A 72,089-nucleotide genomic window follows, 5' to 3' on the forward strand; every position below is an offset into this window, starting at 1 on the left:
AAAAGAAGGCCTGAATCTGTGTTTTCCTATAATTAGCATTTATTATCAGGCTTTAATCCCTGCCCCCACTTTTTATGTAACACCAGGCTTGTGTTCTTAATTTCAACTGAAAACTATTCTGTAGACCTGGGTAAAACTCATGAGAAGAAGAAAAGCAGTTTAAAGAAATGGAGTGTGAATACACAGTTGGAAGACTGGGTTTGTTGTCATCCTCTTTCAACCCATCCCCTCACTCCAGCTCAATACAGAGAAATACAATTTGGGTAAACAAATAGTACTCTTCAGGCAGACTTATTTATGAAGTGACTTGCCTTTTCTCCTTGTTAACATGCTCTTAAATTCGTATTGGAAAAAAAAATGTTGTATTAGTTGCATGTGTTCATGCAATATTCTTAGCACTTTGAAGAAAATATTTGCCACTAACTTACAATTACAAAACTGTGTTCTAACTGGGTGGAAATTAATACTTAGTTTTAATTTTTTAATGCATGTTTGTATCCACAAGAAAGATCTTGTAAACTGCAGTGATATATTTCCAAAGGATTGGGGGAGGTGGATATGAAAAGCTGGGTGTGGTGTGGGGTGATGAAAATCTAGTATGCATGTTATGTAGTTAATTAAATTGCATGGAAAGTAGTAAACTTGCCCATTCAAATGCACAAAACAAAATGCATAAAAACAAAAGTTTTTAAATGCGAAATGCCAAATTCTGTGGCTTGGTTGTCTACGCTTTTATCACTTTGGGCAGAAGAGCAAATATTTCTCAAAATATTGTCATTTTCAGTGTGTTATTTTTTTTTCTCTGTAGAAAAAAAATAGTTAATTATTTAAGACACTGAAAATATCTTAAAATACTAGTTTACATCCTCAAAAAAACCAAAATTTTTTAAGTTTAGAAACTTTTAAATGGATAGATATACCATAAGTAACATGTGGGGTGTTTTGTTTTTTTCAATTTTTAACAATAAAAACTGAGCATAGCCACTTTAATACAAATGCCATCTGGGTGTAGATTTCCCTTTGAATTCATGTTGTCATAGCCTGAAATATTAACATTCTATTTTGCAATTAATAAAAACAATGTGTACACATCACACCCCCTATTAAACCACTGTAATCAAACCCTCTTAGTTCATACTTTGCATTAGAAAAGCACTTAAAAGACATTTCAGTTTTGATTGTCATCTTAGCTCTGATATCTTTTCAAAGTCCTTGGGATAATTTTAAACTGTAGCAGAGAAGGCAGGAACTAGAGAGCCACTGAGAGCCTGGAGAAAAAGTTTGCTGTGGAGAAAGTTGCCAAAAGAATGGTTCTCAAAGCTGAAAATGTATAAATTCGGTTATTTTACAAAGTTTCTTTATAAAGAAGAAGTCAATTACAGATATACTCATAAAGTATTGTGGGTAATGTCTTTTAAGATAAATTACCTCCTTATATTAGTGTGTGTGGGGGGGGGGCAGTGATTAGCATTTTATGATAAAGGGCACTGTAAACCACTATTGTAACTTTTTAAAATAAAGTAAAACAGAGAAGCTATTTATATGAGTTTACAATGTTTGGCGTAGGGCAGTAATTCCAAGCAGTATGCCCTCTCAGCTTAATAAAAATACTGAGTGTTACTCTGTTGGGCTGTTTGTTGGGGTCTGTGGCTCATGATGTGGGACATGTGGCAGTTTTATGCCTGTGTGAGAAATATAGCTGTTATATAGCTTGATGATTACGCTTTTATTTATTATTCTTAAAGAAGTATGCCAAGTTTCCTTCCACAGTTTAAATAACAGGAAAAAAAAAAGTTATGGAGAAAATTGACAGCAATGTGAGTTTAAATAGAACGTGGCAGCCGGGCCAGAGAATGAAGCAGGGAGTAGCACCATGGACAGAGACTAGCAGATCCTGGACAGAGGATGGCAAAGTCTGATAGTGTTTTCGGCCCCTCCCTGGAGACGCGGAAACTGGAATTCTTGGGAAGGATTCATTCCACAGACTTTAAGGACAAAGCTGTCCTACTCAGCGGACCCACGTTTGTTTTGAATTGGGCTGGCTTTTGCTAGGGACCCGGCCATCGTGACAAACAGCCAGGAGGGTGAGAGCCGGAAACTCGCTGCACACCCTCCACGGTCCCCTGGCCATACACCCCCTTGCCCCGCTGAGCCTGCCGGTCATCACAGTGGTCAGGTAAAATAAACGCAAATCCAGGTAGTCATCCAAAAGTCTGCTGAAGTCCTCGAGATTCCCAGCGAGCATCGCAACAAAAAAAGCCTCCTCTCCCACCCTTGCTCCCCTCCCCCCACTCTTCTTCTCCAGGCTCCCGCCGCCTCCTGGCCGAGGGGCCAAGCCTTTTATCCGAAGGTGAGTGACCTCCCAGACTATTTTGTGAAAGACCCTTTCTATTGCAAACACTCTCCATTAGGGACAGTGCCAGGGGCGGCAGGGAGCAGGATCACACACAGACTTTACTTTCTCTTTACATTTTCTCTTTAAACTCCTGTTGGAGAGAAAAGACTCCCAAGAAATTCCCCCTACATCCTGAGGTTACTGCTTACACGTAAAGACACGTGAATTGTTTATTGAAATGTTTTTAAAAATGCAAACTAGTGACGCGGTAAATCTTTGCCAACAGAGTATCTTGTCCCCCCAACCCTCACCCCACACACCTTTTTTTCGGGGCAACATGTGTCTGAGGTTCATTCTCCTGCAGGTGATTGGCCTGCAGAGACTCAGACTAAGATCTGTTGCACGTGCCCCAGGGTGTCTCAGAAAATACATTCTCAGCTTCGGATCGACGATCATTTATGTGCAAAAGTTCCTAAAAAAAAAAAAAGTCCTCATATTTCTCTTCCTCCCCTGTTTTACTCCGCAGTAACTTTTAGCCGGATAAACTCGCGTCTTCCCAGAGCTTCAAAGGGCGGTGCTGGCGACCAGGTGAGGCAAGAAAAGCTGGAGGTGAGAAAGGACAGATCAGGGCTTTGTGTCCGTTCCTTTCAGGGATGCTCACAGCCTTCCCCGAGCTTCCTCCTGGAGCCCATACCTCTCATGTAAAATTAATATACGTAATTAAAAAGAGCCGTTTCCAAAGTTAAAGGAAACCATCTGTCTCCGCTGGTGGCAGTCATTTCGCTGCCCCTTTCCCCGGACCTGGGAAGGAACGGTTTTCCTGCTTCCGATGCTCCGAGGCTCTGACTTATATTGAAGATTTATGTTTCCACTTGTGTGCGATGCACGTCTAATTTGAAATAATAAAGCCGGGCTGAGCAACCAGTCAATCAGAGCTATCAACGGCGCTCGCCAGGCAGCCGTGCCCCCACCCGCCTCCGCTCTCTAACCTTTCCCTCCTCCCCGTCTTCTCTCCTCCCTCCTCGGCTCTCACACACTCACACTTACCCCCTCCCCCCACGTGTGTTTAGATCAAACCCTTGCCCCGCAGAGCAAGTGTCCGCACGGGGGCACGGGGACAAAGGCGGGGTCTGGATCAGGAGAAGACTGAGGCCCGGGGAGACACCGCGGCGAGAGAAACAGCTGTCTTATCAGCCCGCTGCAGAGATGGAGATGGCTGGAGAGGTCCTCAACAGATAATCACTTGAATAGGTTTGCAATGCGCCAAACTTCACGCTTGATAAGGCCAACCCAATGTAGAGGGCAGCCCGGATCCTGCCCCATTCTGTTTTATCTGGGCTGTAAATTAAGAAATTGAAATTCAGGTGGCAGAGGCAGCAGTCTGCTCACAGGCCGCTAAAGTAAACTGTCATTAAAATGCTTTTGGCAGGCAGAGAGGGGGCACCTGGAATGGGATACTTTTTTTTTTTTTTAAATGGGGGCGTGGAGCAGTGAGAGAAAAAGCCCACCGGTTTTAAAAATTACTTGGGGAGGGGAAGCTGTAAGGAGGAGGAGCAAAGGGACATATCATTTTGGTCATGATTCCAAGTCATAGCTGTGATGCATAAAAAAAAAAAAAATTGAAAAGGATAAAGTTGTGTGAAGTTTGGGGTAATAGAGATTAAGGAACAGTTTGAACCAATTTGCTAGAAAACAGAATCCTGTCCTTTTCAGAGCATGGGCCCAGGAAGCTCTCTACTACAGCATGAGAAACAGATTCCGAATGGACTCTCACGTTTTCCTTTTGTTGTAGGAAAGCCAGACCAACCAGATACAGAGGAGTTACCAGCAACTAGAGGTTAACTTGACCTTGTTTGTTGAAGTGATAGAGCCACCCCAGAGACTTCAGGGTGATTTTAGAATAACCTGAGAAGTTGTTAACCACAGAAAAGGACCTGCTTAGCTACTTAGGGGACTTAGTCCTATATCACCCCTCCCCCTTTACCCAGGTGATTACTATGGGCTAAGTCAGGAAACAACAAATTCCAGGTGTGTATTTTGACACCACCTGCTTGTTGCAGCACACTTTTTATTACACTCTGGTCTGCTGTTATGAACATGAGGCATGAAATTCTATGCATTATTTGAATAAATGTTTCATAAAAAGTTTTAAACGCACAATGATCAGAACAGAGCCAGTGACCTTGATTCACTAAGGACTTGGTACTGTACCTTGTTCTTTTGGTAGCTGAGCAGATTGTAAATTCACTGGTGTACGTTTATGAGAGTGCATAAGCATGAGAGGATGCATCCCATTTTTCCACAACAGCATTTATATTTTAAGTTTCAGCAGCATTTCTAAAAAGGTACCTTCGGATGATAACACATAGTTAATGCAGCTTTAGAAAATCAATCAGTTTTTACTTTGTTTAACCCCAAAACTTTGATCGATGTCAGAGTGCACTTAATTGACAATATAAAGGCTGCTCAAATCACAGTGGGATGAGGAAGAATTAGAAATGAGTTTGCCAGGAAATGTGATGAGGAAAAATTTAAGATGCTAGTCTACGTTTCAGTAGTTATTAAACTATAGAGATCTATTAAAAAACAATTCCTTTACAATTTGAAGTTGTCATCTGATTATTCATAGGGAGGTAAACAAATATAAGTCATGACATCTCAAACACACTTATGTTGAATACTTTATACAAAAGTATTTATCCTTAATATCTTGTAATACAGAACTGTTGTGTTTTGTTTTTTTTAATTCAAGTGTATGGATGAAGGAATGCTATATGTATTCCTTAACAAGAGAAACTTATTTTTATGTAAGTTAACTTTTCCCTTTCATACCACCATTTTCCATAATTTTTTTCATATTGGTTAAAATCATGGCTACTATACAAGCATTGAAGAAGTATTACTTTTGTGAATTGTAGCCTTTTAGGCTTTATTATACCATTATCTTCAGATACTCAGATATTTTTCTACTTGTTCCAAATATTCAAACAATTTTGAATTGCCAGTTTAACGAGTCTCTCAAGCTATGATTTTTATTTTTGTTTTCCTTAATTAAATTGGAAAATCTGCATTCAATGGACAGTTTAAGTTATTCTTTATCAAAATAGGTAGGACTTTTGTAAAATAAGAATTTGCATAAGGGTTAAAAGATGCACTCTTACTAGGTTTGAAATCTGAGAAGAATTCTATAAATTGAAATGATAATATTTCAAAACTAAAAGATAATTTTAAAAATTTCATTATTGAACAGGAAAAAATTTTACCATGAATTTATTCTAAAAATCACTCCTAATTTTATCACAAATGATATATTTGATTTCTCAAGGCATAGCAATCCATAATGAGTGATGAAGAATAAAAAATCCAAAAATGCAAATTTTATTTTTAAAACAATTTCCCATCACTTATGCTTTAGAAATGAGCTAATAGATCTCTAAGGCAAACAGTCTCTCTATAATGTATAAAGGCAAAAATACTGGAAGCCTTGGAAATATCTAAAAGTTATAATAGTTTTGTTTAAAACTGATTATAATTCTGTTACCAAAAGAAAAATCAGGCTACTCATTATGTCTTTTCAGGTGTAACACTTATCTTCAGGTGAGGGTCAAGTGAAGGATACATAATCGGCTCCTATTTCTAAATGCTTATTTCTGATCTTTGACAGAAGATCCATTTCAGTTTGATTCAAGCTTCTTCTGAGTGCCTATCATGTGCCAGAATAATACAATTAGATTAGAGACTAAATGCCTAAAGGAAATCAGATTACTTTCTTAGGAAACCCTACTAAAAGGAAAATGTAGGCAGTTCAACTCAAATTAACGTGTTGTCTAAAACATCTTCACAATGTGTCTGGATTTTGTTATTTATCTTTCTAAAGTTTTGTACAATATCTCTTTATACGTTTTTTAACAGTTTCGCTTGTCAAAAATTGGTCCTTTAAATAGAAACTATAGAACAGTGGTTCTCAACCTTCTGGCCCTTTAAATACAGCTCCTCATGTTGTAACCCCAACCATAAAATTATTTTCGTTGCTACTTCATAACTGTAATGTTGCTACTGTTATGAATCGTAATGTAAATATCTGATATGCAGGATGGTCTTAGGCGACCCCTGTGAAAGGGTCGTTCGACTGCCAAAGGGGTCGCGACCCACAGGTTGAGAACCGCTGCTATAGAGTAACTAGGAGCTACAGTTTTGCAGATTGTTAGGAGCTTAGGTCTTTACTTCAGATACATCCAGATTTGAACCTGACTCCATCACTGTGGGGCCTAAGACAAATTATCTTTTATAAGTCTTGATTTCCTGATCTATAAAATGAATGGTGATAATGATTCATTTAAAATCACTATGAGGTTAAATGTAATGTGAGTATAAAATAATCAAACTTCCTGGGATAGAGGACGCAGTCGATACACGGTAACTATGATTATGAGGACAAAAATGATGACTTAGCACATTTACTTGATGAAGCCAAAATTTCTGATTTCATATGTTGTCTCTTAAATGTTGTCATTTGCCCTTGTTAACATCCTACCTGATAAATATCTTCTCACATTTCTAATTGTATCCAAGCTTAAAAGGCCCCAAATAGCATAAAATGTTCTGTCTCCCCTGTTATGTGGCTTCAATATATTTCCCAATACAATTTCATGATTCACCCATAAAAAGTTGTGGGTCTTCAAAAAGCAACTTAGACTAAGATCCCATTTGATTGATATAATAATAAAAACACTTTGGATTTTATAGTGCCTCTTATCAGAAAAAGCTCAATGCACTGTTACATATTTATCATTGAAACCCAGGAGATAAGGAAGGACATAAATGATTTCTCATTTTCAGGAGCATAACAGTGGCATTAGGAATTAAGGTAACATTTGTAAGATTAATAGGATTAGAGAACATGTTTCCTGAATATCAGTCTTCCTGCAATGTGTTACTCTCTTTGGCATTAATTATAGCCATTGTGACTTTAGTCAGTCTCAAAATTTTAGTGTTTGGCATTAAGTATAGGTTATAATTCAGTTAATTACTTGCTGAAATCAAGCTGAGTCAAACATATACCATCAGGGTCTAATCAAATTAAAACATCTTGACTTTATGCCAAAAGACACTTTTGTTATTCAATTTTATATATCTATGCATTCTTATTTACAACTGTGTGTTAACTCTAAGGCAAGATATTTTAAGTTACTCTTTCTTTACGGTTTTAAAAGAAATCCATTTCAATCTCCTTATCACTCACCTCTCCCCAGGCTCATTCCCTAACTCCACCTATATTGTTATAGGCTATTACATTTACTCCATTTACATAGGCTAGCAGTGCTTTCTGCTCCAGTTTCCTATTTCTGTGGTGGTCTGTGCCTGAAAAATCTATCAAAGTAAATATCCAGAGGAATATAGAAGTAGACTGTATAAAAGGACACAGGAGAATACACTTTTTATGATAGTTTTTTGTTTGTTTTGAAACAAAATGGAGACATAATGTCCACTTGACTTTGTCAAACACACACTATCAAAAGAATACTAATGGATTAACAGAGCTGCAGCTACAGATGCGGACTGGAAAAAAAGAAAACTGATAAAAGAGTGAGGCTTGACTTTTGGATGTCTAAATTCATAGGTTACAATGGAAAAACAGGCTTCATGTTTTTATTTTAAAATTCAGTAGGCATCTCTCTGCATCCTAAATGTACCTTGTAATTGACAAGCTTGACCTACCCAAAGTCAAGCCCAGTCATGTGACTGCCAGACTTGTATGGGGAAGTGTAAGTAGCACCAAGAAGAAACACACATACCTCACCCAGAAGAGCCAGAGCTGTTCTTGATTGCCATTTCACGCAAGCCCTTTAACCCTTTATGTCGATGTGACTAAACAGAAAATCTCCTTTTTCTGAATGAGTATATTTATGTGCATTGTAAGGCTGAGAATAACGTCTAATAGAAATAATGTTCTGTTCCTTTGGCCACTGTTATTCTGGTATGAAATATTAGAGGATATGGTAGTTTGAAATGTCAGTTTTTGTAAACATGGGTTGGAAGATGTAATATAAATGAATGGTGTTACAGACTGTTTAAGCTGTTTGAGTAACAAATAGACATTTCCTTGAATTATTTTGACACAATTTACTGAGTAGTTCCTTTTTTCCCTCTTGCTGATATTTCTAGATTCTTTGTGCAGACAATAAAAAGAAAAGCCTTTCTTTTCTGTCAGTGCTCATTATTTAACTCATGGAGCACTGATGTTTTCTAGAATACTAATATTTCCTAGATGTAAAATGAATACTAAAAGGGAGGTGGGTCTCCATCTTAGTCATATCAAAAGGATACATGAAAATTTGAGCCTCTTTACAAGGTTTTTATAAAAGAAAAAAATATTAATATATATTATGATGGTTTAGTTCCTAGCTTTAAAAGACATTTATATAAGTATTTTATGTGTGTGTGTGTGTGTGTGTGTGTGTGTGTGTGTGTGTGCGCGCGCGCAGAGCAAATGAAATGAGGTTCAGGGGTGAAAACTGCAAAACTTTGGGGAGACCAGGCCCACTGTAGTGGAGGAAAGTCCTGGAAAGCCATAGGCTGTCAGGTTGGGTAGGTATAGTAGAGTCTCATCACAGAGGGCCTTGAAAGCCAGCCGAGAAATGTGCTGGCATAAAATACTGCATGAGGAGATATCTATTGACAAGTGTAAATTTGGGATATGCCCAGCAGGGAAAGACTCGGAGATAGGAATCAGAATCAAGACAGAAGGAGGGCTAAGGAGCTTTCTGTCTGAAGCACTGAGACTCCTTGGAATGAGGTGGCAAGGTCAAGGGATAAACAGAGATGGGGACAGACTGACAGGTATAGAAGAGGGGCTCACACTGACACCAATGAAAGCACTTTATGGCCAAAAAGTATTAGGGTTCTGAATAAATAACACTCTCGAGCCAAAAAGCCCCCTAAGCTCCAAGAAAGTGAAACCAGGAACCAGAGCCCATGAGGCTGCATTTAGCTCAGCTGTGGATGGCTCTGAAACCCCTTTGTGCCTGAGGTGGTAGGTAGGAGGGCGGTAGAACACTGCTAGGAAAGGGCACATTGTGGCACTGAGCTAAGGTTCCTAGGCCTGGAGAAAGGAGACGTGAGTCCTGCAGAAATAAGCAGTCTTATTTCTCCCACAAATCAGCTGATTCTCTTCAGCAAGTCACTGTGACTCAACCTCGGGATTCCCCAGGAGAAGCCTGGATGAGTAATAATATTGATAATGGGTAACAAGTATTGAATATACACTAGGTACTCGGCAGCATTCTAGTGCTTTGCATGCATTAAATCATTGAACCTTCACAACAATGCTATCGTTTTAAAGATGAGGAAACAGAGGAAGTTAAATAATTTACCCAAGGTCATACAACTAGAAATGGACAGAGCGGGAGCTTGACCTCAAGTAGTCCATTTCTAGGGCCCAAATCCTTAACCGCTATTTATTAGACGACCTCTAAGGTACTTTCCAGATGTAAAATTCTAAAGAAACTCAAGATGACCTAAGACTTTTGCAAGAGAAAGAAAGCACAAGCAAAATAGATATTATAATTAACAAGCTTTTTTAATCCTCACCAGAAGATATCTTTTCCATTGCTTTTTTTAGAGATAGTGAAACGAAGGGAGGAAGGGAGGGAGAAATACTGATGTGAGAGGGAGACATGGATTGGTTGCCTCCAGAGCCGGGGATTGAACCAGCAACCACGGTATGTGCCCTTGACAGGGAATCAACCCTGAGATCCTGCAGTCTACGGGCCGACGCTCTAACCACTGAGAAACTGGCCAGAGTTACACACTATATTGTTTTATAATGCAAGTAATCATACTCGTGTCTTGCCATGCTCTTTCTTGTTGACAAATGGAAGAGAGAGAAAAATGATTGTTAAGTGATTTGCTTCTTTAAAATGATTAGTTCAAATATAGTAAGATTTTGAGAAATATCATATAAGATGTCCTAGGAGATCCTAGCCTCCACATAATATTATTTGGGGTTTGAGGAAATTTAATTATTTAGCTTTTGTAAATTTTAATTTTCAGACGTCTTCTCCCTAACCCTATAGCGAAGTGTTGAAACAGGTAGCATATATTTACATTTTAATGGCATAAAGATTTTCATGAAATGTTGTCAGTATTAAACATCCTGCAATGGATCTTAACTAGAACATTATGCGGCAGCTATTAAAGGGTAATGACAGTTGGACTTATGGTTACTTTTTTATTTATGCTTTCTGCATTATTCAGTGTGTAAAAATTCTGAACACGCATTCTGTTTTATAAATCAGAAAATCAGGCAGTTTTGTGTATGGGGTGGGGGGACCTTTATAGCTCATGAGCTCAAGCTGCAGCCCTGTAGCCACCAGGTGGGTGAGGACCAGTGACCTCTTAAAAGACAACTTAGACTTAGAGAGAGGACAGATTAGTAGCCCTGGAGCTTTATAGATTATAAAGAAAACAGTATTCACTTACGAAAACAAATCTTGAGATTGAATACATAGGAAAAATAAATGTAATAGAGCAAAATGAGAAAAATGTCAGAAATTGCTTTACCAGTTTCTTAGAATTAAGTAACCTATGTAACTCTCCTATGCAATTAGAATTTCCTAATGTTACTTATATATAAGAGCATCAACAATGTCCTTTACTGACTGCCTGTCTATATTATAGCCAAGGGACGTTCTTTATTGCATTTAGTTAATCATTCCCCCCGCCCCTTTTATACTCTTTCCCACAGTTTTTGGAGAATCTCACAAAATGAACCTTTAATCCCAACTAGCAAAGTTCTTTTAAGTGATCTGCTTATATCTCGATGTCATATAAATTAATGAAAACCATAATACAGTAAATAATTATAAACAAGATTAAACAAAACCTGGCTTCCTGACAGGTACCATTTAGTGGATTGCTATTTCAGTGCCCTAAACAGTCACCTGAGTTAATCAATTTTCATTTTGTTTAATTTTTGTCTTTAAAATCACTCTTCAGAGAATGAGAAACTGGCTCACTGTTTCAACTTCATAGGATCATACAGTCTGAACAGCCTCACTTATTTAATTTTGCCATTTAAAAAATATTCTAATATTATGGCCAAGAATCTAACTAGAGCTACGTGCAGATATTACGTTTATATTATTGCAAAATAATTTCATATTCTCAAATGAAGTTATTGTAAAATAAATATATAAATTAATAATATATTAATATAGCAAACTTGCATTATAATATAGGAATATTATGATGAAATATGTAGTACTGGTAGAACTGGGAAAGAAGGTACTAAGAGTACCAAAATAAAAGAAATTTATTTTTAAACATGTGTTTTAATCTGTTACTACCTTTCAAATTTTATAAATTGTGAACATACGTTAACTTTTAGATAGGAGTTACGATCATTTTGCAAAGTTATTTGTCATAAACAGAGGACATAAAGTGCCGCTGCCCTCGCATATGCACTCATTTGACTCATGGCGCAGTCTTCAATAATTTTAAACCAAACATGACTGAAGCAATCAATTTTCGTCCAATTTATTGGGCATGAGTTAAAGCCAATTAAAAAACCATTTTTGGTGCAATTCAAGGGGAAAGATGTATAAACCCATGAAAAACAGATTTCAGGCCTAGACATGAGTCATCACTATTCTAAATAATGGTGTCAGCCTTAAATCAGAAAGAACAAATCCTAAAATTGCACATTCCACATTGGAAACTGCATTTATCAGCAATGATTTTGTACAATAATAAATACTTCTTAATAAGAAATCGCCCTGGAATGAAAAGCATGATCTTCTAACATTGTCTCATTTCTGAATATTTTTTAGCCATGAAATTAAAAGGTAGTTTATGGCAGCTCCTGAGTTTCTGAATTAAGAACTAAGTTAGAAAATCATCTGTGACCTTTATACAAAGAAAGCAAAACATTTTACCTATAATTTTAAAGTATCTTTTACTATTAGACCGTGTCTCCTTTCACATGAGTATAGTGGCTTTCTTTTAAGGCCATAAAATGAAACAATCCTTGATATGCCAGCTAATCCTAGGCTAATCAAAGCAGCAAAATGGTAGCTTCTTGGTTGGAAATTACAGCTATAAAATACAGGCATACATTTTCATTCTGTATTTTAAAAAGCCCTTTTTAACTTCAGGGTTATAGCAGTTCAATGTATTTGTCGGAGGGTGCTTGGCACAGAGTGAATTTCCGTGAATGCCAGAACTAGTGATATGAAAGCTCAGTGGTTTTCATGCATACCTGTGCTTCAATGCCAAAACCTACCTATGGAGGTTTTTCCCTTCAAAGTACGAAGGCCTGGGTTCTACCCCTGGAGATCACCTAGTAATTCTGATGTGAGATCTAAGCATATCCTATATAATAAAATCCTAATATGCAAATCAACCGAACGGTGGAATGATGGGTCGCTATGATGCGCACTGACCACCAGGGGGCAGATGCTCAATGCAGGAGCTGCCCCCTGGTGGTCAGTGTGCTCCCATAGGGGGAGTGCCACTCATCCAGAAGCCAGGCTCACGGCTGGCGAGCACAGTGGCGGTGGCAGGAGCGTCTAAGGCGGCAGTTGGACATCCTCCAAGGGGTCCTGGACTGCGAGAGCATGCAGGCTGGACTGAGGGATCCCCCTCCCCCCTAGTGCACAAATGTTGTGCACTGGCCTCTAGTGTGTTTATAAAAACCTGCATGGATGATTCTGATGAACCACTGATTTAAAGCAAAAAACAGTACAGATTTTTACCGTTGCTCAGTTAACCAAGGAGTTAAAGTAAACTGGCTTGAATTATCTTGGTTTGGCTCTCTGTTGAGCAGATTAATTGGAATAATTGTTAAATTTGTACTTTGTGTTATGCTGAAAGAGATTTAACTAGGAGACTTTTAAAAGCTTTTATTTATATTCCTCTACCTATGAGGTCACAGAGTGAGTGTGCTTTCCCACAATTTCCTGTTATTACAATAAAAGAAGAGGCATGTGCGATAAGCCTGGGAAATTACAGAGTCACCCAGTGGCATGGATATATTTTAGTGTTTACTATATCTTGTAGCTTTTACTTCTCTTTAATAAACATAGGCTGATAAGCCAATACTACCAAATCAATTTTTTAAAATTATATTTTCCTGTTGAGTTGGCTCATTTCTAACTGTCCTATTTGAAGATAAGTAAGCAGTCTCTTCCATGATAGTGATCAAGGAGTGCCACACAGTTTAATAATAAGAAAAAAAAAAGCCCTAACCAGTTTGGCTCAGTGGATAGAGCGTCAGCCTGCAGACTGAAGGGTCCCAGGTTCAATTCTGGTCAAGGGCATGTACCTTGGTTGTGGGCACATCCCCAGTAGGGGGTGTGCAGGAGGCAGCTGATCTATGTTTCTCCCTCATTGATGTTTCTAACTCTCTATCCCTCTCCCTTCCTCTCTGTAAAAAATCAATAAAATATATTTTTTTTAAAAAGCAACTATCAGAAAATGACATACTTTGGCCTGATGTGACCACCTACAAGTCACTCACCATGATTGTTTAACAAAAATGACAGCATTTTCTCTGGGAGCAACTTTTAAATATTAAATGAAACCACTATACTCCTTAATATCTTCCCCTGTCATAGAAGTCTGGCAGTCATATGACCGGGCTTGACTTTGAGTGGGTCAGTCTTATAAAATTATAAGAAACATTTAGGATACTCCATACCACCACAGTTTTTCATGTAGAGTTTTGGAGAACAGGCCATTGATAGATAATACGTTTTCCCTTGGTCTAAGAATGCAAATAAGAACCCACTGAAAAAATACTTTCTGGGAACATTCTACCCTTTGGGGTTTAGAAATGACTCTGTAGTCTAGATATAGTTCAATGTCATGTATGGCAAGCTATTCCTAGATCAAGATGTTGATCAAGGAGTTGGTAGTCCCAGATTTTAGTTTCCGAGCCTTTCTGTTAAAATATATATGAAATAAAATGGTAGTGTCTATTTTTCTTACTTCAAGGGGCCAAAATAAAATTACATACAGTATATGCAACTGGGAAAAATCATTGTGGCATAGGAATTGAGAGGAAAGTAATTATTTTTTAATGTACACAACTTTCTAGTAAATTGCCCAAAAGCGTGGCAGGAACCTATTTCCTTTTCTTATTAACTTTTTTTTCCTTTTCCAATATGATTCCCCAAAAGTTTCAACTTTTGGGGAAGTTAGGTTGTAAGAGAACAACTCTATGCTAAAACTTCAAAAAAAAAAATGAAGTTGCCTGACATTTGCTGAACTGTCATAGAACATGAAAATCTGTAGAAAAAGTGAAACCTTTCATTTTATTTGTTTATAAATGTAATGTTTTATGTAGGACTGGGGATTGCGCCCACAACCTGGACCGGAATGTGTCCTTGACTGGAATCGAACGCAGGACCCTTCAGTCCGCAGGCCCATGGTCTGTCCACTGAGCCAAACTGGCTAGGGCTAAGTCTAGTCTTAGCCCATTGGTTTCTAAGACGTGGCTCTTTGAAATTTTAGAAGAGAGAGCCCTTTCAGAATGTTCAATTTAAACAGAGGATTGTTTTCTCACAGCTGGAAGTTGATCAGCTGTTGACTGCACTTTTCTAACCCCTTGGGGGAGAGTTCAAGGACCCTCATTGTGCCATCAGGAGGACAGCCAGCAATGTAGGTGCTCAGAAACAAGTTCCAGTGCCACCCAATTCCAAGGCCACCCCTCCACCTCACTGTAGGACTAGGGAACAGATAACAGAGCTCCTGTGTCACCTGATTGAGGGAGGGATTCTCTCAGTTGAAGAAAACCAACCTTCATAAGAACGTGCTTCCTACGCATGGTCAGACTACAATGCTCACATGGTCATCAGGATTCCTTAAAGGACTTCTGATGTCAGTCTCAGGATTTGTTATCTTTTTAGAATTTATTAATATCCCCCCATTGTTTTCCTCTCTCCCGCTTTTTTACATTATATAGGAAATTTCCCTTTCATTTAGGGAGCATTTCTGAGTCTCTTAGTGAATACTAAGTAGCTAATTCCTTTTTGAATTTACAGGAAGAAGAACAAGCAAAAAGAATATTTCAGAATAGCTGCCATTGCAGTACTATTTATTGTATCCACTAGAGGACTCCGCTGTGAATGGCTCAAAATATCTCTCCTCCATTCCCTGTGGCCTCTGGCATTTGAAGCTCAACTAACTCTCTGAGTTGGGCCACTGGCTACATATCAGTGTTAGAATGAAAACATTCCCTCTACTTTAACACCTCCTGCTAGTTCAATAAAGCGATGTTTAAATAACTGAACTGGCTTCAGTGATCTGTACTTGCCATTCTTCCCTGCTTCTTAGCTAGATAAAATGGAGATAATTATGAAGTGGATGAGCAGGTTTAATGAAAGCCAGTTTCTTTTGGTATACTCCTGAAGCAGCAATCATCATCTGTTTGGCTTTTGAAGAGCAACAATTATAATCACTTAAACCCCCAAGGGGAACAAAAATAGAATTTACATTAGCATATAAAATATACAGCTGGATTGGGCAAGCCTATAAAATTCTGGGAGAATCATTCTAATCTGAATGCTATTCAAACTCCCAAGTAAAATGAGTTCAAGGGTATTTTACATGCTTCCTTCCGATAAAATAATACATATAACAATGTTGAGAGGATTTTCCTAAAAATGAACACACGGAAAGAAAAAACTGTTGCCAGGAGAGAATCCCAGCGGGAATGGGCTAAACTGTATTGTCAAGATATCAGAGAGCAAAATGCATAATGCTATTCACATGAAGTATTAATCACTCTGCAGTGAAGGTTTTTCATGCATTTGGGAGTTTAATAAAGAAAATAGGATGGTTTCAGTCTGATCAATGATGAAACTTAATCATAACTAAGTCAAATTTCAGATTAATAGCACTTTCCTCCTCCATTGTAAATGTGAAAGCAATACAAAGGAAAGTGAAATCATTTAAGTGGATGCCCTCTTGTTATGAAACAGAACTCTTCTTCCTATTTTAAAACATGTTCATATCATTTCCTCTCAAGTAAACTCTTACACCTCCCATTCGAATTCAAGCCCAGAGCACAGGCAATCTCCCTTACCACTTATGTTACTTAATTAGTTTTGCTTTTGTGTGTCTTTCCCGGTTTACAAGGTGCTTTTTATTTTTTTATTTTTTTTGGTAGAGCATAGAATAAAAATGGAGCCTTTGCTTTATCCATTATGCTACTAGCAACAAAACACTAGCATAATCGATACTATTAAAGGCTTTCCCGGCTGTGCACATTTGTCAAAGACAGTGTATCTGAGAAATTACACTAATGAATCTTAAAAAAATGCAGCACCCTACATAGAAAGCTTGGTCTTCCTCATCCTAAGTACATGTCAATATGTAAAAAAGCAGGAAAGATATATACTTCATCTTTCTGTATCGTATTTGAAGGCCCACTATTACATTTTTTAATGGGGAAAAAAAAGTCAGTATGCAAAACTTCACTTCCACTGAGAAGCGCTTTCTGCATACCCACCCCAAAGCCCACCGCAGGCACATGGGTGACAGCGTCCGCTGTGTAGAAGCACTCTGTATGGACATGCCTCTGATAGCAGTGATCTCACTGCTTTAGAACCAGTTGCTGAGATGTCTGTCTCTTACAGCCTGTGCATAGCTTGACAGCAAAGCCAACTTTCCAAAGGGGTATTTCCAGGCTCTTAGTACTGTGCCTAGAGTCTACTGAGCATGCAGTTTGTTGTGTGACATATATCATGAATTTGTATTCCAAAGCACACCAAAATGTTATGTCTATGATAAGAATCAAAATATACTCAATACCAACTCCGCCATGATATCAAATTCCATGGCGATAAATTAAGCACTGAGAAATCAGAAATTCAAGTCTAGATTTCTATAGAATTCTTTACTTTCGTGATCCTGAACAAAAGGATAGTGGTAATATTTTAGATTTATTAAATATTTATCATGTGTCTCATGGTTATGTTTACTGGAAACACTCAAAAACTGGGTTCTCAGTTCTTGATGGTTATGATCTCAGGTTTCATTAGCCGTATATATATTTTAATTAAAACCATTAACACTGCCTCCTTAGCCTTTGTCAACGTCTGTCAGGTGTGGTTGTATCTAGCTTGTATTATTCTGCCCTTTCTCATAACTCTTCATGCTCTGATGGGCTTTGAAAGCCCAAAACATAGAACTCATATAACTTTACTTTAAACACAAAATATAATGGTTTCATGTTTTAAATAATTTAAAGGGAGATGTATAGCGTGAAGGATTCCAGGACCTATGGAAGAAATATCATAAAGCCCTTTTATTCTTTTCTTAATCAAATGTAGTCTACATTTCCCTCCCAATTTTTTAAGAGAAATTATCCTTTTGTATGAAGTTATGGGAAAACAACAGTAGAGAGGTAGAAGAAAATAGATGCCACAGACCTACCCTAAAATACTCTTAGATTTTTAGTTAATAAGTATAGTTAATATTCTTATCATTAGGTAAAATTCCGTTTTATGGCATTATTTATCCCATAAGTTTAAGATGAAAAAAAACCTGCTGTAATAAATTTTCTTTTTTTGCTTCATACTAATATAACCATAACTTTTTGTATATGTATATTTGCATATATGTATTATTTATATATACAGACATGCACACTTTGATGACTTTGAAGGGAGAGAAAATAGTCTAGATATAGTCCTAGGTTTTTAGTACATAATAATACAATACAAATGCCTAAATCATGGATAAAGTAGAAAATTAAATAAACATTTAATTAACTATGATGAAACTGAGCCTGAGTTTTATTTAAAATGAGGCAAGGAACTAGAATTAGGTTCTAGGGGTTAAAAATCCAGGCGTCTTTCAAGGCATGGCCTCCAAGGTCAACGTGGAGGATGTGACTGACTGCTATACTATTGTGGGGTTGAATTGCTCAAGCCTCACACTTCTTCCCTTTAAAACATGGTTCTCAAAGGCCCACATTATCAGACTTTAAAAAAAGCTGCCGGCACTCTCATAGAGATGGGGTTTAACATGATAGATCTGGATGATTTCACTTTATAAAAACCTGAACCTTACAAAATGGATTAATCAATTTTTTTAAAGTTCTCCACTTGACCAGAGCATTGATTCAATTGTTCTTTTATTGTGTGAGCTCTCTGAATTTTTTTTTTAAGGAACCCAATTAAAAAAAATGTTTACACCAGACAACTCGGAAGGCCGTGTTGCAGGAAGGGCAGATAGCAGACAGAGGTGTCCCGCGTTCCGTTTCTTAGCTGAAAGTGAAAAGTTGAGCAGTTTCCTGTTGAATGGAAATGATGCCTTGAAGCAATGGGTTTTTCATTGATACTTAGGGGGACTTGATGAAATCTTAACGTCTCCACGTTTGCAGATCCAAGTTAATAAACAAACCCAAGCAGATGCAATATCTATGTCCCAACCTCTCAGGTTTAAAGATTTTATACATAAAAAAGAGCAAAATTAGAGCTTTTCTACGGCAAATCATGTTTTCTTTTTCCTTTTTTCCCCAGTATTTGAGAGTCTATCAGCTTTATTATTTGAAAAGGAATCATATGATGGGGCCCCATTTAAAACTTTTTTATTTTCTCTATTACCTTCTATTTTTATGTCTCTTTAGTTCACTAAATGAGGGCAGTTTTAAAAATGGAGGGCCCCAAGTCACTGAATAATTAGGGTGGAAGTTAACTGATTGTAAGTATATCAAGAGAAACCCTAACTTAGAAAATAAATATATGGCCCCCCCAAGATCAAATGATTTGCTATCTATAAAAACACATAACACTTCATTACTTTAGCAAGTGTTATTATAAGTGAATTTTAAAAGTATTTAAAATAAAAATTAAATTCTATTTAAGTTGATAAAATGAAAAAAAACACACACACAAAAACCCAGTGCTTAATTGATTTTTAAATCCCTTTTTAAGGAAAACTGGGTTTCCAGTTAGGTTTTCCTCTTATTAAATAGCACTGTTTGTGCTTATTTGAAAATACTACTGTCATATAATTGACTTAGTCTTCCTCTAGTTTTGTTATTTTGGAGGAGGGCTAGGATGGAGAAGGCCATAAATTCTTCATAACTATTGCTCCTAAAGGGAAACAACCAGCCAAACTTGCCTAAAGTATCTAAACCCAATTCGGGGATATAGTTTAGGAATACTTCTGTAAGATTTTTCTTCAAAAATGTTTTATTGAGGAAAGTGCCTAGATTAAGAGTCATCATTCTTATCTTTAGACTTTGTGGAGATCATGTGGGTTTTATATGGAGGGTCTCCTTAAATTTAGTAAATTATCTCATATATTGGTTGATTCTCATTTTGTTTGAATTTTAGACCCAAGTTTAGAGACAGATTTTGATTCAAATCATCACTGCATGGTTTATTCTCTTTCTAGGTATCGGAAAACCTACCACCTAGGTGTTGTGAATATTAATTAGGGAAATATATGTAAAGCACTTGCATATAGGACTGGGTTCATGGCTGGATCATAGCAGGTAGATAACTCATGTTAACTATTAAAGTTAACTTCTTAGCTGTTTTAGGTTGTATATTTGATATGATACACAGTAAGTTTAATACTAATTAGAAATAACAAATGAAGGTTACTTTCGATTTTTTAAAGTATAGTATCACTTCAACCATTCCTGTTTTACTTCTTTGCTTCAAGCACATTTCCATGCTCTAGACATGGTAGAAGGGGTAAAACCTGCAATGTAGGTGGTAAAAGCTACATTAGGGGATCCTGACTACCACCCACCCCACCCCCTAGAACTCATCCATTTTCCTCCTTTATGTAACTATCCATTCACTTAAAGTGAGTCAGTATTACGGGGAAAAATGACTATTTCTAGAAGAGTATTGCTTAGTTGAAAAGACTTAGAATTTTGTTCATGTAAACATTATAAACTTTCTGTTAGTTGTAAAATTTATCCTAACGGACTGAGGTTTTGGGAAAATAGCAGAACACGACCACTGTATTTCGAATGTGACAACAGCATATAATTAGAACACTGAAGAAAGGAATGGATTATTACATTCTAATATAAAGAAATTTCAGTCTAAGTGCTTTTATAGGAAATGAAATATATGCACTATTATTGTCATTTAGAAGACAACTTTCAATTATCCAACTTATTTTAAATAATTTTTATAAATGTCTTGAACCGAAACAGTATTTTCAATCTGTAGGTCAGCTACAGTAAAGTTGATGGCTTGTCTGAGGTGGTGAGTATGTAAGCTAACTCAAAAGGGTTTTTTTTGTCAATTCAAGTATCAAAGTAATCTAATTTTTATATGTACAGATCATAGATTTAAATTAAACACTTCTGGTAATTGAGTAGTATGACCCAAAATAAATTATATAGTTAAAAACATTGTTAGTTGATTACTCTAATATCAGTAGATAAGAAAAGCAAACTTCCCAATTGAAAAATTCTTACTCCTAAAATATATATAAAGTGTTATATTTTAATCTAAAGATTTCTGAGATTTTTCTTCAAAGTTTCACTGAATTGATTCCTCTTGGACCAAGAGATTAATAGTTTAGTTAGCCATTTTGCTTAAATTCTCAAACTAAAAGCTGTTTTAAGGATGGGAACTGCATACAGCAAGACTAACGGCAATATTAATGACTTGGGAAGCCAACTGCATATGGTGTCATTTTCCTGTGACAGTTGCTGGTAAATTACAGTAACGTCATGTGGAATGGACAACTAATAAGCCATTTGTTCAAGTAAGTTATTAAAGTACATTCCCAATAAAATACTTTAATCTTCTTTTCCTATTAATCAGTTAAAAAGGTTATTTTCTGTGATTCATATGATCAGAGGAAGTTTATAATAGTTCACAAACTCTTTATTTCAGAATAGATTTTGAGGAATGTAAACACATGCAATTATGCAAAAGTTACGAATGGTTTCAACAAAACAGGAAACCGATTCCTCTCAGGGAGGGTCTTTTCTGTTTCCACCCCATCCTGCAAGTGAAAAAGCTTAGATGGCCTTGCCTATCAGAGAATGTGCAGGTCCATTCCCATACAGGGCAGCCCAGTCATCTCCATGGCAACAGCCCTTGACACGTGAAAAGGCAACTAGGTTCACAAACAGAAACAAGAGTAAGACTACCGAGCACTGTTACTTATTTTTTAAGTGCAGAGCTGGCCAAACAGTTTAGAATTGTCCAGAGGAAAGGGTGAGCCCTGTACTAAACTTGGAATTGTTGCTTTACCACAAATATTAAGTTGGACATCTATTCTCAGAAAGTGAATGAGATAAAGGGGCAAAACTCAGAAGTCTCCCATTTAAAACCAAAATAAAGGGGTTAAGACAGGAGGTAGAGGAAGGACCTTTAAATGAATGTGTATACTTTAGTGTAAAAAGCTGGTTTGGAGGAGGCGAGAAGAGAGAAGTGGGAAGGAGGGATGAAAGCAGTGCCTTTCTCCAGCCTCAAACCTTTCAAAAGACCACAACTTTCCAAAGGTGTTAGGTGATCGGCACTTAGCATTTAAAGTTTGTCCGAGAATGAGAATGAGGGCCTCTAATGTTGCTACCTGGGGAAGTGTGAGGAGGAAAGGGTCTGAAAGTGCAGGTGAGGCCACAGAGGTAGTTGGAGTGACTCCGGATGACCCCGTTGTTCCTTTTCTCCTTAAGGATTTTGATCGGGAATGACCCCGCCACTGTGCTGAGTTCAGGAAGCCAGAGCACCCGTCTTTGAAACCACACAATCACCTCGTCCCCTTGCCTCCCCAGTCCTGCACCTCCACCCTGGAGACTGCCAACCCTCCCCGCTTTAACTGCATCAAGCCTGTTACCTTTCCAAGAGTATCAGACGGATAAATACAGACCATGTCTACTGACCACAGTAAAGACAACAACAAAATCAGAACGACCGCGTTCGCGGGTTGGCGTCACCGCCCGCCTCCTCCCAGCCCTTTGTGTGCGATGATCCCCCTTGGAACCACACACCGGTGAGCACACAAGAAGAAATGGTTATTTTTTGGTTTAAAAGTTCACTTACCACGGCAACCTCAGATCGCTTTGTCATGCCTTTTTTGCACTTAATTTTTTCAAAACTGCTTGTGCAGGGCGCAGAACTGGGAAGGCAGGACTAAAGTCTCTCTAGTGATCACAACAGAAAGGAGAGAACAGTCACCCGTCAGAATGACATGGAAAATGCACCAGCCCCCGAGCCAGACGCGAAGGCTGCGAAGGTGTCCGGGAGGGGAGGGGGTGGGGTGGGAAAAGCCAAGCTCACAACACAAAAGGTGAAGGGGAGAGTTGAGTGGTTGGAGGGGAAATTGATCCAAGCCGCCTTTGGACTGGGGACGGGCTTAAAACCACCACCACCACCGCCGTCGTCCACACCCCCGCCCCCAGCGCCCCCGCGGCGCCCCGAGTGCACTTGCCTCCAGCCGGCTCCGCTGCGGGAGAGGAATGCCCCGTCCAAGTTCACCAGCCCCGCCACGGCCGGCCGTGCTCCGCCCGCGGGGTTCCTGCGGGAAAACACTCGCAGAGGCGTCGGTCCCCGGAGGTCCGGGCTCGGCGGCGGCGGCGGCAGGGCTGCGGGGAGCAGCTGCTAAGATCAGATCGTCGCCCTCTCGCTCCGGCCTCCTGCGCGGCGCACAATGGCCCCGGCTGGGTGCACCTCATTAAGCCAGCCCGGGAGCCCCGGAGCCCCGCGCGCAGGGCAGGCCGTGTGACAGCGCTGCCCCTTTGTAATGGCTGTGATGGATGCCGCCGGAGGGTGGGGTCTAGGTGGGTCAGACTGTTAATGACAGTATGTATCATTCTGTCCGTCCTCCGAGGGGGAGAGCCCCCTGCCCTCCCCCTGAGTCCTCTCTCTCTCTCTCTCTCTCTCTCTCTCTCTCTCTCTCTCTCACACACACACACACACACACACACACACACACACACACACACACACACTTTCCTTTCCCTTTCCCCGACTCCCTGTGGCATTTTATGCAGTCAGCCTCCAACAAAAGTATGAAAACCATCAGGACGTTATTTTCTGAGCCGATGATGGATAGCGAATTCATCTACGCACTTAAGGGAAATACCCTGAAATGGAAAATACAGGTGTCAGAGGGAAGGCGGGGCAGGCGGCGGGGGCGCGGGAGCGGGAGCGAGCAGGACGTCCCGCCGCCAAGAGTTCACAACTAAAGTGTCCAGCAGCTCGCGCGGTGGGAGCGGCGCTCCCCGCGCGCCCCGCCCCGCCTTCCTGCGGGAGCCCCGGGCCACGGGGGTGGGGCGGTGGGGGGTGCGGGCAGCAAGGTGATGAGGGGAGAATAAAACCAACCCGGGAAGCCGGGCCCGGGAGGAAAATGCAGGAGGGGCCCCTGCACCCGGACCGAAAGCCCGACCTGAAGGGGAGGGGCTGCCAGGGTGCTGGGGTGAATGCCAGGGTCCGAGCCTGCGGGTCTGGTCGGGGAGGGGTTCTGTCCCCGGCTCCCGTCCCGCGGGGGAGCTCAGGCTGCGCCCTGGCCGCCGCACCGCCCTCCCCGCTGGCCCCCCGCCCCGCCCCGCCCTCTCCCCTCCCGAGGGACTCTCCCGTCCCCCACCTCGCCCCCCACCTCTCCCGGCCCCGGCTGTCGGCGGAAGGCGGACCGCACAGAAAAGCCCTTCTGCTTTCGTCCCCTTGGTGGGAAGTCTTGGATCCTGGCTTCGCTGCCTCCCCACTGCCCCGTTGGAAACATCCGCGAATACTTTTTATTTCCCCTTCAATTGTGTTAATGGTCGGAAGAACGGAGTTCACAGGCACTTGATTTCTCAAGCGTGGGGAAAGCCTTCCAGGATACTTTATTTCCCTACGTGGACAAATAGGCTGTTATTTTACACTCAACTTTCCATTTGCAACTCGCGGTGATGCCGCGCGCTCTTGATGTGGCTGCGAAGCACCTGCTGCAACATCCTGAGCGTTTCTGCAGAGCCGCGTGGGAGAGATTGGTTTGTTTTATGAGAGTTTATGGAGCACACTTCCCCGACACTATGCAATCGACTTCTGTATTCTCGTCCTGGATGCCTTATAGCAGCTAAGAGAAAGCAAGAAGCAGAGCGAAAACCGAGCATTTCTATCTAATGAAGCATCTCTCTCTCCCTTTTATGTCAGCTATTTATTTATAACTTAAAACTGGTGTGTACGTTGTGCGGCCTGGTCTAGGAGGCGAGAGAGCACTAAGAGTTTTGTCCCGCCGCCTCGGAGAGCTTCTGGCCCACAGGGAAGGTGAAGGACCTGGATGCCCTTCCTTGGTTCTCAGAAGGAGCCACTGCTAGCAGGTGGGAAGATCTTGGCAGAAGACTTCCAGGGCAGGGAAAGGGCGTGGTGATGACGTCATGAGCTTCTTTACAAACCATCCAGGGCACAGAAGTCTTCCTCTTTTTTTAACCAATTACTTATCACAACTTTTCACAGCTTATGATTTGAAGGTAGCCCCAGGAAGACCAGTTGGAATTAGTGAGAAATCTGAACTAATTAACTAATTAATTTATTGACTAACAGTAACACCAACTTAATAAAGCGAGCTTAGAAGGAAGCCTTAGAGATATATATACCTTAATGAGTAAGAATAGGAATTTTATATCATTAACAAAATACTTGTTTCTATGTAAATAACTTGTAAAAATATGGAAAACTATTTTTTAAAAAAACATTTTCTCTTACATTGCTTTACTGACAATTTGTATAATGTAAAAGGGTTGTGAGTGGGTACAGAGCCAAATGCTTTTGTAATATGTTGATTTAGGTGTAAGAGTAAACAATAAATGTTTATATTGTTATTAAAGCTCTCCGTTTCTTCAAGACCTAAATAGGTAAGATACTAAATACTTTTCTCTGAACATATTCTCCTGGTTGAAAACCACTAGGACATTTTTTAAAGAATAGCTTGTTACCTGGCTGGATAAGTCACTCCCCACCCCAACCCCATAAACTTTTCAGGAGTTCTGAAGACATTTGGAAGAGATACACTTTGTCAAGTTCACCCTTTATGCTCTTCCAATCTAGGGATACAACTATTAAGAGAGGAAATATGGAAGGAACGGGAATGCTTTGAAGTGTCAAGATAAAGATGAGTGTCAAGATAAAGGTGTTTATCTTGACACTTCAAAAAACAGACCAAAAAATAAACAATAAATTTGGAAATTGGATCTTTTGACAAATGAACATTTTTAGATGTGATAAAAACAGCTCCAGTAAGTGTATGCATTGAATGTATGGACCTTGTGAAACATAAGATTGCACCTGGGAGAAGTTAACACAGTTGGAGATTATTAAGACACATCAACTCACTCAGCATTAATGAGGAGAACTTGAGCCTGGTGTGGAACACAGTTGTACTGAATTAGCAAGAATTATATACCTATGCGTAAACTGAAAATTTTCTAGTAGGGAAGGATACATCAAGCCTGAAGAAAAACTGTGGATATGTTTCTTAAAGATCCATCCTCCTGCAAAAGCATTTATTCTACCAAAATTTCCTAGCCCATTCCACAATAACCTATATGACAGAGTTGGTGCACTTTGAAAAGAGGGGGTTTACTACCTGAAGAAGGTAATATATTCTGCTTTCTATTTTTATTAATATAATGATAGGCCTAATTTATTTCAGGCCCTGCTCTATGTGGCAGGGAAAAATAATCAATAAAAGCAAACCAAGTCTGGAAAATATATAAGGTAGGTATTAAATAAGCCATTTGCCATCTGAAAATCTCCCACCAGTTAGTGACCTCTGAGAATCACACTAAGGCTTCAGTGATTAATGAAACACATGGTTAATCCCAGGTGACCGTGACGCTCTCCTTTTAGGAACAAGTTTTGTTAAAAGTGAGAACAAGCCCTAACCGGTTTGGCTCAATGGATAGAGCGTCAGCCTGTGGACCGAAAGGTCCCAGGTTCGATTTCGGGCAACATCCCCAGTAGGGGGTGTGCAGGGGGCAGCTGATTGATGTTTCTAACTCTCTATCCCTCTCCCTTCTTCTCTGTAAAAAACATCAATAAAATATATTTAAAAAAATAAAAGTGAGAACAAGACCATTGTGTGGGAATCCAGAGGATTCATTTTCGATTGCCTTTTAAGAGAAGCTCCATTCTTGGTCTTTGGGAAAGCATTGTTTTCCTGATGTTATGATTTCTCTGCTCATGTTAGATAGCAGGGTTTCTGGAGTCATCTAGAAATTGATTCCAATACTTACAGTGGGGCCTTGACTTACGAGTGTCCCGACTAACGAGTTTTTCAACATACGAGCCAAGTTTTTGCTTTGAGTTGCGAGCTAAATTCAGGTTATGAGCCAGCTTCAGATACCCCACCACTAGTTGGCGCAGCGAACGTCACAGTGAACGCCACCACATCAGCCCAGCATCACGTGTCTCACTCGTTCACTTTATGATTTGACATATGAGTAATTTGAGTTATGAGCTCTGTCACGGAACGAATTAAACTCGTAAGTCAAGGCCCCACAGTATAAGCTTGATGACTTGTACAATTCTCTTTACCACTCTAGACTACACCCTCTTTCATAACATTGAAAGAACAAGAATCAGCTCTGGCCAGGTGGCTCAGTTGGTTAGACCATCATCCCCAAAAGCGACTAAGTCAAAGACCAATCCCTGAAAGATGGAGGAGAAGATGGACTCCTGATGCCATATTTGAGCTGCTCAATTAGTCCTGGACTACCTACCTTTGGACTTCGTGTTTTATTTGCAAGAACAAAGTCTTTTCTATTGAAGCTATATTAATTAGGCTGAATATTCTGTAACTTGGAGCTTTCCTAACTGACTTGTCTGCTATTGTGTAGTTCTCTGAGTGTAAATAAAATCTTCCTTGATTACCCATATGACCCTGAATGTGAGCCATTTTAAAGAATTCCAGGTAAAAGATTCTGAAACTCCACCCATAGCCAGGTCACTGGTACTAGTATGTGGGGGGCATTATTTGCTCAAATTATTGAACAGGAGTGGGTATGGAAGGACCACTTATTTGAGGAAGTCCCACAACTGACAATTCTTTTAGAGGAATGCCATATTTGTTTTCTAATAGTTTTCCCATAATTGTCTTATAATAGGTTGAGCCTAAAGTTTATTTAGTCCAAATATCTTCCTCCTTTCCTTTCATAATACAACTAGAGGCCCGATGCATGAAATTGTGCAAGGGGCTTGGCCCTCGCAGCCCTGGCTGCCTCATGGCACCCCCCTCCCGCCCCCCCCCCCCCCCCGCCACTGGTCTTTCCGGAAGGTCATTCTGGAAGGTTGTTCCGCTGTCCGGTCTAATTAGCATATCAGCTCTTTATTATATAGGATTACTCTTCTGTTTTCACAAATATGTAGGCTTAGTCACCTTGGAATGTATTTAGATTGAAATATTTAGAATATTCATCTTGGAAGATTATAAACTTATTTAATTGATGACCCTAGTTTCCTGCCATAGCCAAAACATTTTTAGATGCCATTTTTAGGAATTATGTTCAGAATCTGAATTACAATTTTAGGGAATGCAGCCATATCAATGAACAACATCTCTGAAGATTGGATTTGTTTTTGGAAAATATCCAAAAAGTTGTTCGAGTCAAATCTAGCAAATTAAATAAGCAATCACTGATAAATTGAAAAATACATATTTTTGTTGCTGTTATTGTTAAGGAACTATTAGATCTGTACACAAAATAATCAGACCTAAGCAAGTCTAAAAACTGGCTGTATAAATGATCGCATTGTTCAAATAAACATGTCTTTCCCAGGTGACTGCTTTAGAGGTGCATACACTTGGTCATATGTGTTAGCTAAACGCATCAGTCTCATAGCTATGTTCACTTGCATTTTTTAAAATAAACCAGATGTTTTCTTTTCCCTTTTCCCCTTTAATTCTGCCAAAAATGTCTTATTCTGAAATAGGCTCAGTGTTCAATTGATTCAAAGCTATTCTTGTAGTACTATCATTTTACTTGATTTTTAAAAATGTACAAGTAGCAAGACAAAATAGTGTCTCTGATAAGGCAGTAAGATTTGGAATCAAACAAATAATCATCTAAGCCTATTTTAATCTGTAAACTACAGATAAAAATAGTACCTATCTTAGAGAGTTATTGTAAATATTAAATAAGATAATAAATATGGTAGTTGTGTGAACCGCTTGGCTTATAGTAAGTGAACAACAGGCATCACTTAGGTCCTAAGTCTTAGGATAATACCATGTTAGGCAAATAGCAAAGTATTTGAAATACTCAAAATGTAAATAATGTGAGAGCATCTGTAGGATTTGCTACCAAGAAGTGCAGCTCTATAAATCTACTTTTGAACAATTTTAAAGGCATTATGGAAAATACACATTTTTCTAAGTTCATTTTTCCCCTACCTCCCTTTCTGCTCCTCCCACATATACCCACATCTATTAGGAGAGGAAAAATGGAAGGAATGGGTATGGTAACTAATGGAATGAAGGTTTTTTTTTTTTTTTTTTGACACTTAAAATCAGACTAAATAAATGAGCAATAAGTTTATTATGAGTTAATTATGAGTTCATTGTGGATAATTAACATGGACTAATCTGAATATTTATTGTTTTGTTTGATGCAATGGAAAGAAATTTGATGCAGTGGAAGTAAACCAGTCCTGGTTCCAATTTATGATTACAGATGAATCTCTGAACCTACCCTAAGTCTCATTTTCCTCAGTATAATGTAGCTAATGCCTGTCTTCCCAGGCATGTTCTAATGTTCTAAAAAATTAGGTAAGAATTTGGTAATTACTTATTTCCCCCTTGTTAATAAATAATAGAAAACTGAGTGCATTTTCTAAGAAGGAGCAAGTCACAATTAACTTAGAGTTTACAAAAGCTCTCCATAGGTATTTCATTATTTGAAGAATTAAGATGAAGGTAGAGGACTGTTGATTTAGATCTTGTGTGTTTATGATATATCAAGTAGGATAATAAAACCAAAATCGGTGTTTGGAGGCAAGTTACTCAACTCCTCTGACCCTTTAACTATTAAATGAGAAAGTGCAATATGAATGTACTTTATTCATATTTGTTTAATTATTGGTTAATCAATTATTTTTCTTATTAATTTAACAAAATACAATTTTCTCATTTGACTCAATAAGACCTTCCCCTCAATGACCCAATTGTATTTGGCATGGAGGAGGAAGGAATGTAGAAGGGGTAGGAAGAGACAAGGGGAGAGATGAAATAAAAATGTTCAAATAGTTTTTGATTGGCTGGAGCTTATGATGTGTTTAGAGTATCATCAAAAAACAGAAATTATATTTTTCTTTTTTTTTTTTTTACTTGCATTATTATTTATTCTTGTATTATATATGTTTCCATATGAACCACTGTAAACCTACTTTTTCCCACCCCTGTACATGCATTAAAATGTTTACATATTGTGTGTTTTTATTTCCCAATTTTTTAACTTTAAATTTTTTTTAAATTGAGATTGCTGAGAGAATAGATATTAAAAGTTCTCATCACAAAAATTCCCAATTTTTAAAAACATTCTAATGACTATGGTCAAATAGATATCATATAATACTTGTGTTTAAATGACCATTGGTAGTTTTTACCTTTTTTTTTTTTTTTTTTTTTATTATTAGTTAAGGTATTACAAATGTGTCCTCATCCCCCCCATTAACCCCCAACCTCCCTCCCCCCCACACACAAACTCATGCCAAAGTCCTCTAAAAATATTTAGATTTTTAAAATTTCTTATTTTACTAGAAGAGAAAAATATTATAAATAACATGTTACTCAACGCAGGAAATAGTTTATTTAGCAATAAAATTACATATTTATTTATTTATTTATTTATTTAATATATTTTTTATTGATTAAGATATTACATATGTGTCCTTGTCCCCACGTTACCCTCTCCCCCCCCCCCGCTCATGCCCTTACCCCCCCCCCCCCCGTTGTCCGTGACCATTGGTTAGGCCTATATGCCTGCATGTAAGTCCTTTGGTTGATCTTTCCCCCTTCCCCCCACCCTCCCCTACCCTCCCTCCAAAGCCCGACAGTCCAATCAATGCCTCTCCTTCTCTGGATCATTCCTTGTTCATCAGTTTTTTGTTGTTCATTATATTCCACAAATGAGTGAGATCATGTGGTATTTATCCGCTCTCCAGTTCCATCCATGCTGTGGCAAATGGTAAGAGTTCCTTTTTCTTCTTCCTCTTCTTAAAGAATACCTTTCAGCATTTCATATAATGCTGGTTTGGTGGTGATGAACTCCTTTAGCTTTTTCTTATCCGTGAAGCTCTTTCTCTGACCTTCTATTCTGAATGATAGCTTTGCTGGATAAAGTAATCTTGGCTGCAGGTTCATGCTATTCATCACTTTGAATATTTCTTGCCACTCTCTTCTGGCCTGCATGGTTTCTGTTGAGAAATCAGCTGACAGTCGTATGGGTACTCCCTTGTAGGTAACTGACTGTCTTTCTCTTGCTGCTTTTAAGATTCTCTCTTTGTCTTTTGCTCTTGGCATTTTAATTATGATGTGTCTTGGTGTGGTCCTCTTTGGATTCCTTTTGTTTGGGGTTCTCTGCGCTTCCTGGACTCGTAAGTCTATTTCTTTCACCAGGTAGGGGAAGTTTTCTGTCATTATTTCTTCAGATAGGTTTTCAATATCTTGCTCTCTCTCTTCTTCTGGTACCCCTATAATTCTGATGTTGGTACGCTTGAAGTTGTCCCAGAGGCTCCTTACAACTATCTTCATATTTTTGGAATCTCTTTTCTTTTTTCTTTTTCGGTTGGGTATTTTTTGTTTCTTTGTCTTCCAAATCTTTGACTTGATTCTTGGGATCCTCTTGTCTGCTGTTGGACCTCTGTAAATTATCCTTTATTTCAGTCAGTGTATGCTTAATTTCTAGTTGATCCTTTTTCATGTCCTCCAGGGTCTCACTATACTTATTGAGGGACTCATTAAATTTATCGGCGGTTTGCATAAAATTCTTGAAAAACCTTATAAACGTGGCCTTGAATTCTATATCCAGTCATTTGCTTTCCTCCATTTCTGCCATTTGTGACCTGTTTCTTTGTCTCCGCATTTTGGCTGCTTCCCTGTGTTGATAGAGTGGCTTTGTGTGCTAGGTGTCCTGTAGGGCCCAGTGGCTCAGCCTCCCCAGTTACCTGAGGTAGCTATGCCTTGGTTGTTGTAGGATCACTGGGAGGAATTGACCTCCAGGCCAATTGGCAGTGAGAATCAGCTGTGTCTGCAGTGGGAGAACTTCTGTGCTGGAGACACCCTTCTGGGGCAAGACTTGCTTCAGTGGGGCTTTGGTGCTCACTGAGACTGCACCCTGAGTGTGTCCCTTATGGATCTGAGGAGTTGTGATCTGGATGGTCCCCCTCTGACCACTGGGTACAGTGGCTCTTGGATCTAAGGAGGTGCTAATTTAGCCTCTGCCTGAGGTTACACAGCAGGAGCTACGAAGAGAACTGCAGATTCCCCTTCCTTTTTTTTGGCCCTGATGAGGCTCAGCTGTGAAGCAATGCAAGCCGCTGTGGGGCCTTGGGCCTTCTCTTGGAAGCTCTGGTCTGTCTGGCCAGGCTGCAGTTAGGTATTTACAGGTTACAAAGGGCTGGGGCATTCATATGCAAAAGCCTCTGCCGCAGCCTGGGTGGGGCGGGGGCTCAAGGAATCAAAGGGCGGAGCAAGCAGCTATGGTGGAGCCTCAGCCCTGCCCTAAGGAGTCAAGAGTCTCAGTGTCCCGGTAACAGCTGCAAGCACCTCTGAGGGAAAGCCGCCCTCAAGTTCTCCCGCTGCCAAACAGTCCAGTTTCTCCCCGTATGAGTCCTGGGTCCCCAGAGACTTCCCGGAACCGGAGTTCAGAGCTGTCGGGAGCTTGTGACTCCCTCCGGATTCAAAAAGACAGCCGCGTCCTCAGGTGCCAGCCCCTTTCCCCGCGCGCAAGCCCCCGTACCTCTGCACTTTACTTCCGCAGCTCCTCTGGCTCTCAGTGTGCTTTTCTTTCCTTCTAGTTGTAGAATTTACACTCAGCCAGCCTTCCTGTAGTTCTGGATGATGTCCATTTTGTGTTTTTGACGTGTTTTTCAATTGTTGTGGGAAGCAGCAGTTTCCCGGTGTTTATCTATGCCGCCATCTTAGTTTTCCTATTTATTTTTTTTTCATAGAGAAGATTCCACTGCTCTGCTGTAGACCAATGGATCGCCAAATGTGACCTGCAGACCGCAGCAGCATCACTTGGGAAATTGTTAGAAATGAAAATTACTGGGCCTTATCCCAGACTTACTGAATCAAAAACTCCGGTGGACCTAGTCGTCCATGTTTTAACAAGCCTTACAGGAGACTGATGCATGCCAAAACCTAAGAACTACTGGTGTCCGCTTAAGCAAAGGAATATGTCCTTTATAATGTGACTGTGCAGTTTCTGCCATCAAGGGAAGGGGTCTCTATGCACACCCTTGGAATCCGGGCTTGATTTGTGAAGTGAATGTGGCAATACTGACAGTGTACCAGTTCTGGACCTTTGGCTCAAGAATCCTTATACTTTTTCTCTGGCACTGACACATCCTCAATGTGTAGTATACAGTCTACTCCAGTCCCTCCTTAAAGAAACTTTACAATGCTAACATTTATTTATTTTTTATTTTTTGAGAGAGATACAGAGAGAGAAAGGTGAGAGAAAGATCGATTGGTTGTCTCCTGCATTCGCCGGGATAGGGGATCAAACCCACAACCCAGGTAGATGCCCTGACTGGGAATCGAACCTGAGACTTTTCAGTGTACAGGATGACATTCGAACCAACTGAGCCACCCAGCCAAAGCAATGCTAACATTTTAATGAGGTAAAGATATCAAGTTATTTTTGAGGTGATAACACTTGCTTTAAAAAGAGAATTTTAAGGATTGCCAAGCAATTTAAATACACTATTGCTAATTCTTACAAGAAACCTGCAAAAATGGATATCCTTATTAAGCTCGTTTCACAGATGAAGAAATTGAAAGTAAAATAGGTTGAATAATTCACTCGGTGTCACACAGGAAGTGGTGGCGTTGGTATTGGAATCCACGTCTTTTAGCTCCAAGGACTACCTTTCACTCTGCCGCACTGTAGGAATTTTAAGTACTGTAACTACCTTTCAGCCAAACCTCTTATTTTTCAGGTAAAGGAACCAAAGAAGTGCAATAACTTGGCTAAAGTGATTCACAGCATAAATGTTTCTTTCTTTATACTCACCTCTGATTGCAAAAACGGAGACACTGAACAACCACCTCAGAGTTGCAGAGGAATCTTCATTTTTAAATGAGCATCATAAGTAATCCAGCTGCAGGTGGGCCATGAATTATCTGAGGAAGGTTGAGAAAAACTAGTCATGGAGCCAGGATTCAAATCCTGATCTGTTGTCTGATTCCCAGTGAGGTCCGCTTTCAACTACCCAGTAAGAGAAAGATTCCCTCTGCGGGGTGCAGTGTGGGCAGGAGGTGGCAGGCAACAGAGTCATCCTAAGGGGCATTTTTCAGACTCATTCAAGGTCTGACAAACCCGCTCCCCATTCTCCCCAAATGGGAGCCCTTGCTGTAATGAACTACTGTTATTGATGGGTTTTGTTATCTTCTCTGGCTCCCAGGTATATGGGGTGAACGACAATAACAGTGGTTGAGAAGTACTATTGTACTTCATATGCTCCCCCAGGGATTTCATCTGGTTAAATTTACTCTCGCACAGTGAACTCTGATGCATAAAGGTTTCAGTGGGAGTGAGACTCAGTTTATGCTTTGGACACAGTAAGTATATCATGACGAGCGTGGGCCCTGCTCATTTAGCTTTACTCCATCCCCTGATGGGGCATTTAACGCCCACCTCACGTTTAGACGACACCTTCCTCAAGACAGAAACAATATATGGATCTCTAGGTTTGAAGTGTTAGCTTAGTATTGATTTAGTCTAAAGGTTTTTCTACTTTGGCCATAATTTTTCTACCAAGACCTCTCCTGCTTTGTGCTCCGTTTTCTTTGTGAATGGGTATTAGCGCATCTGCTCATAGCATATCAATGAACGAATTCATCACCTATCCGAGGGCTCCATACCTGCCTTTCAACTCCCCTGATATTAAACAACCACCTACCTGCTCTTTTTATATTTTTTATTAATTTTTGCTACAGGATTGACTTGCCAACTGTGTTATGTTCTGCCTGCTCTACCCCCAAGAAGAAAAATGATGGAAAACTGTCCTCAGAATGCCCATCTTTTAGATAATGAACCTCTTGCCTTGTTTCTATGTTCTGACACCCCGTCTTTTGTGCACTGCAGGTTCCCTCATGGTCCTTGTCTCACCTACCACCCAGGTCTTCGAATGAACGTTGCGGGGATGGAAGTGACTGAAACACGGGTCACTGGCCTGGTCCTGGAAGGGTGGTGTGGTACAGGTATCCAGAGAACAGTGTCTTCTCCTTTCACACAAATTCTATGGTCGCTGGAAGACAAAGTTTCCCAGAAGGAGCAGTGAGATGCTGACAGGGAGCAAGTTGCCCAAGACAGCTGCCTCACCTTGTGCCTAAGGCCTGCCCTGTGTGCACAGACACTCAGCAGCATGGTCCCGGGAGGCACTGTGCCATGTTTTCACCTTTTATTGACTGTTTTAGTTGTCTGTCGCTGGCGTAACGAATGACCACAAACGTAGTGGCTTAAAACAACACAATAAAGCAACACAAACTTTGCAGGTGACAAGTTCACAGCGGCTCTCACTGGACTTAAAGCAGTGTCCAGAGGGCTGTGTTTCTTGTGGCAGCTCTAGGGGAGAGTCTGTTTCTGTCTTTTCCAGCTTCCAGAGGCTGCCCCTCTTCTTTGGCTGGTGGCCCCTTTCCATCTGCAAAGCCAAGGATGGTGGGGGTGGGGTTGGGGGTGGGGGAGTCTTTTTCAGGTTATATCACTCTGGCACGGACTTTCCTGTCTTCCTCTTTTACGTCTAAATTCTGCTATGATTCCATTGGGCCCACGTGGATAATCCAGGCCACTCTCTCCACCTCAAGGTCACCTGATTAGCAAACCGAATTCCCTTTGCCATATAACATATTTGTAAACTATGGGGCTTAGGACATGGACATCTTGGGGTGGGGCATTGTTCTGCCTACCATATCTATGTAGTGAGGAAACAAGTTTCTCATAGTTAACAAGGATCTGTAACAACATCTATTCTCTAGAATTCACAAAGACAAAATACAAATAAAAATATGCCAAGCTCTCTGACTTAAGAAATTCATGTAATGTACTGATATTGCTAAGGAGATTGAGAAGGAAATTGTTACAAAGTGTTCGGTATGAATGTATCTTTTAAAAGCATACATGCTTCTATAGTTCATGTTCTGTATTGTTTTTACTAGTATTTGGAAAGCATCACACCTATGTACCTTGGGAAAGCATTTGTAAAAACCAGCTTTCCCCCCCCAAAATTGGGGATCAATTAAACCGAAACGGGCACAGTATAAGCACAATGAACAGAACAGATGGTTTTGTAAAAGTAGGAGCAGTTTTTTGCTTTCTGACTGTAATAATTCCAGTTTCAAAACATTATTTCCTCTGGGCCCACCCAACCCTGGGTCCCATCTATGCTGTTGATTGAGTAGCCAAGTCACTGATTTAGGTTCTAGGACTTAACCTGCTCTTGTCTGAGGAGACCTCGGAGTAGGGGGCCCAAGCAGTGACCTCATTTCCTGACGATGGAGCCCAACAGAACTTGGAACCTGGTCTCCAGGCAGCCACATTCTATAACAACCCCTACCCAGCTCATGTGACTAGAGTCTAGTTCAGGGGTGGGCAAACTTTTTGACTCGAGGGCCACAATGGGTTCTTAAACTGGACCGGAGGGCCGGAACAAAAGCATGGATGGAGTGTTTGTGTGAACTAATATAAATTCAAAGTAAACATCATTACATAAAAGGGTACGGTCTTTTTTTTTTTTTTTCAGTTTTATTCATTTCAAACGGGCCGGATCCAGCCCGCGGGCCGTAGTTTGCCTACGGCTGGTCTAGTCACTAGATACTTTCCAACCTACAACATGTTCTGCTGTTGAGTGCCCGTGTCCCGAGGCCATGACCACCAAAGAGCCAGCGGTAACAGATTGTTCTGTTGTGGCCACCTCTGGCTTTGGACTCAGCCCAGATGCCTATGGCCCTTTCCAAGGCGGGACCCAGAGGTACACAGGGAGGCCCAGGGTGGGATTGTTCTGGTCAGGCCACCACTCTCATCCCACCTGAACAGCCCCATGTCCCCTCCGTGTGTGTGTGTGTGTGTGTGTGTGTGTGTGTGTGTGTGTGTGTATGTAAGTGGATTCACATGGGGAGTGCCTGCCCCTAGCAGGGAGAGGCTGATGGGAGGAGGTTAGAAGCCTGATGGGCCAGTCAGGTTCACACCCCACATCAAGGCGGGGGGTGGGGGTGTGTGGACATGGAGCATGGGTGGCTTCCTCTGCCCCAGGTCTATCCCGAGCCCTGGAGGAGAATCTCATTTCCCCCGGGTGGAGGTCTGTGCAGACACAGGGCTCAGCCTGATCTGGGAGCAGAAGGTCCAGGAGGCAGAAGCAGCAGCAACTGGGGCCTGGCACGGTGTGAGGTATCTCCGACAGCCTGTTGGTCACTGTCATGGCAGAACTCAAACCAGGAGGAGCAGCAGATGGTCATCGAAGACCCCCCACTCCATGTCCACCAGTGAGGGGCCGGTGAGCCACACCGCTGAGCACCAGAGCAGGCCCAGAGTGAGTGTGGCCACCTGGCGTCTGGGGAACCTGGGCCCCTGGTTGGCTGGACAAAGACTCCTCCCCCAAAGCCGCTCAGGCTCCACAGGCAGCTCACCATGTCCAACTCCACCCTGGCGCACATGCCATGCTCCACAAACCCGGCCGCAGGACCTGGAACTCAAGGAGGCAGAGCCCCAGGGTGAGAAGGTGGGGAGGTGGGGTGGGATGTGGGTGGAGGTGCATGGGAGCTTATTGGGGAGGGGTCGGTGCCAGACACAGGCGGAGCACCCCCAGAGGCTGGCCAGGGGCCAGGACCTGCCTCAGACCACCCATCTGCTGGACTGCCAGCATGGAGGCCATCCTGTGGTGGGTCCTGGGCTGAGCTGTGTTCTGTCTTTTGCAAGAGGGGGGACTGGGGGGAGGAGGGGGGAAGAGAGAGGGGGAAAGGAGCATGTGGAAATGCAGGCACGTGGGTGATCTTTTCTCCTCTTGAAGCTCCAGCACCAGCCCAGGAGGCAGAGCCTGCTCCCGGTGTACATCCTGAGCAGCCCCATGCAGGCACACACCTGGACGCCGCTCCAGGCCTGGAGGGATGCCCACCTCCAGCGGCCGTGCCATCACCAGCAGCAGCTCCAGCTGCAGCCCTGGACCGGGGCCGGCCTGTGCAGCCTCTTACCCAACCGAGGCCCCAGCACCCCTGCCTGGAGGTCCCTCCCCCGAACCTGCCCTGGCTCCTGACACAGAGGACTGGCTGGAAGAGGCGTCCTGGGCAGACACAGAGCTGCTTTTGGAATCTGAATTCTCTGTGCCACCAGGAGAGTTTGTTTCACCCCCACTCTTCCACCATTTTCTCTTATATTCTGTAATTGTTACCTCTTTCTTGTCTTCATGGTGTGATGCAGCCATCTTCCCAGGGCAGCCTGGGCCTCTGGTGCAGGCGTTCTTGGAAGGGTGGTGAGGGGGTTTGGGCTGACTCAGAAGGTGTCAGAGATGCACAGGGAGAGGCTGAATTGTGTGGCTCTAGGACGAGGCCCATGTTTTCCTCGCACACCTGACTGACACCCCGACACCTCCCTCCACGTGGCCAAATCCCAACCTGTTTTAACCTGATGAAGTCCACTGGCCTCACCCTGAGGACTCCCCGAGACCCTGGTCCATTGATCCACCACAAAGGTCCACAGGCCCCTGGTGGGTGGCAGCTGCCCTTGATGTACCCCGCGAGTTTTGCTGAGTGGCCTCGGGTTCAGCACTTGTGCTGTTTGAATCTGTGAGCGCCGTTGGTGCACCCCCCTTGCCCCTACTTGGTGACTCACTGGGAACCTACTCACAGGAAGCGCCTCCTGCCAGAGGCTTTCAGTGACTGAGCCTAACAGACAGCCAGCAGGGGGAGGCAGACCTCAGGTGCCTCCCACCTTTTACTGATATTTGGAATAGCTTTTTAGCTGAATCTCTTGGATTTCCCAGGTAAACAATTTCACTATCTACTAATAATGATCATTTCTTTCCTCCACTCCAATTTTTACAGCTCCCACTCTGCTATCCACTTGCACTGGCTGATGCCTCAACAATGATTTCCTTCCATGTATCCTCATGATCGGCTGTCTCATTTCCTCAAGTCTCTGCTCAAGTGTCATCTAAACAGAGAATGAATGAATGAGTATTCAACAATGATGGCGGTACAGAATGTCCTTTACTCATCGCTGACTTAATGGGAATGCTTTCATTGTTTCCCATTAAGCCCAATGCTGGGTAGTTTGTATTTAAAAATTATTTAAAATCTGTCTTGTTTATGTCAATAGAAAGCATTCTTTAAATTGACCTTTTAAAAATGTTTTAGCTTACTAGTTTAATTTTTTTAATTCAATAAATTTTTTTTCTGGGCAGTTCTTGTGCCCATCCTGACGCAATAATATTAGTATTTGATTCTTTTTTTTTAAAATATATATTTTTTTATTGATTTTTTACAGAGAGGAAAGGAGAGGGATAGAGAGTTAGAAACGTCAATGAGAGAGAAACATCGATCAGCTGCCTCCTGCACACCTCCCACTGGGGATGTGCCCGCAACCAAGGTACATGCCCTTGACTGGAATCGAACCTGGGATCTTTCAGTCCGCAGGCCGACGCTCTATCCGCTGAGCCAAACCGGTCAGGGCAGTATTTGATTCTTAATAATTATATGAGTGAAGTTTAGTGGTTGGCTTTATGTCTTGTCACTATCTCATTGCTTTTTTCCTTACTCAAAACTTTTTGTTTTGCTCCACTTTGAATATAATACCTACTTAGAAAAATGTACAAAATACAAATGTTTAGCTCAATGATTTAACACAAAGAATAACCCATGAAAGCACTAGACAGGTAAAACAAATAGAGCATCAACCGAACTCCAGAAGTATGGATTGCGTCCCTTCCCAATAACTATTCCTTCGGTCCACTATTCAACTTCTAACACTGTAAGTTAGTTGTATTTAACTTTATGTAAACGAAATCATACCATATGCATTCTTTTGCCTGTCTTCTTCCGTTCAGCATTACTTATTCATCTGTGTTACTGATAGATGCTGTTTGCTCATTTTAATGGTTGTTTTATAATATTTCATTGAGAGAATATACAACCTCTTCCACAATTGCCAATCCCCTCTCCCTGTACCCCCAACAGGGGTAATTGTAATATGCTGTTTGTTCCTTTTTTCCTTCCCCATAGAGTTTTCTGGCTCCTTTTCTATAATTATTGCCTCTTACTTTTTTTTTTATTCTTGACTTTTTGAGGCCTCGATTTTTCTGCAGCCATTCTGCTCTTAATCACCCTGTCCTTGTTCCATTTTTTTCTTTCCCCCATGAACCCAGTATCCCTCCCTCACCCGACATCTAATACACAATATTATGGCAAAGGAGAAAGTACAGCAATCACAAGCTAAAGCACTAGCCAAAGAACTGTGCATTTTCATTTCTTATATTTTGTTGAAAATATCTGTTCACAGAAATATCTTAGATTTGGAATGATTTTTTTAAGTGACTTTATGTATAAAAGACATGGGTTAGTTTTTTTTTTTTTTTTTTTTTTTTAGTGTAATTCTTCAGAGTTGTAAATGTGTCCATTAAAGTATTTAATAAAACTTACTTTTGATGATGTAGGAGAATTACAGCAATTTAGAAAACTAATGTATCTTATTTGCATAAGTATAATTAGATATTAAAGACATGATTTGCATAGTTGAATTATTCCTTTAGGGAACATCTTACATTATCTTTTCATTGAAACTTAAACTGAAAATAAATAGCTCAAAATATTTTTGTTTCCATTTGACTGGCATTAACCACAAATAGTCTCTCAAATTTTGATATTGCTATCTTTTAATAGCAGGAATAATTGAAGTGTTAATCTTAATATAAATATTAAGATACTGCCCAGAACAAATGTCTTAACCTTCTTTAATATATATATATATATATATATATATATATATATATATATATTTTTTTTTTTTTTTTTTTTTTCCCAGAGAGGAAGGGAGAGAGATAGAGAGATAGAAACATCAATGATGAAAGAGAATCACCGATCAGCTGCCTCCTGCACGTCCCCTACTGGAGGGGATCCAGCCCACAACCCAGGCATGCGCCCTTGGCCGGAATCAAACACAGGACTCTTTAGTCTGCAGGCCAACGCTCTACCAACTGAGCCAAACCAGCTAGGGCTTAACCTTCTGATTCTACTAAACATTGCTCAGTTTTGCTCTAAAAATGACAATTCTGCTGCCTGATGAAAATTTGTTGGAACCATTTTCTGTAGTAAATGGATGGGAAACGGCTAGTCCTGTTTGGTTGGCTTCAGGTTTGAAATAATTAACTGGACTTGCTCACCAGTTTAACCTGTAAACAGTCTGGAGTCAAGATGCTTGAATACCTCAAATGAACAAAGACACAAAAATCAGTTCTTGTGCCATAGCTGGTTTTGCTCAGTGGGTAGAGCCTTGGCCTGTGGACTAAAGAGTCCTGGGTTCCATTCCGGTCAAGGGGACATGCTCGGGTTGCAGCCTCAATCCCCAGTAGGCGGCATGCAGGAGGCAGCCAGTCAATGATTTTCATCATTGATGTTTCTATTTCTCTCTCCCTCTCACGTTCTCTCTGAAATCAGTAAAAATATATTTTAAAAAAATCAGTTCTTGAATATATAATGGGTTCAGCAATAGCATAAACATTCATCTACAACTTAAGAGTTTTGAACTGTGCTTCAAAACCAAACAAAAACAAATTTACTCACCATCTTTACATCTGCAGAATATTCAGAAGTAAGTAAAGCAATCACTTATCATTGTAATAGTAAAATTTGAAACAAGAAAAACTGCTTTCCAGGAAGAAATGTTGGTCTTTCAGATGTCACTGCTATTGGTTGATTTATCCAAAATTATAACACGGGTAAAATGACTTTTTCTAATTTCTTTCTTATTGAGCCATGATATGAAGTTATACATGAAATTAATTCATGTTAAATATACATATAATTTATATTAATTTAAACATTATAAGTGGAGAGTTATTTTTCTTCTAATTACTCATTCTCATAAAACAAAAATCTTTACAGTAAAATGAAGTGTTATAATTGTATGTGTAAACTATGCTCATATACAAATATATTTTATGTAAATTTGAGGATTTTATAAGGAAACTAGTTGTGAAATATTTAATGTGCAAAAGTTATACACCATATACATTCTAGTTAAAATGTCTAAGACTGGATAAACCATAGAGATCTTTCCTGAGACAGGTATAGATGTGAAATATTTTGAAGAGCTTCCACTTATATACACCCAATGAAAATGTGTATTTGTTCATGGTTCCTCCTGAAATTACATGAAAACTACATCCGAGGAAGTGGAGACATGAATTTATTAATGCTTCAATTGTTATTCTGGACATTTATTTTGAATTCTAGTTACCTAACTTAGTGAGACTGGGGAGCAAGTATTATTTTTTGCAAGAACTCAAGTCATTACAACCATCTGAAAAATGGAATAAACTTCTTCATAAGATGGTATCTCATTATTGATGGGCAGTTAAGCAGAGATGGCATCTCCAACAACGGTAATGGTATTGGAAGTATGGGAGGACTGACACTTCTGCTGGGTGTGTGTTTTTGTGTACGTGTATTATGAAGAGTGGATTGGAGCTGGGGGTGGTGTGGCAGAAGGGACCAGATGATTCCTGCTGCCTATTACCCAAGAGAATGTGATTAAAATATTGTAAATCTCCTTCCTTATCTACAAACTTACTATATTTCTACATTATTTTTTTAAATCTGTACTATCATCTTTATGACATAAACTAATAAATTTAACATTTTGAGCATCTATTAATTTTTATTATTTTACCTCTTAGAGAAACAAGTTGATTGTTTAAAATAAAATAACTCATTTACTTGCGAATAACTTGTACAGGTGCTTGAATTGTGTTGGAGTTAGGGCCGAAGCTTTTAGTTTACTAGCAAATGCTGGGGCTGTAGTTTTAGAGAAAAATAGAAGGCATAAAATAAGGAAAACACCCAAGACATTATTTTAAAAAGTTAGTTAGAAAGTTGGCTAAGATGATTTTCTGCTTGGAGTCAGATTTAGTTTGAATTCCGAGTTTACCATTTTCTAGCTATATGATGGTTAGAAACTTGTTTATTCCTTGGAATCTCAGTTTCTTTACCTGTGAGTGGAAGAAATAAAAACAGGGAAATGGAATCTAATCTACTCTGAGTATTTAGTGAGATTAAGCATGTGAGGGATTTAGACATTGCCTTGCAAATGCTTAATAATTGTTGGCTGTTAATGATAGGATAATGTTAACAGTAGATTGTTACCCCATACATAACAGGCTAACTGAGGATAGCTCCTATGGCAGACCAAGTAAGCTCTTGAGCTAAGAATAGCCTGGAAAATCTCACTTGATAGACTTTCAATGGAACTCTATAGAGTATGTGAATAACAATCAATTTCTCACTTTTCCTGGTATATGGAGATCAACATATAGAGATAAGGATCACTATTCTGACATTGTCCTAGAAGGGCTAGAAAAGAGGCTGCATCTGTGCAGAAAATCTGGCCTTTTATATTCATTTGGTCCTGTAAGTAGCTATTGTTAGGTTACACCACTGTGCTAGGGTTCAGCTAGCATAACAAAATGCGAAAGTGTTTTAAATGTATGAGCCTCACATTCCTGTGTGACTAAATGCATTGTTTACTAATGACATTAAGTGTAGGGTAGCTCATTTAAAAAATCGGTCTATTGTATAAAATGAGCCTGCTTTAAAATAAGACCATGTATTTTATTTAATCCGAAAATTAATGTTCCTGAAGAAAATGCGAACCTATTTTAATGGTTACCATGCTACTCTAATAAAAAATATCTGGCAAAAATGATCAGCAATTACTTACTGTTAAGCCTATTTTATTTGTACTGAATGGAGGGAGATTTTTACATTTTTTAAACTTAAGGAACATATAATAGTAGGACCCCAGAACCATAGTGTTCACAGAGAATAATGGTTTATTAAGTACAATTCATATGCCCTGTGACTAGGTGTGAATTCCTTTAGAGCTTTAACATAACAAAGCAACAAGTAGGGCTAGTTTGCTTAAAAAGAAACTGACTTCTGTAACTGACTGCTCTAAAACCTTTTTAAAGTCGGAATAATCTAGCAAATGGTAACAAAATGTAAAACAAATCAATCAATACTTAGCCTTGTCCCTCTCCAGCCTCATCTCAGACATGTTTTCGGATCACACAATATAATGTAAATAGCATATTCACAGACGTAAAACAAAGGAGAATGGCAAGTCAGTGATTTCTTCACCTATTAGAGAATACCTTTGGAGACTTGCAAGGCTTAACTAATAACACACTCAGAAAGCGCGCTCTTCGTAGCAGGTATAAAAATGGCCTAATTCGAAAGACAAAGTGTTGGCCATGCACACGCAGTAGGTTCTACTCAGCCAACTCTTGAGGCTTCATGTGAACATAATGAAATATTGTGCTATTCCTTGTAGGCTACATGTTTCTTTATCTCCTTAAATCAATAGCCTAATGATATTTTATCCAACTCTGACTGCATCTAAATTTGAAGTGGCTTTGCTGAGGATTATAGGCAGACTTCTCTCAAGGTACTCACCATCTCTTTTTACTCCCCACCCCCTGCCAATCTTTCAGAACTAGTTTTTAGAATACACATAATAAACATTAAAAAGAATCACTTCGGTATTTTGTTCAGCTGTCAGGGAAGGTGTCCATATTTTTTTTTACCATGATGGCAATGCTTTATTTCTTCAGGCCCTTTAATACAGAAATGTGGGAGTCCAATGTGATTTTTCTTGCATTACCCAGGTAATTTTTCCTGGATGGGTGACTCAATTATGTGTAAAGGGGAAGGGCATTTGGGCCGAATCTTAATTATTTTCCACAAAATTCAATGCACTATGTATTTATGAACCAACATCTTGATTCTCCTTCAATCTACAGTGGGGCCTTGACTTACGAGTGTCCCGACTAACGAGTTTTTCGAGATACGAGCCGTCTCTCGGCTGATTTTTTGCTTTGAGTTGCGAGCTAAAATTCGGGTTACGAGCCAGTTTCAGATACCCCACCATTAGTTGGCGCAGCGAATGTCACAGTGAACGCCACAACATCAGCTCAGCATCACGTGTCTCACTCGTTCACTTTAAGATTTGACCTACGAGCAATTTGAGTTACGAGCTCCGTGACGGAACGAATTAAACTCGTAAGTCAAGGCCCCACTGTATATCTCTGAAGAGTTTATAAGTTTTAAGTTTAGGTTGCCACCCAATGATATTGTATTTTCAAGATTACATTAACATTTCTTTTAATACGAAAGTTTCCAGATACAAAAGTAGAAAGAAAAGTAAAATGAATCCTGTATACCCATCATCCAAATTCTAGTTATCAAGACTTCACTGTGATAGCGTCATAATTTTTATTTTGTGGGATTATTTTATACAAATGTTTGTATGCATAACACACTGCCGAGAGGTACACAAACCGTAAGAATATAATCCTGTCAGCATCCATCTCAAGAAGCAGAGCATCAGCAGAACTTCCAAAGTTTCCTCGTGCCCCTTCCAGTCACTACACCCAACTTCCAGGTGACTTCTATCACCATACATTAGTTTGACCTGCTTTTGGAATGTCATATAAGTGAAATCATATAGTGTAGGCATTTTTGTGTCTGTCATTTGCTCTACATTGTGTTTATGAGATTCGCCCATGCTACAGCACCTTGCTGGGGTCGTTTACTCTTGTTATTATATGGTATTCGGTTGAATAAATAGGCCATTATTTACCCATTTTTCTGATGAACATTCAGGTTGTTTCTAGTCTTTGATGCTACCGTTAGTTAACATTATTGTACATATCTTTTGGTGAACATATGTGTGCATTTCTGTTGTGTAAACATTTGATGAAGTATTTTAAAGCCAACTCCAGACATTGTCATTTCAGCTTTACATACTTCAGCATACTTAGTACACATCTCTAAAAGTATGGACATTGTCTCACACAACGGTGATTGTTTGCTATCATCTGAGGCCATGTCCTTAATTAATTAAAATGCATTTTCAGTACATTTTTAAATGGGAAAATCCCCATTCTTCAAGCTAGCTTTCAAAGATAGGCAGAAAACATTGAAGTTGATAGTAGTTTTAAAAAAATTTGATGATGAACAGATCAGTCAAATAATCAACAAATATTTATTAAGCTTCTTTTTGCTGGGTAACCTAACTGATCTGTTTGGCAGTATTCTTACATACTTATTATCTAAAATTTAAGGGGAAAAATGATTCCTTTTCATAAATTGCTAGTGTTGAAGTTGTTTATATTGGGTATCATGAAGTAATAATTCAATGCACAAACAAAATGGACTGTAGAGCATACTTTAATGAATATGACTTAAGTGAATGATATTTATATGATTCCCCAAAAATGTTTAGAATAACTAATAATAATCAAAATAATTATATAGATTATGTTATATAAAACATGACATTGTATATTACATAAATATATTTACTTATGATAAATACATAATTAACATAAGTAATTCTATATGGATAAAATTAATTATTAATATATTGATAAATTAATACATGATTATTATAGTTAAAATCCTATATAATAAAAGCCTAATATGCAAATTGACTAAAAAGCAGAACGACTGGCAGAACCACCGGTTGCTATGATGCACACTGACCACCAGGGGCAGATGCTCAAGGCAGGTGCTGCCTGCAGCCCCCAGGCCCCAGGCCAGCCAGCGGCCCCCGCCACCCCTCCGATCGCTCTGCCGGTCGTCCACAGATCGGCCCTGATTGCCAGCCAGGCCTAGGGACCCTACCTATGCATGAATTTTGTGCACCAGGCCTCTAGTAGTTAGTAATAATGAAAACATTCAAGAGGACATTTAATGTTAAGATATCATTTGAGTTAATTTCATTTTTTGTAAACATAATATCAATTGCAAAAAGTGATCTTTTTCACTTGGGATATATGATAATGATCACATCATTTGGAATACATTGCTCATAAATTTTTGGTTCATGCTCTCAGATTGCATCACTTCTATTTTATGGGAAATGGTTTTGTTTTTGCTCTGATTATCATTATTTTGTCACTCAAAACACTGAACCTAGTTTCAGGAGAGTCTTCCTTGAGTTCTGATTTTCCAGTGCATGAGCTGTGTGATTTTGGTTAAGCAATGACTTCTCTGAATCTCAATTATCTTATTTAAATCATAGGGTGATAATTCCCACATCTTTTTACATTTATTTAAAAATTATACTATTTATCGTGGAAGTTTTTTTCTGGAAACATAGTAAATATAAACATTTTATGTAAATATAATATTTCAATAGTCAGTTTCTAAAATATAAAGATTGGCATAAACTCAATAAAAACTATTTAAGCTTTTTGTTTTTGTTTTGAATCTTTTTTTTCCCTTTGAATTTTGGTCACTCAGAACTACAAAAGCAACAATGATACCAGCTATAACTTACTGAATCTCAGTATGTACCAAGTACTGTGTTATTAATTAACATAAAATGTTTGTAATCTTTATAATAATGCTGTAAGACAGTTTAATTACAACAATAATAATTTATTCCTATCTTACCAATGAAGAAACTAAAGCTCAGAGAAGTAAAATAATTGTTTCATTGTCACATAGCTGGTGAACAGTAGAGGCAGGATTCCAATTCACTTTTCTTCAGCTGGGTCAAGATTTCCTTTATACAATGTGAACTTACTTTGTATTGAACAAATAGAATTGTGAGCTCTATGATGTAGTTATGCCAGCTTTTAGTAACATTTTAAAGAAATGCCAGTAAATAATGCTATTTTACCAACCGCATGGGGTGTCAGGTTGTAAAAAATTAATATTCTTTCTACTAGGAAATGTTCATGTTATATAGAAAATAGCATATTATAGAAACCCATTTTTTACAAGTTAATAACTTTTAAGTATAGGTAAAAAATATAAAAAATAATGTTAAATCTTATCTAACATTTACTCATCTATTATGATGTGTTCGGACACTAATCAGATGCACAGAAGACACGAAGAACCTTGACTCATTGCTATGCCACATTTTTTTGTGGGAGTGACAATGTACAGGATCTTAGTATTCATTTTAAAGAAAAGTATCATTAAAGGTTCTGTTGTAAAATGTTTCCTTTTGTAACGAGGAGCCGTGTAATTTGGCTATTCCAAAATCACATCGTTATTCTAATATCAAATTATATTTCATTGTTCCCACCATCTTAGAGGCCTTCACTATAAAGAATAGATTTTTGCATAAAAAGTTCATAATGCCTGAAAACATTTGCCTTATGTAGTTTTAGCTCTAATCTCTTTTCTGATTAAAGATTGAAATTACTAGTAAGCTAAAGTCAGTTATTTCCCCTGCATTAAATAAAATATTAGTACTCTAAACTTAATAGATGATTACCATGAGGAATCCATATTATTCTTGAGGGGAATCAGAAATATTTTCTAACCCTGCTTGTCTGCTTCGTTGGTCAATGTTTTAAAAGGTCCCAGGAGGTTGGAGCGTGTGTGAGATGTGGGGTGTGTGTGTGTGTGTGTGTGTGTGTGTAAGAGAGACTATTTCTGTTTGTGGGGAGATAGATGTAGGATGGAGTGGGGATAAGGGGTGCTGTGGGGGGAAGAAGGGAGACATAAACAGAATACATCTAAGAGAAGAACTCTCCAGTTAAGATTGTTAAATATGGAGAGGTGTTACTTCAGGGGTAATACTGTCTCATTATCAGAGTTTTTAAAGAAAGTTTAGAAGACCTTTGGCCAATATATTATGCAGGGGGCTTAGGTATTTGGATTTAATATCAAACCCACTTGTAAATAGAAGATTCTAGAACTCAGTGATTCTAAATGATTGAAACTGGCTATTGTTCCTTGGATGGCAGTTATAAATTAGATCAAGTTAAATGAGGGAGATGTTTTCATTTTTTCTACTTGCATGGCTATAAGAACAGTTGCTTAAACACATCATCATAATAATGCCGTGTCTTATAAGAAAAGTTTGATTCTACTTTTTATTCTCCATTACCAACAGTAATTTAATTAAACTTTTATTTCAAGCCCATCGTCTATCAGAAACTTTGTCTTTGGTGTGCCTGCATTCTAATATATCCATGTAAGTCCTTCAAGCTGGTGAGCATCTCATTTGGCAAAAGGAATGCAGTTGTTTTGTCATAAACAGCAGTTTGGAAAACTGGGCCCAGAGAACAAACTGTTCACTTAGCACTGCAGTTACTTTGTTCTTTTTCTCTGTGATATGCTCTAATTTTATTACCACAAACAAATGGAAGGCACAGGGATAGGAAGTAGGGTACAGGCCATATCCTGACTTGGCTTTCAATTGTGACTTGTTCTGAATCCATTTGTACATTCAAAAATGGCTATTCTGAAATTAAATTTGCTTGGCATTTGTAGGCTATCATTTCCTTTTGTTTTATGGCGCTTATCTTCATTCTGTGGGATGATAGGATTCAATTCTAGCTGGTCATTCTGTCATTGAAGGGGGTGAGGCTTGTCCTCACTGTCATTGTATTATGTCCAGGAATTCTCTGTAGTTGTGTGGGATAAATGTCATTATTAACTTTAATTTTTCCTCCGTGTCACCTTTGTGTGATTTACATCTGCATCACTTGGGATGATTGTTAAAATGTAGATCTCAGCACAAATTTACAGAATCAAAATTTGTACTTTTAGCAAATTCTCCAGGTGATTTTTTAAAAATATATTTTTATTGATTTCAGAGAGAAAGGGAGAGGGAGAGAGAAAGATAGAAACATCAATGATGAAAGAATCATTGATTGATTGCCTCCTGTCAACCCCCTACTGGGGATGCAGCCTGAAACCCGGGCATGTGCCCTTGACCGGAATCAAATGTGGGACCCTTCAGTCCACAGGCAGACGCTCAATCCACTGAGCCAAAGCAGCTAGGGCTCCAGGTGATTCTTACTTAAGCTAACATTTAATAACCACAGCCCTCTAAATTACTCTATATTGCCTCTCATTTCACTAGTTTCTCAAGGAAAGATTCATGATTCTGATACCAGTCTGGCTCTCTCTTCTAAGCCTGGGACTTCCTTCACTGAGGCAAATCCTCCTTTGTGCTCCATGCGTTTCCCTCTTAGTAATCAGGTGTAGAATCTAATGTCTCAAAAGAATACTGTGATGGCTAGATTTTATGTGCCAGCTTGGCTAGGCCATGGTGCCCAGTTATTTGGTTAAACATTAAACATTGCCCTAGATTACGTGAGTGTACTTCATCCACTTCGTGATCTTAGGACCCCAAATTGACATTTCCCAGGGAAGAAGTAATGGTCTCAAGACTGTGACAGAGGAATCCTGCCTGAGTTTCCAGGTTTCAAATTTTAGACTTGCCAGCCCCAACAAGCGCGTAAGGCAATTCCTTAAAATCTATCTATTATCTATCTATCTATCTATCTATCTATCTATCTATCTATCTATCTATCTATCTATCTACCTATCCATCTAATCTTCTATTGGTTCTAATTCTCTTGGAGAACCCTGACAACAGGTACAAATACCTGCGGATGTTCAGGGTCTAATGTTCTCAGGACCTCCTTTGTAGCATCCCCACTCTGTGTTTGTATAGTCAATAAAGTTTACTTCCACCTTGGATCTTGTATTCCTGGTTGCCCCCCGCCCCCCCTCTCCTCCCCTCAGCTGGCCTCTAGGAAAAAGCCTAACGCTCAACAATGAATTTCTACCTTCCTGCCATCTAGTTCATCTAATTCCTAATTATTGTTTGCTTCCTGTATTTCCTGAATCTGATCTCCAGTCAATGGACTGAGAAGACATGTAGGCTAAGACGTCATTTACATGGCTCTGCTTCTGCACCCAGGAGGGTGTCCCTAGGACCTGACTTGTTTTAGGATACGGGTATCCTTTCAGACCCTTTCTGGCCCCCTGCCCCTTCCCTCTTCTGCTTTCCCAAGCAGATTATCATGCCTTGAATCTAAGTATTGATTTGTCAATATAAATATTCTTAGTATGAACAAGTAATATTTTATGTTGTTTGATGCCAAACTTTGTCTCAAGCTTTGAAAGTGTAAGTGCAATGGCACGAGAGAATACTTTATCATCTTAGCATTTGGCCTCAGCATTCCTCTCAAGGTGAGACGAGTTTTTTGGGAAAAGCTCACATGGGATAAACTGTATTTTGCTGCAAGGCTGTGGCAGTTGCTATGGCCATATATTATAGTTGGAGGCAGTATGGTACAGCAGTTTGAAGGACAGGCTCTGGATCAGATTGTATTGGTTCAAATCCTAGCTCGACTACTAGTTAGCTGTGTGAACTTGAAAAAATTACTAGACCTGTTGGTTTTCTTATCTGTGAAAATGATGTCCTATTAATAGTTACCTCCTAGGATTGTTGTGAAGAATAAGTAGGGCACTTTGTACAGTGTCTGAAATATGTGACATACCCTGTCATCATAGAAACCAACCTGAGTCCTCGGCAGGAGATAGCACATGGGAGGCTCGGAGGCTGCTGGATTCAGAGGGTTCCTGCTGAGCCCAGCCTTTTATTTTATTTATTTATTTTTTATTACTTATTTTTATTGTTGAAAGTATTACAGATGTCCCCCACTCTTCCCCCACTGCCTCCTTCCACCCAGCTCCCGCCCCACCCCAGACCTTCATCCTTTTAGCCACCCCTATCAAGTTGCTACGGAAATAAGTGAAGCCACCTTAACCTACCAAAAGCTCACTGAATGTCTCTGAGTAACTCTTGTTGATGCCATGTGGAAAAGAGGTGGCCAGCCAAATCGTGCCTGAATTTCTGACCCACAAAATTGAAATATAATAAAATAGTTCCTGTTTTAGGCAGGAACTATTTTGGGGTAGTGTGTTTCACAGCAATAGATAAACAACAAAAGCCCTTTTGCCTTATGTGTTATTATTCTGCTCTCATTTTTATTCTGCATGCTCTCTGATATGTGCTATACATATGGGAGAAATTATGACTGCCCTAGATCTTTAGTGAGATTCTGGTTTGAATAAAAAAGTAAGACTGTGTCTACCTTCATGGTAAAGTAATTGGGGAATATAAACTTATTAGCTAGGGATGAAATATGATGATAAACATAGTTGCCTATAATAAAATTATAACCAAGGGTACAATTCTATAATACTTCATTTGTACATTGTATTGTGTGTTTACCATCCTAAGTCAAATCTCCTTCCAGCACTATTTATCCCTCTTTACCCTCTCCTACCTTCCACACCCCCTTTCCCTCTGGTAATCCCTTCACCTTTTTCACCCTGAAAATGGGCAGGCAGTATATAGTTCTCACACTTCCTAGTTTTCAGGAGACACTGCTATTTATACTTGTTGTCTTGGTATAATTACTAATAGCCTCCTCGTTTACATCTGAAATTGTCTGAGTTTGGGTACCTAGGATATGGAGTGTTTAGTGTAGTTAAACCATGTGACAGGGTAGAGTGGAGTGGAAGTGAGATAAGGTACAGTGCACATTCCTTTTTGCTTACATTCCTTTTACAGCCTTCCAGCTAATCCAAGGGATTCTGGAAAGAGAATGAATGAATGACTTTACCAGAATCGCATAAAGTTAGGGATCCAATGTTTTATCATGTTACTTTTGCCTCAACTGGACAATAGTTTATTATGAACTTGACAAACTTGGGTTAATCAAACTGTAAGGCAGAATTTACCTCATTCTTCCTCAAGATCACTAATTGTTGGACACTCACATATTGTGAGACTGTTAATATATTATAGTCTTCTGTTTCTGTCTTCTAACTTCCCATATAAGCTGTACAACAAAGATCTGGTGAGGATTTGAGGAAAAAGAAATTGAAAAAAAATCAAGAAATGCCTCTCTATTGGGAACCCATAATTGTGTTTAAATTGCTGCTATTTAGATGTGAAGGTACATATAAATTAGCACATACAAATTATGTGCAAATATTTTTGGCCTTCATTCATATACCTATAATTTGAATGAAAATGCTCTTTTAAGGGAAGTTATGTAATCCCAATTTCTATAACAGCTAACAAAAGTCTAGATTTTTGTAAGGAGAAGCTTAGTATTATAAACAAGCTTCTACTCTTGGAATTTTGCTAATACTCTCATTGAATAAATCCCCTTTTATGTAGTTGATATATCAAATTATTGTGTTTTGAAGATGAGCTCAAATGTAATTTTCATTGTTGAATTGATGTTTCATAGTGATTATAGAGATGAGTCATAGTTTCTGAGTAAGCTTAACTTCCTACTTTCATTTTGGCAAATTAGTGATTACAAATTCACAATTATGTGAATAAATTGCTCCCATGCTATTAATGTGCAAAGAGAATATTGAAGGAAAACTTTGTCTAATTTGCATGTCACCTTTTATACATATCTTACGTATACACCAAAAAAAGATCAAGATGGATGAATAACAAAAAATTCTTCTAACTTACACTTTGCGGAAATATACATGAATCTATCAACAGCCCACCCCCCTTTCCCTACCTCAATCCACTCTTAATCAAGGGGTTATGTTAAACTGGCTACAGTATCCTAAAGTATATAGTTCTATTATAGAAAAAAAAATCGATGGTGGTTCATTTCTCTATTAAGAATAGGGACTTGAGGTCCCAGCCAAAGTGAATTAATGCTGCTATCAGTGTGAAGCCTGTATCATGGCTTATTATATCTGACTGAAGGGAGTGAGGGGGACGGGAAACCATACCTTTCACAAAATCATAAAAGTAAATTATTACAGCATATGAAAAAGAAATAGCCTGGAGGAGGAAAAAGAAATAAAAAGAAAAAGAAGATCCATGCACTTGTGCTATTTACTAAAAATAACAATTTGTGATGGGTATTGGCATCAGGATGTGCAATTACTTCTTCACTTGCACTGAACAGTGAGTCTGTCCTCCCCTTAGGAAGGCTCAGAGCAAGGTGTTTCTGGGGAGGAGAGAGGGGAAAAGACAAAGGAGCTGATCCTGAATCTATTAGCTATAATGAACAGGTAGTAAGAAGCAGACACTGCCACATAACATAAATTACAATCTAAATGAGATATTCCTATTTACATAAGCAGTTCCTGAGGCATTATAAGCTAAGTTCATGGGAAGAAAGTCTTCCAAATGCCATTCATACCACTAGGGATAATTGCAGGACTAGAAGCATCCATCCCATGGCTGGGGGACCATGGGATGGTGTTTTAATTTTCAGTTTGACTTACATGCTGTTGTCATATCATAGGGACTACAGTTGCAGTTTTACAGCATGGTTTTTCTTGGCTTATTTTAGAACCACAGAAAGAGTAAGCTTGCAAATCTTTTAATAAGGCAATTACATTCAGACAAAGATTAGATCTCAGGGGCACAATAGATTTTTGCTATATTATTCAGTATCTTTTTGATATTCCACTGTCACTAGACAAAGCTGTGAATAGTAATGTGACAAGTCTATTCAGAAGACAACAATGAGGGTTTCCTTAATTGTGTTCGCTTGTATGCCACACAAACCCTCACTTAATTTTTTTTTCCTGTTTTGAAAAAGCAGAAAGAAAATACTATTTAGAGTCACACCAAAAAAAACACTTTTTAATCTGTCTTTGAAATCTGCATTTTGTATTTGTGAAATGAAAATGTTGAGATAGTCAATCATTTAATTTTCTATTTGATAAAAATATCTCATGATTCAAAATGCCAGTCTTAATATAGGAATGAATTACTTGGTATGACAAAAACAAAAATCCATAAGCATGAAAGAATTGTTTAAAAATATGTACTTTGAATGACATTATATAGATTTGGAAAATCCACATGTGGTTTTCTAATGGTTGCTAATTAGAGAAACTCGAGACAAATATTTGTCATATGTTTTCTTCAAGTCTTAACATTCCCCCCTACAACTTAAAATTCTTTTAAAAAGATTACAATGAAAATGTAAGATATATGGTTATTTTTGGAAAATCCAATTTTACATTAATATATTAGTTTATGTAAAAGAAGAAAATCTTGGTCATATGATCTAGCATTTTGTTAACTTCATAAGTTAATATTTATAAGTTGATTTTTCAAGTTGAGTGTAATGCTACTTATCTTCATTGTCCCAAGTTGAGATTGTGTAGCTAAAACTTCACTGAATTTATGGACCATTGTTTGAAACTAATGAGTTTATTTATTTATTTTAATAATTCTTTATTGTTGGAAGTATTCAATAAGTCTCTTTTTTCCCCCATTGACCCCCTCCAGCCCACCCCCACCCCTTGCCCCAGGCCTTCAGCACCCTATTGTCTGTGTCCATGGGCCATGCATATATGCATATAAAGTCTTTGCTTGATTACCTCCCACCCACCCTCCCCCGCCTTCCTTCTGAGATTCCACACTCTGTTCCATGTCTCTGGATCCACTCCGTTCATCAGTTTATTTTGTTACTTAGATTCCACATATGGGTGTGATCATGTGATACTTGTCTTTCTCTGACTGACTTATTTCACTTAGCATGATACTCTCCAGGTCCCCTCATGCTGTCTCAAAGGGTAAGGGATTCTTTCTTTACTGCTGCATAGTATTCCATGGTATAAATGTACCACAGCTTTTTTATCCACTCATCTACTGATGGGCACTTGGGCTGTTTCCAGATCTTAGCTATTGTAAATTGTGCTGCTATGAACATAGGGGTGCATACATTCTTTCTGATTGGGGTCTCGGATTTCTTAGGATATATTCCTAGAAGTGGGATCACTGGGTCAAAATGGCAGTTCCATATTTAATTTTTTTGAGGAAACTCCATACTGTTTTCCATAATGGTTGCACCAGTCTGCGTTCCCACCAGCAGTGTACTGAGGTTCCCTTTTCTCCACATCCTTGCCAGAAAAACTAATGAGTTTATAGGAGGAATTATCCTTTAAGGGTAACTCAAGTAGGACCAATGGAAAATGATGTAGAGGAGAAAGCGATGGGTTCTAATCTGGATTCTGCAAGTAACATTTTTATATCTTGGTTTTACTTAATCTTCGTATATCTGCTTTCTCATGAGTGAAATAGAGGACATGCCTAATATGAGGATAGAATAGAAAATAGATGAGAAAATTTCTGTAAATGCAAAAGCAAAGCACAACGCCTATGACTAATAATAAGGATACAGAAAACCCAGGAATGTTCCATAATCATAAACTTGAGAGTTCCATACACTGAATCACAGAAAGCGGTACGAATGTGATTAAGACTGTACATCAACAGTTACCCTCAAAGAGGTTTCCAGGTAGAAATCAGCAAATGACTCAAAAAAGTAATGTTATAATATCTTAGAAAATAATTGCTGGTAGAGCATTATTAATTTATCAAAACATTCTAAGTGAGATAAGCCAGTCGGAGAAAGATAAATACCACACGATCTCACTCATATGTGGGATATAATGATCAACATAATTTGATGAACAAGAATAGATCCAGAGACAAATGGTAGGGGAGAGGGGGTGTTAGAGAGCAACCAAAGGACTTGTATGCATGCATATTAGCATAACCAATGGACACAGACACTGGGGCAGTGGGGGCTTGGCCTGGGGCGGGAATGGCTGGGGGGTGGAGGAGGTCAATTGGGGGAAAAGGAGACATATGTAAAATTTTAGACAATAATAAAAAAAAAGAATTCAAAAGAAATATTCTGAGCAACATTTGCCATCTTTATATCATCAAATTAATTTGATACATTTTTGGAAATGATTGATAGGGCTAGAGTAGTGATTTTCAACCAATGTGCCTCAAGAATTTTTAAAACATGCAATACTGACTATTTAGTCAGGGACACTGACTTCTTTTCCCTTAGAAAGATTGTCAAATAAAAAAATGACAACAGCCAACACAACAATAGTCCTCTGGTATAAATACTCTGTCTTGAACCATAAACATATAGATCATATAACAGAGTTGCATCTTACTCATCATAGCTCATAATACGGTTGCATCTGATTAGTTAATTTTTGGTACCAGAAATCCTTATATACAAAAGTATAGGCACCAAATTTTTTTAAAAAGTCACTTTGGAGCAAAAAAAAGGCAGGTGATTATGATTATTATTATTTCTTTTGTAAATCAATCAAAATCATACCTTTTTTTGTCAGGTCTGCAAAAAATATATTTAGTGTGCTGTAGAATTTTAATAGTTTATCTGTGCTATGAGATGAAAAGAGTTGAAAATCACTGACCAAGACTTTTCTGCGTATGAAAAGCACTACAAAGCATTTTGGTATTTTTGAGTGAAAATTAAAGAGAATACTTAGAGCAAGTATAATAAGTAAGAAATTAATAAACTGTTTCTAGTTAATCATGATGTTTTCACAAGCACTAGTTGTAATGAAAAGACAAACTGGGAGCTTCAACATTACTGTAGAAATCTTTACTTCTATGAGTTTACCAGCAGCTTATCATTGAAAGAAACTTGGCTAGTAGAGGTCAGACTATAATACTCTATTTGTATCTGGTGCTTCCAAGAATTACAATAAAAATAATGACAGTACTTCATGATTGTCAGTATATGAGCAAGTTAACATTCACAATCCTGCTACAAAATAAAACAAATATTGCTGCTAAATTACTTTTTAAGTTACATTTATTCTATAATTATACAATTCAAATAAACAAAACTAGTCCCTTATAAGGCATAATTTTATCTTGCTTGTGTCCTTAAAATAGATTTGTCATGGACATTAAAATCTCACACAAAATGTTTGATATTTACTATAGAAAATCTTTTTTTTTTTTTTTTTTTTTTTTTTAGTTTCTCATGAGAGAGAGTTCATAAGTTAGCGACATATATAGAAAATCTTAAATGTAATTTTTCAGCATTACATTCTACTTCTACAGATTTTAATGAATGAATAAGTTCTTTATTGACTTTGGCTCGCAAGGTAAGGCTATGTAACCTAGGGAATTACCAAATGTTGGCAGAACAAAAGTGAAAAATCAATAGCGATTGATTACTTAAACTCAGAATTTCAGGGTACTCAGGTAGGATTTATTCTAAGCCAAGCCCCCAGTAGAAGCTCACTCTTTGAATCTATTTGATTTGTAAACTGTCTAGAGAACACTTTATCATACCAGGTTACTTTGCAATCAGAATTGCTATTTTAAACAAAGGCATCTGACTTGTTGGTGAATCTTGTATAGTTCCTGCAATTTGTTTGCTTTTGTTCATTTCTGTATTAGTGTCCACCTACCTCACACTATTTTTATCCTTCTGCATTTTGAACCTTCTCTTCAGATGTTCCTCCTGTATGTTGTTTTATTTCAGGAGACAGTACACCTGTCATGTTGCCATATTAAATGCTGGGGGAGGGGTGTTACCCACCTGATCTCAGCCAAACCAGGCTGGCCCATCATTCAACTGAGAGCCAAGAGGGACTCAATTGGAAAGCGCCACACCATGCTTTTTGAATATTGCACCTGCCTCTTGGGGGTCATGCTAAAAGTGGCAGCACTTTCACAGACAGAAAAGCTGGCTGATGTTGGAGGTGATTAAAGGGATGATTATAAACTGGCACACTCTCTCCATGAAAGTGTGTCTGTGTTTATTCTACTACACTTAAATCTTGGCAGGTCTTGGAGATACGGCTAGACTGGGAACACTCTGGCAGAACCACTGTTACTTATCAAGAATTCCTTTCCCGAGAAATTGGGATCAAATGCTAAGCAACTCAATTTGTCAACAAAATGCATAATGCCATAAATTTAATGTTTCTATGAACGTAGCAGAATACACTAAAATTACTTTTACAAAATGGTTGGTGAATATTACAAATACTAATTCTCTTTTCTTTTTAAAATATATTTTTATTGACCTCAGAGAGGAAGGGAGAGGGAGAGAGAGAGAAACATCAACGATGAGAGAAAATCATTGATTGGCTGCCTCCTATACGCCCCTTACTAAGGATCTAGCCCAAAAACCTGGCATGTGGCTCAACTGGGAATCAAACTGTGACCTCTTGGTTCATAGGTTGACACTCAACCACTGATCAACACTGGCCAGGCACAAATACTAATTCTTAAAATTAGAGATGTTGAGTTCTGTGATATTAGTATGCAAGTTTTTATGAATATTCAGTTTTTGCATGGACACATCGTTTTGTGTATACAATTATTTGAAATTTAAACTATCCATAAAACATTTGGGCTTCCTGTAATCATGATTACACTATACATTATACTTTTTTTCTCTAAAAGAATTTTCTGGTTATAGTATATTGAGTCACTTAGTTGACTCTAACAACAAAAGCAATCCTTTTTATCTATTTAACTCTCACTGTACAATTCTTGTGGCCAGGAACAGTAAAATTCATCTATATATTTTTAGAACCTAGCATATCGTACCATCTCAATAAATGTCTTCTGAATTAATGTGTGGATTGGATGAGAAAACACAACCATAAAGTTACATAAGAAGAATTGAAAATTATGAACCTGAGCTCATAAGACCAAAAAGTAAGTACTGACATGCCGGGGTCCAACCCCAGCGGGTCCAGGGGTCCCCAAAGGTGCGGACGGAGTCGGCGAAGAAGGAATGACACGAAGACAGCGTTCAGTTGATCAGCAGCCTAGCCAGGATCTCTAGCCAGGATCTCCAGCCAGGTTATGTGTCCATGTTCTCTTGCTAGGTTCTCCAGCCAGGTTCTGTAGCCATGTTCCCTCGCTAGGTTTTCCAGTCAGGTTCTGTCCAGGTTCTCCAGCCAGGTTCAGTCACCAGGTTCTAGTCAGGTTCTCTTGCCAATTTCTGTAGTCAGGTTCAGTCCAGGATCTTTTGCCATGTTCTCCCCAGCAAAGTTCTTCTGTCTCTAGAGAACGTTCTGTGCCTCCTGGTTCTGTCTTCTGTTGTCTTGTTACATCTGTATTTATACCAGTTGACTCTAATCCTATCAATCTCTATTACAAAGGTTAGGGCGTTTCTTATCTCCATTCCAGGGAGTAAAGATTATGTAGCTTAAGCATGATTGTTCGTAGTTAAAGTGATTAATTACCCGCCTGGCACTTAGTTAAGAGGTTTTATTCCCTCCCTAACTTCAGGGGAAAATCCCTACCTGGTTAAACAACCTTTCTCAGAGACCTTGGTTAAAACACATAGTGCCAAGAAGGTGAGCAAACATATTAAGAACAGTATGCCATATATGCCAGGTCCCTTGAAACAGCAAGCATGGACCGGCTCCCGGCACTGACACAGATGAGTTATTATTGAAGACCAGAATTTTCTAATTTTATGTTTGTTTTTTTAAAGAATGATACTGGGCACAGGTAGCCCTAGTTCTCTGAAGTCAGCCTAGAAACAAGTATAATGAAGGTAAAGTTTTCATTTTTCCTAAAAGCATCAAAAAGTGTACAGGAAACAAATGTTGATCTGCCTTATGTCCTGTAACATGCTTGCTGCTGTTAAAACTCATGCCTCTTTCATGTTTGAGCCAATCAACAAATGATAAAATAACAAAATTTAATTTGGGGAAGTACTCATTGTTTGCCATTAATTGTCCCATCTTGATAATATGCATAAGACTTCATGAAAGTCAATAAGTTATTATTCTTCCCAATATAACTATAAGTAAGACTAAGATCAATACATTTACTAAATTTCTTTCATTGTGAAGCTATTGGAATTTGTTCCTTTTGTAGCTGTCAGTTTAAAACAAACATAAGTGTACATACAAGCACACAGGATGACTTGGGAGAATATACATATTCATGGAGTGGATATTTAGGAAACAAATTATCAATTTGAACAATAACTTATGTTGCTCTTTATTTTCATGATTGGGATGGCTTTTTCTTAAAGTTATTGCAGCCATATAGCTTTTCATGCATTTTTAAGTTCAAGCATTATGTTTTTAAGTAATGTTCTAACTTGGTTAATATTTTCAAAGAATGGAGTTCTTAGTTATTTTCAAAGAATGCCACATCTCAATTAATGTTCCAAAATATAGCATTATCCATTGAAGAATTTCCAATAGGACAGTGATAAATTTGCTGCTATTTACTTTCTCTTTTAGAAAGCTTCAGTTTACAGATCAAATTCTGTTCCCAGGTATATAAGGATACATTCATATATTTATAATGTATATTTATATACATTCACGTAATAAATCCAGAAATTATTATGTAATGAATCTCTGGGTTATGATGGAAAGAAAAAAATAACTAAGACAAAGCACCTTTAGAATTTCTTTTACAACCTGTATCTCACAAAGATGTGAATAAGACTGTCTTTACTAAAATGTAAAATTAAAAAAATATTTATGGGTTTAATAACTAAATGTTGCAATTTGGAATTCTAAGGAATGAAATAATAACTAAAGAATGAAAACACATTTCAATAAATGTAAGTCAATAAACAGGAAGTAGTAGAAGAAGATATCAGGTGAAAAAGAGTTTCAGGGAACATCTAGGAAACCACACAGACACAAATATAGGAACTTGCATAGGGGACATTAGACGGGTAGTTCTAGTTGAATAAAAAATGTAAAACCCTGAAAAACTGGACATGTCTAAGGAATTATATCAAAGTAGCATGATTTGAAGAAATTAGGATCAGAATGTCAGAACAAGAAGGTAGCTGTTACTAATAACTGACAACATGTCAAGATGTGGCTTAATTAACCTCTATCTTCCAATTCAACCAATAGCTTTCTAAGACTGTAAAATTACTTCTTTACTGAAGGAATGTTGGTGTTACAATAAATTCATATGGCACAGTTCAGTGGAATTCAAGAGTTGTTTTAACTCATAAAAGTAAAGTCAACCAGTTTCTCCTTAAAGATAAAATAGGCCCTAAGCCAGTGTGCTCAGTGAATACTTCGTCAGCCTGTGGACTGAAGGGTCCCAGGTTCAACTACAGTCAAGGGCATGTACCTCGGTTGCAAGCTCCTCCCTGGCCCAGGCCCTGGTTTGGGCACATGCAGGAAGCAACCAATCAATGTTTTCCTCTCACATCGATGTTTCTCTCTGTCTTTCCCTCTCTCTTCCACTCTCTCTAAATTTCAATGGAAAAATATCCTCGGGTGAGGATTAAAAACAACAACAACAACAACAAAAAATACAATACAATAGGTTGCAGATGGCTTCTTTTTCAGAAGCAGGAGAGTTTTGTGCTTACAATGCTTATTAGCATAGCTGCTTTAGGGCTCTGTCTATTCTCTTTTAAAAGAACGGGTCTAAAAGATGGATTTTCTATTAAAAGTTTTTGCTAAAATGAAAAACAAATATTATATCAAAGTTATGCCTTATGTGTATTTATTTAATAATGATTTAAAAATATTTCTGCCAGACACTGTTCAAGGTGTTGGGGATATAGCAGGAGCTTAAAGTGTTGCTTTTCTCATGGTACTTTTCGTGGTGTGCTTGTGCGGCAAGACAGACGATGATCAAATAAAGTTGTGATGTATAAGAGTGTGAAAAGTGTTATAAGGAAAAAGCATCATATCACAGGGGGTGCTATTTAGATAGGATTGTCAAAAAAACCAAACACCCTGTTTGATGTGATGAAATTAAGCAAAGACCTGAATAAGTGAGGGAGAAAACCATGTGGCTCCTTTGGGGGATGAGTAGAGATAAAACATCACAGTTTATAAAATTCACAATAGCTATAGGAAGATACATTATTATCATTCTTAACCTTGTGGAAATTAAAGTGCCGAGAGGCCAATGAGTTGAGATTACCTGCCTAGTGAAGAGAGGTGTTGAAAGGCGCCCGCCCGCCTCTCCGGGTGGTGCGGGAGGAGGAGTCTGGCCGCTGGGCTCTGGGATCCCTCCGCGGCAGCCGGCCTCCCCGGAGCGGGTCCGAGTGTCCGGACCGGCTGCGTGGTGGCCGGCGGCCTGCCGAGGGTTGGGGCCCGGAGGCGACCGACCGCGGGGGAGGTCATGGGAGCCGAAGGCCTCACCGCCTGGCTCTTCCCTCCCTTCCCCCGTGGTCGGCTCCCCGCTTGCCCGCGCTGGGGCCGGGGGTCCATGGGGCCCTTGGGGCCCGGTCGGGGGGACCAGGGCCTGCGTGGGCCAGCCGCTGGGCCCCATGGGGGGGGCATTGGCTCCCCAGCCCACGGCGGGAGCCCGGCATGGGCTGCCACCCGCCCGCTGCCCCCCAGACCGGGCCCAGTGCAGCAGCGGGGGCGCGTGCCCTAGCTCGGGGAGGCCGCCATGCTGCAGTGCACCGGCCCCATGGGCGGGCCTGCTCCGAGCGGATGCCGCTCCTCCAGAGCTGGGCCGCTCCGCCGGCTGCACCCCGTTTGCTGGGCCTGTGCCGCCCAGACGCGCTGGAGTCCCAGTCTGCCCGCAGGCCGGCTGCGGGGGCTGTGCGGGAGGGCCATCCTGCCTTGTGGCGGGTTCGAGCGGCAGCAGCAGGAGCCGGGCAAGGACTGCGCCCTCCATCTTGCCTTGGGTCCTCCATCTTGGGACAGAGCCATGTGCGCCCTCCATCTTGCCTTGGGTCCTCCATCTTGGGACAGAGCCATGTGCGCCCTCCATCTTGCCTTGGGTCCTCCATTTTGGGACGGTACCATGTGCTTCCTCACGGGAAGAAGAGCTGCTGGCCACACCCAGGATTTCTCTGGACTAACCAATAATAATCAAGGGAAGTGCACGCCATCACTATGACCGACTCGCGCCTGGCCAATTGGCGGGGCCCACAGTCCCCTCTCCTGCCCTCACTCCACCCCCCTTTAAAACCCCCTGTCCCATCAGGTGTCTCTCTCTCTCGGCCACTGGAGCTTACCGTTGCATCGGTGAGTGTGGCAGGGGAGCCAAACCTAGGTTTGAAATAAATGACTCTTTGCTTTTGCATTGGACTGACTGGCTCCCTGGGGGTCTTGGGAACTTTGAAATCTGGGCACAACAGTGTTACATGAATCCAAGTCAAATTTTGTTAATTCAATAAGTGTTATTGCCATTTGTTAGGCAAGTGACCTTGCAAAAGTTACTTTGTCTAAGACTCAGTTACCTAATAATTAAAATGGGTAAAACCTCATAGCGTTATAAGGATGATAACATAATCTCTATTGAGTCATAGTGTTGGCAGTGGGAGTGGGGTTCCTGTAGTGTCCATGAGAAAAAGTATTTTCAGGAACCCACCCAGGAGGAGGAGGTCTGGTGGTAATATTTATTTGTGATGGAAAATTAAAAGGATGCCCCTCCGAAGGCCCATCCCTATCTGTCCCACCATGTAAAATCAGGGCCAGAAATACAGTCAGTGGCCAAACATCCTGTGTCACATTAAAGCTCAGTCCCAGTCCAGCACTGGGCCAGCTTGGCTGTGTTCCCAGCTGCAATCCATTGCTTCTGGAGCCTGGGTTTGTAGTCCATGCAGCCAGTACATAGGGCCACAGACTACTCCGTAGAGAACAGGAGAGCACACAGGATGAGCATGCAGGCGAGCATAGTTCAGGAGGGAGAGAGAGAGAGCGAGAGAGAGAGAGAGAGAGAGAGAGAGAGAGAGAGAGATTGATTTTAAGCAGGAGCTTTTTCAAAATAACCAGTTAACTTTCCAGGATTTCCTGGGCTTGCATTGACTCCACCCCCTAGCCAACACTTTTTTCTGAGGTTAGACTGAAAGCCCTCTATGGTTAAGTACCTCTCTTGCACAATTTTGACTTTATTCCACTCATCCCTATTTCCCTTGGATCTTTGGGAAATGGACCCATGGTTCTCTGGGGGAGGAGTGTAAAGCTAACATTTCCTGGTGAAGCAACAGGTCCAGTATCCCCGCTGACCATGCTCAACAATGTCCGAGGTCCCTGCTCTTGTGTCCTCATTAACATCTAGCTAGCTACAGGAACAATAGCACGGTGTTTGGCACACGCACCTAACAATCCTGACTCTAGATCAGGGGTCAGTGAACCATAGCCCTTGGGCCAAATCCTGTCTGCTGTCTTTTTTTTTTAAAGCCTGTGAGCTAAGAATGGTTTTTACATTGTAAATGGTAGAGGAATCAAAAGAATATTCTATGAAACTTAAGCTTCATTCCTTATATCTAAAGTTTTGTTGAAACACAGACACACTCATTCATTTATATTTTTGTCTGTGGCTGTTTAATGCTGCAACAGCCCAGTTGAAAAGTTGTAACAGAGGCTGTATGGCCTGCAGAGCTAAAAATTTACGATCTGGCCTTTTACAAAAAGATTTTGCTAACCCCTGCTCTAAATGCAAGTGACCCAAGCAACATTTCACTTCTTTGACTATAGCAGAACCTGACTGTCAGGGTTCCAGAATAGTAGTCATTCCAGATTCTTCTTTTTCAACCTAATCCTCCTACATTCAATCTATCAAGTCCTGTCAGTTCTGTGGGGAGATCATGTGAATACAGTCATTTCCCTCTTCAACCACTTGAGAGGCTGAATATATAAACAAACAATGGTCAGAACATATATAAAATAGAACTCCAACCCATAACCTGAAGCAACCTGCCAGAGGAAATAACCCCCTTATCCTATATAATAAAAGGGTAATATGCAAATTGACCAAATGGTGGAATGACCTGTCACTATGGCATGCACTGACCACCAGGAGGCAGATGCTCAATGTAGGAGCTGCCCCCTGGTGGTCAGTGCTCTCCCACAGGGGGAGCATTGCTTAGCCAGAAGCCGGGGTCACAACTGGTGAGACCAGCAGTGATGGCAAGAGCCTCTCTTGCCTCCACTCCAGGCGGGCAGTAAGAAGTGAGGGGCCCCAGACTGCGAGAGGGATGTCTGACTGCCTAAGCTGGCAGGCAGACATCCCCCAAGAGGTCCCGGACTGTGTGAGGGCGCAGGCTGGTTTGAGGGACCCCCCCACACCCCAGTGCACGAATCTCTAGGCCTCTATGTACTAGTATATACTAAACATCCCAGGAAGCCCGCCTCCCACAAGTCTGATTTGCACAATGCCAGATTCTGTTCTGGCTTTCAATTTAGTACTAAGCAGAGAAAGCTAAATATGTAGCCATCACATAGGACGCCCTGCTTCTAGCTTGCCCACAGCTTCCCCATGCCAACGGCCTACAATGAGGACATACCTGACGCCTTCCCTTTCCTCCCTCCCACCTGCATCCACTCCTCTGCCTGCTTTTGAGTCTGTGCCAAAAGGGAAGTGATGGTGGCCAACTCCTTTGCTATAGCAAGCTTGAATAAATCGTTTTTGCTTTTCTCACTTTGTTTTCATTTATTTCCACACACCCTAGAGCAAACTGCCCTCAGCTCTTGTCTCCACAATGTAGAAGCAACTAAATGGGCGTTTCTGTCCCTGTTCCTTCAGCTTTCCTTCTTGCCCCTTACACTTTGCACTGAGGAGCTGAGTGGCCCTTTTGAAATGTTAAGTCTGATCCAATCAAGCCTAAATTTAACTCTGCCATTGTACTTAGAATAAAACCTAAACACCTAGGTAAGACTAAATACCTACAGGGTGTGTTTCCCACCTAATGTTAAAATGTCATCTCTTGACTCTCCCCTTTGTTCAGTTTGCTTTAGTTATATGGTCTTAGGTTTGTCCCTTCAACCCATCAAGTTCTGATGTGCCTTAAATCCTTTGCATTTATCTCCTAAATTGTGCAAGGCTAAACACTAGCATTTTCAACTTTGCAAAGTGATCCCACAACCACCCAATCTAATGCACTTCCTCCCATCCCAGTCCCACCCTTAACTTCTTTATTGCTGTCTTATTTTCCTTCAAGTACTCATCAGCATCCAAAAGTATCTTATTTTCCACCTGTTTCTTATCAGTTTCTTTCCCACTTGACTAAATAATCTATTAGTAGAAACTCCATCTGACATCTTGTCAGTTATAGTTGTAGCATAAATATGTTGTTTTTTCTCTGTCTACATCTGTTTGGTTTTACTGCTCAATTTCTAATGTACTCTACTAAATGGGGAAGAGGTGGTGTGGATAGGTTCTGCTCAATGTCTCCAGCAACATATAGAGGCTTTCTTTATTTCATTGAAGATGGGAGTGCACTTTATATCTCATTTGTCCTTTTTCTTTTTCTTCACCTTATGCTGTTTGTATATATTGGATCCCTTATTCTTCTAAATATATATATATAATCTATCTATATAAAAGGCTAATATGCAAAGTGTCCTCTTGGGAGTTTGACTGGGAGACTGGGAGTTCGATCACTTGCTATGACATGCGCTAACCACCAGAGGTTGGCGTGGAGTGAAGGAAGGCTCTGGCTGGCAGCCAAAAGGCCCTGATTGACCCTGAATGCCGGCCAGGCCTAGGGACCCTACCTGTTCATGAATTTTGTACACCAGGCCTCTAGTATATTTATAATTATAAGAATTACACACACACACACACACACACACACACACACACACACACACACATATATATATGGAGAGAGAGAGAGAGAGAGAGAGAGAGAGAGAGAAAGAGAGAGAGAGAGAGTGTTTATTGAAATGGGAAAATTGGACTGGAAACTCCTGGTGTTCCCATGGGCAGGATGGTTCCCGGGCTCTTGTCTGGTGGAGTTGAAGAATGAAACCATGGATGAAAGGTGGTATAGCAAAGATGGAAATTTATTGAGAAACAAGCACAGGCTCCCACGTGGGAAGGGGGAAGAGTCTCACAGCACAGACGCCCATGTGGAGAGGGGGAAGGGTCCCACTGAGTCCCTTTTCCCTAAGGTTTGTAAAGGCTGCAGATCTTTGTGCCTTATATCCCCTTTGTTTGATTAGCATTCCCCTTTGATATGGTCACTATAGCAACTCCTGAGCTCAAGTCTCAAGTGAAGTATGTGAAGTTCCCTCCTTCTTCTCCCTTATTGTTCTCCAGTTCCCTCTGGGCTTTTCTTCCTCCCTTTATTTTATAAATGTGCATCTTCTGCTCTCCCAGCTCCCTTGTCTTATGGAAATGCAACGTCTGCTGTTCCCAGCTCCCTTGTCTTATGGAAATGCAACTTCTGCTGCTCCCAGCTCCCTTGTCTTATGGAAATGCAACTTCTGCTGCTCCCAGCTCCCTTGTCTTATGGAAATGCAACTTCTGCTGCTCCCAGCTCCCTTGTCTTATGGAAATGCAACGTCTGCTGTTCCCAGCTCCCTTGTCTTATGGAAATGCAACGTCTGCTGTTCCCAGCTCCCTTGTCTTATGGAAATGCATCTTCTGCTCTCCCAGCTCCCTTGTCTTATGGAAATGCAACGTCTGCTGCTCCCAGCTCCCTTGTTTTATGGAAATGCAACTTCTGCTGCTCCCAGCTCCCTTGTCTTATGGAAATGCAACGTCTGCTGTTCCCAGCTCCCTTGTCTTATGGAAATGTAACTTCTGCTGTTCCCAGCTCCCTTGTCTTATGGAAATGTAACTTCTGCTGCTCCCAGCTCCCTTGTCTTATGGAAATGCAACGTCTGCTGTTCCCAGCTCCCTTGTTTTATGGAAATGCAACTTCTGCTGTTCCCAGCTCCCTTGTCTTATGGAAATGCAACGTCTGCTGCTCCCAGCTCCCTTGTCTTATGGAAATGCAACGTCTGCTGTTCCCAGCTCCCTTGTCTTATGGAAATGCAACTTCTGCTGTTCCCAGCTCCCTTGTCTTATGGAAATGCAACGTCTGCTGCTCCCAGCTCCCTTGTCTTATGGAAATGCAACGTCTGCTGTTCCCAGCTCCCTTGTCTTATGGAAATGTAACTTCTGCTGCTCCCAGCTCCCTTGTCTTATGGAAATGCAACGTCTGCTGTTCCCAGCTCCCTTGTCTTATGGAAATGCAACTTCTGCTGCTCCCAGCTCCCTTGTCTTATGGAAATGCAACTTCTGCTGCTCCCAGCTCCCTTGTCTTATGGAAATGCAACGTCTGCTGTTCCCAGCTCCCTTGTCTTATGGAAATGCAACGTCTGCTGCTCCCAGCTCCCTTGTCTTATGGAAATGCAACGTCTGCTGTTCCCAGCTCCCTTGTCTTATGGAAATGCAACTTCTGCTGCTCCCAGCTCCCTTGTCTTATGGAAATGCAACTTCTGCTGCTCCCAGCTCCCTTGTCTTATGGAAATGCAACTTCTGCTGCTCCCAGCTCCCTTGTCTTATGGAAATGCAACTTCTGCTGTTCCCAGCTCCCTTGTCTTATGGAAATGCAACTTCTGCTGCTCCCAGCTCCCTTGTTTTATGGAAATGCAACTTCTGCTGCTCCCAGCTCCCTTGTCTTATGGAAATGCAACGTCTGCTGCTCCCAGCTCCCTTGTCTTATGGAAATGCAACTTCTGCTGCTCCCAGCTCCCTTGTCTTATGGAAATGCAACTTCTGCTGCTCCCAGCTCCCTTGTCTTATGGAAATGCAACTTCTGCTGCTCCCAGCTCCCTTGTCTTATGGAAATGCAACTTCTGCTGCTCCCAGCTCCCTTGTCTTATGGAAATGTAACTTCTGCTGCTCCCAGCTCCCTTGTCTTATGGAAATGCAACTTCTGCTGTTCCCAGCTCCCTTGTCTTATGGAAATGTAACTTCTGCTGCTCCCAGCTCCCTTGTCTTATGGAAATGCAACTTCTGCTGTTCCCAGCTCCCTTGTTTTATGGAAATGTAACTTCTGCTGCTCCCAGCTCCCTTGTTTTATGGAAATGCAACTTCTGCTGCTCCCAGCTCCCTTGTTTTATGGAAATGTGCCCTTTTGCAATTCTATAGCCCTGTGCCTTTTCCATGGATCCTTTAATTTCTAAAATTACCTAAACCTGCCTATTTCACCCCTAAAAATTCCTTTCATTATTGGGGTGGATATTTAAATAATAAAATAATAATATTTTATTATTACAAGCAGTGATACAGTAAATATTTTGTTCATTTTAAAAAATATATTTATTTATTGATTTCACAGAGGAAGAGAGAAGGAGAGAGAGAGCGAAACATCAACGATGAGAGAGAATCATTGTGCCTTGGCCGGAATCGAACCCGGGACCCTTCAGTCCACAGGCTGACCCTCTATCCACTGAGCCAAGCTGGCTAGGGCTATTTTGTTCATTTTTACAAGTATTTCTGTGGAATAGTATTAAATGTGAATGTTGTCTCAAAGACTATGCCTATTTTAAATTTGATAGATATTACTGGATTGCTTTCTAAAAAGCTGAACAGATTTTTATATTTCTTAATAGCACCTGTTTCCCCATATCTTCACCAGTACTGGATATTGCCAAATTTTTCATTTGGGTCAATCTGATATGTGAAAATGATATATTACATTCTTATTTTAATTTTTCATTGAATATAAGAGACTGAAAATTTGTATTATTTTATGTAAATTGCCAGTTCATATCATTGCTCTCTAAAGCAAATTAAATTGTCTTCCTTAATTGATTTTTATGAGCTCTTTAAAAAATTGAACATTATTCTTAACATATATATTGTAAATATTTCTGATTTGTATGTCACTTATCTTTTAACTTTGCTTTTGGCATCTTGCAGCCAAATCTATCATTTTTTCCCTTGTGGCTCTTTGATTTTGTGTCTTGTCAGTGAAGAACTTCTTCAATAAAAAATTATAAAAATATTTCCCTATAGCTTTATAGATTTTTAATGCTCATATTTTTCATCCATCTATAATTCTGTTTAACTGTAAGTGATATAAATTAAATTTTCCCTTAGTAGATAGCCAACTGTCTCAACATTATTTACTGATTTGCCAATTTTCCACCTTTGATTTAAAATGTTAATTTTATCTTCTACTAAATATCCATATATATGCATGGTTATTTCTTGATTTTTATTTTTTTTCATTAAAACAGAATTAAAACTAGTATACATACAAATTAGAGAATAGGATATACACAAAAAGTGCACAAATTGTAAGTAAGCAGTGGAAACATTTTTACAAAGTGAACATACCATGTAAGTATCAGCTAGGTAAAACAATAAAATTATCACTATTTCAGAAACTTCCATTTTCTAGATAATCAGGATTATCTACAAAATATCAAATATTGACAACCATATCTTTTATTTTTTTAATTATTATTTTTAATTTTTATTGTTGAAAGTATTACATATGTCCCCTTTTTTCCCCATTGCCCCTCTCCAGCCGTCCCCCCCCCCCCCCCCCCCACCGCCCCATCACACACAACTCCCTCCAGTCCCTCATCACCCCACTGTCTGGTCTATGGGTTTTGCATATATGCATACAAGGTCTTTGGTTGATTACCTCCCACCCACCCACCCTCCCCCACCTTCCCTCCAAAATTCCACACTCTGTTCCATGCTTCTGTGTCTCTGGATCCACTCGTTCATCGGTTTATTTTGTTCATTACATTCCAATGCGATCATGTGATACTTGTCTTACTCTGACTGACTTATTCCACTTAGCATGATACTCTCCAGGTCCCTCCATGTTGTCTCAAAGGGTAAGAGATTTATCTTTTTTACTGTTGCATAGTCTTTTAGAAATATCTTTCTTTTGCTTATACGATGGGCCAGCAGTGCCCTGGCTTGGTTAACCTTCCTGCGACATGTTGGGAGGATTATGAGTGTCCCTCTATGCCATCTCTTCCATTGCTAACTACTGGCATACTTGTTTCCCCTTTCCACCCAAAAGGGTATTTCTTAATCTATAGTGTGTGACGTTGTGAAATTCATCCTGAACTTGTTGGGTGCAGACAGTACTTCGGATTGGATCCATCAGGTGAGAAAATAATATAAAATAATTTACCATTTGTCAAGATTGACATATTTTTAAGCCAATTTGTTAATGGTTTGAATTATATTAATAGATATTAATAGACAGTTTAATGCAGAACTTTTCTTTCTTGTGGTAAACCCTAACATGATGCACTCCTGGGTCAGATTTGCCAATATTTATTTATCATTATAAAAGTCTCTATTCATGAGTAAGAGGAATCTATAGTTTCTTTGTAAACAATAATGATTCTGATACAATGTTTGATAAGGTTCTTACCTTTATTCCTATGATTTGAATGAGTTTAAAAAACAGGAACTATCCGTTCTTTCTAAATTTGGTAGAAATAATTAGTAAAACTGGGCTTTGTGCATTTTGGGGAAGAGTGGATGTCAACTATGCTTTCAATACAATATTTTTCATTGTTGTTTGGTTTAGGTTTCTTCTCTGTTTTACTTTATTTTTAAATATTTTTTAACTTGACAATTACAGTTAATATGCAATATTATATTAGTTTCAAATGCACAATATAATGATTAGACACATAATTTAGGAGTGATCACCCTGAAAAGTCTAATAACCACCTGACACCATACATAGTTATTACAATAGTAGAGGCCCAGTGCACGAAATTCGTGCACAGGTAGGGTCCCTAGGCCTGGCCGGCAATCAGGGCTGATCGGGCCTCTGGCTGCTCTCCGGGGCCTCCCTTCCCTGGCTGCCAACTGCTGGCCTGGACCTTCCTTCGCTATGTGCTGCCCTCTGGTGGTCAGCACACATCATAGAGAGCGACTGAACTCCCAGTCTCCCTGTCGAACTCCCAAAGGGACAATTTGCATATTAGGTTTTTATATATATATATATATATATATATATATATATATATATATATATATAATTGACTATATTTTGTATGCTGTACTTTA

The sequence above is a fragment of the Myotis myotis genome, unplaced genomic scaffold, assembly GCF_014108235.1.
Source record: "Myotis myotis isolate mMyoMyo1 unplaced genomic scaffold, mMyoMyo1.p scaffold_m19_p_12, whole genome shotgun sequence".
Classification (NCBI taxonomy): Eukaryota; Metazoa; Chordata; class Mammalia; order Chiroptera; family Vespertilionidae; genus Myotis; species Myotis myotis.